The 72089-nt window shown below is 39.0% G+C and overlaps 1 protein-coding gene across 1 annotated transcript; it reads left to right on the top strand.

Moving 5' to 3' along the window:
• The first annotated feature begins 25970 nt into the window (after positions 1-25970).
• CD163 (CD163 molecule) lies at positions 25971-56247 on the top strand. Its single transcript, XM_047867223.1, is given in 18 exon segments — positions 25971-26136; positions 27261-27347; positions 28345-28665; positions 31915-32235; positions 33994-34314; positions 35274-35594; positions 45904-46218; positions 46317-46631; positions 47224-47316; positions 47399-47713; positions 48763-49080; positions 49783-50091; positions 50451-50486; positions 50688-50795; positions 52082-52177; positions 53040-53113; positions 53116-53177; positions 56037-56247. Coding segments are annotated over 18 exon segments (3450 nt in total). The 5' UTR covers positions 25971-26105; the 3' UTR covers positions 56044-56247.
• Positions 56248-72089: the final 15842 nt, after the last annotated feature.

The raw sequence follows: 72089 nt of genomic DNA, 5'->3' as shown, positions 1-72089 counted from the left end.
AATGACTTTGCAAATGCCTGTTTTCTCATCTGGATATCTTACTCTGTAAGCCACTCACACCGGCAATCCTGCTTTCTTGCACATGTAGAGCATTAGCATATTTTTGTTGTTGTTGTTGTTGTATGAATTTTTTTTTAATTTTTTAAGTTTTTTAATTTTTTTTCAATATATGAAATTTATTGTCAAATTGGTTTCCATACAACACCCAGTGCTCATCCCAAAAGGTGCCCTCCTCAATACCCATCACCCACCCTCCCCTCCCTCCCACCCCCCATCAACCCTCAGTTTGTTCTCAGTTTTTAAGTCTCTTAGAGCATCAGCATATTTTGATGAACAAGGGAAGTGCCCTCAATCCTGCAGTCTTGCCTGACGGCTACAACTGGTTTCCACCTCACCTCATATTCTAAGTTTCTGTTTCTGATACTCAAAGGAACACTTGCTCTGTCCTATGTCCTAAGTGGTCATTCTTATTTGGTCAGACTAATTTCCCCCACTTCAGTCATTCCTACCCCTTCACTATTTACTGGACCTAATTTTAAAATGACTTACTTTTATATCCTGCTTTTTTTTTTCTTTTCGCTTTAAATCATAGATGACTACATTGAAAATTAACTTATTATTGTGTGCAAATTTGGCCAGGAAAGAATACAGCTGAAAAGCCAAAGCCTCTAGCTCAAAAGGTACTTTTGGAAATGAACCATTTAGGATGGTCTCCGGGGGCAACTTCCAATGTAATAATATCCTCAGCTTAAATATTTTCTAGTTTTCTTTCATTTAATTACTTATTTATTCACATAATTATTTAAAAATAATGTCATCTCTCGTTATTGAACCAGAATTTGTTTTGAGCCCTTAAGTAAAGTACCAAGAGCAGAGTTAATAGATTTTCCTTTTTAAAAAGATGCTCTTGGGGCGCCTGGGTGGCTCAGTCAGTTAAGCGGCCAACTTCAGCTCAGGTCATGATCTCGCGGTCCATGAGTTTGAGCCCCGTGTCAGGCTCTGTGCTGACCGCTCAGAGCCTGGAGCCTCAGATTCTGTGTCTCTCTCTCTCTCTCTGACCCTCCCCCGTTCATGCTCTCTCTCTCTCTCTCTGTCTCAAAAATAAATAAAAAACATTAAAAAAATTTAAAAAAAGATGGTCTCATATGATTTTTGTATATAAAATTATGACATTGTAATTGGCTAAGCTCTAAATTAGACTGTAAATCCTTTGAGGATAGGGATCGTGTTTACTTTATTCCTTGCACTTATCAAAGCTGCTGGCATAGACGGAGTTGCATTAATTAAGTTACAGAATGAATGTACTAACAGATCCTTGAAGTGAAAATTTTCTCCTTTATCTCAGACATTATCTCAGAACAAGATCCAATGAGGAACTATATAAAAAATGTTTTTTTAGTTTTTACAAATTCTAAAAATGTTTTATTTATTTTTGAGAGAGAAACAGAGTGCAAGCAAGAGAGGAGAGAGAGAGAGAGGGAGACACAGAACTGGAAGCAGGCTCCAGGCTCTGAGCTGTCGGCACAGTGCCCGATGCAGGACTTGAACTCAAGGACTGTGAGATCATGACCTGAGCCGCGATAAAAAGTTGGATGCTTAACCGACTGAGCCACCCAGGCACTCTTATATAAAAAATGTTTTTAACAAAATACTTTGAAACTTCAATCATTCTTCTAATCATTTATTCAGTAAACTTATTTTTGTTTAGTGCTTAATATTTTGTACCAGACTCAAAAAAATTGCTGATATATGAGTGGCTTTTAACTGTATCCTGTGACCAGTTTTGTAAACCTAGATTTTGTTTTTGATAATTTTGTTCTGGAGATCATATTCTACATGTCTATTGATATTGTCTATCCCTTGCAATTTTCTTTACAGACCTTAATGACACAGTCCTACCCTCCTCTGTATTTTATTCCAAACTCTTGTCTTTTTTAGAACTGTGTTTTTCTTTACATTCCCTGAGTTTCTACATGCTATTAGCTGCTAATTTGGTAAAGAAATTTCTGTTAGATTATTAACAGATACTAATGAATTCATATGTTATTACTCTATGGCAAAATATTTGTATTTTTATCTCAGAATCAGCTCATTACATTTTCCCCCTAATATTTTCTGATTGATATAAAGTTTTTCCCAAGATAAAATTGCTTTGTACACACTTTAACCTTATGTATGAAAAGGTAAAATATGACACATATTTCAAAAATTGTTTAATCCAGATGGTTGAATATAATATCTTCTCACCCAAAGGTGAAATCGCCAATATCTGAAAGTGATTGCAGTAAAAACTGTTGACTTTCATTTTTACATAAACGCAAAGTAAATTGGAGGAAATGTTTGCTAAGAGAGTGACTAAAAGGTAAAAGTCATGTTTGATTGGACAACTTTTGAAAGGGAGTCAAATAAGGGAAAAAGCAAATAAAAAAATCTGTGGAACTATTTTTCTAAATCAAAAATAGTAAACAGGCAAAAGATTCTAAAATATAATGTTTCCTAAAGACTGAGAAGTAACATTTAGAGTGTTGTGAAACAAACTATAAACCTCAAATATGCATACATATTTCAAAAGTGTCTTCTCAGGATGCAAGTAACTTGAATGATCCTCCAGTATTGTGGCAAGTTACAGAACTCACATTTCTCCCTCCTCCTCTCTCCAGTTCAACCTAGCAGATCAAGAATTCAAACTCCCATTCATGGCGATTCCATTTATTTCTCAGCAAAGGGCACCGGTTAAATCTGTAAACCCTTTCTTCTTTCTACATGGTCCCATTGGAACTTTATACATGCTATGGCGATAGAGGACTCAAATCAGTGCAACTAGGTAGGGCCTTTCATCTGCTCTAGGTTCTTGTTTTTCTTGTCACTTGTCTGATGATAAGTTAAGTTAAAAATGATCTGCCCTGCCTTAATTTCTAAGACCACACAAGCTGAACCTTTTGATGTTCACAATATTATTGTGAATATTATTCCCCTTTCTGAAACCACTAGCCCTTGACTGTGTCTGTTCCTGCAAATTGCAGTGACCAAGATCTTGTCATCTGTAGTGTTTCTTTAGAACGCTTTCACAGGGACTAGAAGTTATTAATGCAGTGGTCCGGTTTAAAAAAAAAAAAAAAAAACTGGGATGGAAAGAATGGGAAGTAGACTTTTCTTGGTAGAATTGCAGTGTAATTGTTTCTGGAATTAGTAATAGTGATGAATTGTTACACAATGACAGGGAAGTTCTGAGTGGGTGACCCAAAGAGACATTGAGGCTGGATTTTGCTCTGTTCCTGTTGTTTATCTTGTGTATCTCCCCTGGCTGCGATCACTGCTTGAAAAAAAAAAAATGACACAACTGAGCAGATAGGAATAATTTTAAATAAACACCTCAGTCCTCATCTGGGTCTTCCGTTTTGTCATGCACTCTACCACAACCTGTGCTATGTCACTTATTCATATTTCATACACAAAAATAAAAATTACTTCACTGAAACTCTACATCAACTCAGTATTGACCTCCACATCACAAATCCAAAAAAACTCTCTTTAGTCCTCAGATCATTTGACACAGCAACTCTTCTCTTTTTTTTGTTCCTAATATTTTTTCTTGACTATGGAGCTTCACTCTCGAGGGTTTTCTCAATGTATCTGAGCATTCTTTCTCTGTTTCTTTGGAAAACCATTTCTCCTCCATCCCACCATTCTATGTTGGAGTTTCTTCAATGTTCATCATTACCGAGGCTCTCATGGTAAATGATCTCTTCGATTTTCACGTCTTTAATTGCCATCTAAACACTTCCAAACTTACATCTCTGGTCTAGTTGGCTCCTCTACAATTCTTAGTTGCAAGTATATTGTTTTCTCATTGCTTCCTCTTGGATGTCTCAAAGAGACTTCAACTGTCACATGTCTGGTTCTAGCTCACTGTCTTTCGTTCCAATCTGTCCTTCCTCCAGTATTCCTTACCATGGTTCATGACAACCTTACTGGTGGTTCAATCCATCATCTTGAATTCTCTCATCCCTCATCATCAACTACCAAAGTTTATCTTTTAGACTATGAGAGTGTACTTTGCCCATATCCACTGTTTTGTTCTTTCTCTATTCCTGGGTCTCAAGTAGGTACAGTTGAATCAATGATAATCTTTGGGCTACGGCACTTTGTCATTATTGGTACATGAATACACCTTATTTATTTATTCAGTCAGTGAGTCATTTATTTATATGAATAATTAATCACAGATGAACCCACCGCTACATCCCATCATCCACACCATATGTCCTTTCTTACTGAAAACTCTAAGAGTCTCTTGTCTGGCATTATTACCCCTACTTTTGCCCTTTTGCAAACTCTTTTTATAACATAGCTCGAGTAATTGTTGGAAACAGAAATCTGATTATATTACTACTCTGCTTGCAACCACTCAGGATCTTCTTTATGCTCTTAATGGAAAATTCTTTTTTTTTTTAAATTTTTTTTAATGTTTATTTATTTTTGAGAGAGAGAGACAGAGTTTGAGCAGGGGAGGGGCAGAGAGAGAAGGAGACACAGAATCTGAAGCAGGCTCCAGGCTCTGAGCTGTCAGCACAGAGCCCGATGCGGGGCTCGAACTCATGGACCGTGAGATCATGACATGAGCTGAAGTCGGACGCTCAACCGACTGAGCCACCCAGGCACCCCTTAATGGAAAATTCTTAACATGGCCTTAAGTGTTCTATGAGAACTATTTCTGCCCTGCCTCTGAACTCAACAAATGCCAATCTTATCCTGTTTCTATGTTGCAAATATACTGGATTTTTAGCTCCTTCAGTGCACCAAGGCTGTTTCTTATCTCCTGGACTTTAAACATGCTTTTCCTTCTACCTGGAAAGTCTTCCACTTTTCCATTATAGCCATCTAACTCATCCTTCGGAGCTCAACTTAAAGGACATTTTTCTTGGATGTCATACAAATCCTTTAGAATTGTTTGCAGGGTGTTAAGTACCCTTGTTATGCTCCTGCCCTGTATATTACATAGAACACTTTATTAGCTAATATTTATGTCTGTCATTCCTCCTAATGAGGAATGTTCAATGAGATTAGAAGCCTTGAATGAATTAATTTCTAATGTATTCCAAGAAACAGAGTACTTGATACAAATAACATATGAATATATTTGTTTATTAAATGCAAAAATATAATATATGGAGTAGAAACCATATTGCATTGAGTTAAGTTGGATGAAAGGAAAGCAAACTGTGAGTATAAACTGCTTTTTCACAAATAAATTTTGAAAGGGAAAAGCTTGACTTGCAGGTCTATGATGAAGAACACTGGGAAACGAACAATCAAATGCTGAGGGTGTTGAAAACAACATGAAATCTAAGCTCCCAAGGATAAAATCAGAGTCCAGATTTAGAGCAAAAAGCTTATATTGTAGGCGATGTGGAGAAAGAGCAAGAAAAGATTAAGAACAAGGAGAAAGGTCAGTGTGGGATTATCCATAACATGTAATTCAATAGCTATTGTATATATATGGTGCAGTTGAGTTTGACTAGCTGAAATAACTAAATGAAGGCTAAGAAAATGATAATTTTCTGGGGCTATAAATGCATAAGGGTATTTCCAATGTTGCTTTGTAGAGAAAAACAATTTAGACTCAATATAAGAGAAAGCTATCCAATCTCTGGCTGGTAGTAAAACAGTATGAAGAAAAGATCTTGATTCTGTCTCCTACATACTGGTTGGAAAGCAGGACCCCTCATCTTGAAACACTCATCAATTTGGAGAGGTCATCAAGTTAGTAAGTGAAGCATAAATAAAGCATATTGATACATGACAAAGACTGTCACAAGGCAGGAGCAAAGCAGAAGTCCATTTACTAGAATTGGGGGGACAGAAATCAGAGTTTGATGGAATCAGAGTCAGCGATGAGTCATCAGCCTCCTGCAATGAACTCTTCATATGCAACGTACACACTTTGTATGTTCAATGTAAATGATGAGTTTGCAAATGTATAGCTTAACTTTGTGCTCAGTATGCTAGAATATGAAGAGAAAATACTCTGAGGACAAGGGCAGCACTGAGTGAGGGCCAAAAGCATAAAGGATTCAGAAGACATTGCACTCTGGGGTTTTGAGGGGAAGGGAAATCAGATACAAGGAAGGGATGAAGAACTATCCAGAAAGGCTAAAATAATAATAGTTGAAAAATCTGAAAACAAGGGACTTTTGGCACCTATCACAAGGATAATCAGATGTAGATGGCCATTCTCCATGAACTGCAATGGAAGACTAGACAATTACCTGAGGAAAGGAAAAGTGGAACTTGAACTTGCTCAGTGCTACGGAGACTGTGTCTTAGGCAAATTAGGAAGAGAACACAGATATTCTCTAGGGGTGGGTGATGGAGGACTAAAGAAAAAGCATATGTTTGTTCCTGATTTGTATAATAATACTATAAACCTGCAACTGATATGTAGAGATTTGAAACAGCATAAAACACTAGGTGATTCTGACACAGCCAAGGGCTTCATTCTAGAAGGGATACAATGAGAATATGGGTGCAGTGACTTTACTAACAAGCCCCAAATCTGTTTCAAAACTCCAAAGAAGTTCCAAAATCTGGTACTACCCTACTTCTCTATTTCTCTTCCTTCTTCCATCTGCCATGCACAGGCCCATATAAAAAGGTCACAGATTGCCAACGAAATTATGTTCTAACTTCCAGGTCCACCTACGTGTCTTTTTTTTACACATTCAGTTCCTCCAAAACCAACTCTCACTGGACGGTTTGCCTTGCGCCTTGAGCTGTTGTAAACCTGAAAGATAGAGCTGACTTCTCTCTTTCTTTTATCTCCCACTAATAATTGCTCACTAAAACTTTAATTAACAGCTTTATTGAGGAATAATTGATATACGCTAAGCTGTGCACACTTAAAGTGTTCAATTTTTTAGTTTGATGAAGGTGTATGTCTGTGAAGCCATCAACACAGTCAAGACAATGAACATATCACTTACCCCAAAAACTTTCATCATAATTACCCCCTGCTGTAATCCCTCCTTTCGACTCTTCCCGATCTATCCCTAAGCAAGCACTGCTTCCAGTCACAATAAATTGGTTTGCATTTTCCAGAATTCTATGTAAATAGAATCATAAAGTATGATTCCTTCCTCTTGTAGGGTATATCAGTAGTTTATTCCTTTTTTAATTTTTTTAAATGTTTATTTATTTTTGAAGGAGAGAGATACAGAGCATGAGCAGGAAAGGGCAGAGAGAGAGAGAGAGAGAGAGAGAGAGAATCTGAAACAGGCTCCAGGCTCTGAGCTGTCAGCACAGAGCCCGACGTGGGGCTCAAACTCACCGACCGCGAGATCATGACCTGAGCCGAAGTCGGACGCTCAACCGACTGAGCCACCCAGGCGCCCCAATAGTTTATTCCTTTTTAATGTTGAGTAATATTCCACTGCTTGTTTACCCATTCACCAGTTGAAAGACTTTTCATTTGTTTCTAGTTTTGTCTATTACAAATAAAACTGGCAGAAATATTCAAGTCATTAAAGGGACATATGTTACCATTTCTCTTAAGTAAACTTAAGAGTTTGTTTAATATTTATTTTTTTTTCAACATTTATTTATTTTTGGGACAGAGAGAGACAGAGCATGAACGGGGGAGGGGCAGAAAGAGAGGGAGACACAGAATCGGAAACAGGCTCCAGGCTCTGAGCCATCAGCCCAGAGCCCGATGCGGGGCTCGAACTCACGGACCGCGAGATCGTGACCTGGCTGAAGTCGGACGCTTAACCGACTGCGCCACCCAGGCGCCCCAAGAGTTTGTTTAATATTTAAAAAAACAGTCAAACTGGTTTTAAAAGTGGTTACATTATTTAAATTCCCATTAAGACTATATGATGGGGGGTGGGAGGGAGGGGAGAGTGGGTGATGGGTATTGAGGAGGGCACCTTTTGGGATGAGCACTGGGTGTTCTATGGAAACCAATTTAACAATAAATTTTAAAAAATAAAAAAAAATAATACACACACACACACACGACTATATGAGAGTTCCAGTTCCTCAACATTCTCAACAACATTTGGTGTAGTCAGTCTTTGTAATTTTAGACATTCTAACAGGTATGTAAGTTATATCTCCTTGTGGATTTCTCAATATGTGTTTTCTTAAGGACTAATGATGTTGAGAATTACTCCATGTGCTTATTCACCATCCTGGAAATTCCTTGGTGAAATTCTGTACGAAATTATTGTATTTTTTTAAAGTTTATTTGTTTTGAGAGACAGAGATGGAGAGTAAGCAGGGGAGGGGCAGAGAGAGAGGGAGACAGAGAATCCCAAGCAGGCTCCACATTGTCAGTGTGGAGCCCGACATGGGGCTTGAACTCACAAATCACAAGATCATGACCTGAGCCAAAACCAAGAGTCAGATGCTTCGTGGACTGAGCCACCCAGGCACCCTGAGAACTCTGTATAAAATTTGAATACAAGTCGTTTATCAAATACATGATTTGCAAGTATTTTCTCCCAGTCTATGGCTTGTCTTTCATTCTTTTGTGATTTTTGAAGAGCAGAGCCTTTTCATTTTGATGATATCCAATTTATCAAATTGTTGTTTTATAACTCATGCTTTTGGTGTTAGAAAATCTTTGCGGAACCTAAGGTCATAGAGATTTTCTCCTGTTTTTTTTGGTTGAAAAATTTTGTAGTTTCAGGTTTTCAATGTATGTTTATGACCCATTTTGAGTTAATTTTTGTATTATATGATGTAAGGATTGAAATTCATCTTACTGCATATGGATAGCCAGTTGTTCCAGCATCATTGGTTGAAAAACATGTTCTTTGTCAAAAATCAGTTATTCGTATAGGTGTTGATTATACTAATACAACACTCCCTTTATTATGGTAGCTTTATTAAAAAATCTTGAAATAGGATAATGTTAACCTTCCAACTTGTTCATCATTTTCAAATTTGTTTTGGTTATTCTAGACCTTTCGCGTTTTCAGATAAATTTTAAAATTTATTTGCCAATTTCTATCCTTGATTCGGTTGGGGTATTGACTTTGGTTAAATTTAATTTATAAATCAATTTGGAGAGCATTGACATTTCAATAATACTGTCTTCTAACCCAAGAACACAATATATCTCTCCACTTAGTTAAGTTTTTCTTAACTTCTTTCCATAATGTTGTGTAGTTTAGAGTGTATATGATTTTCATGTTTTGTCATATCTATCACAAAATGTTTTGGGTAATTTTGATACTATTACAAATGGGATTTACTTTTTCAGTTTCAATTTCTGATTTATTTTGTGTGTTGATCTTGTATCCTGTAAATTTGCTAAACTCAACTATTTGTTCTATCAGTCTTTTTCGTAGATTCCACCAGATATACTACAGAGATAATCATATTCCTTCAAAAGAAAAAAAAAAGACTATTTTACTTCTTCCTTTTCAGTATGAATGCCTTTTATTTATTTTCCTTGTCTTATTAAACTGGACAGCACCTCCAATACAGTGTTGAATAGAAATGTTGAAAGTGTCTTGTCTTGCTCGTAATCTAGAGAGAAAGCATTTAGTCTTGCAACATTAAATATGATTTTAACTGTAAGTTTTTTATAGGTGCCCTTTAAATATTTAGTTTTCTGAGAGTTTTTATTGGAAACTGAAATTGCATCTTGTGAAAGACTTTTTACATCCGCCAAGTTGAACAAATTATTTTTTCTGTGTAAGTGTTGTAACATAATGAGTTATGTTAATTGACTTTTGAATGTTAAATTAACCTTATATTCCTGGGATAAACCCTGCTTGGTCATGACATAGATGGTTATTTATATATTGTTGGATTTCATTTGCTAACATTTTGCTTAGATTTTTGCATGTACACTTGTGAAACATATTCATTTGCGATTTTCTTTCCTTTTAATGTCTTTTTCTGGTTTCGATATCAAGGTACACTGGCTTCAAAGGGCATGTTGGAAAGTAGTGACCAATCTTTATTTTCTGAAAATGTTTGTTTAGAATTGGTATTATTTTTTTCCTTAAATATTTGTTAGGATTTACCAATGAAGCCAATGGGGCTTGGAATTTTCAATGTGGGAAGATTTTTTTTAGGATTTTTTACGGGCTATTTCTCCTTTAGTGGGCTTTCATAGTCTGTCTTTTAAGGAATTTGTCCATTTCATATAAGTTGTCAATTTTTCGGCAAAATTTTTTATATTTCCCTCTTCTCCTTTTTAATTCTGTAGACTTTACAGTGATTCCCATTCTTAATATTCCCATTCTTAATATCAGTATTCTTAATACTGATCATTCTGGCTTTAGTTTTATCCATTTTTTTGTATTCTTTTTAGTATTTCCTGTCTTCTACTTACTTTGGGTTGGATTTTCTTTTTTCTTTTCTTTTCTTTTTTTTCATGAAGATAAACTCTTTTCTTCTTTACATATTTATTTTGGATATGCCTTACCTAGATTAAGAAAAAACACAGATTTGAAAAGCACAATATCCCTTTTATTATAATTTCTTTATATATAACTTTTTCAACCTAGATTCAGATAACTACCTGTCTTTCCCATCAAAAGAGAAGGATCCTGTACATTACGACAGGTACAAAAAGGGTATTAGGGAATAAAATATTTTAAATTAATCCAATTTAATTTAATCCAATTATTCCAATTGGAAACTTCTCCTATTTTCCTGAGTACCTTGGAAAGTGGAAAAAGACAGAAGGAGAGAAAAATGGTACTTCAAAGAACCAGACTGTAATAACCTTAGCTGGGTTTACTACAGTCTTTATATTTCTTCCAACAGGTACAAAGGAGGTTCAAGTGCTCTATGTAGTTGCTTTTCCATACCTGAATTTTGTGTTTTAACTCCCAGTAATCCTGGCTAGTGTTTATGCAAACTCTCTGAAGCATAGTATGTCTCAATTATGCAGAATAACCGTCTCAATGATGCAGAATAATATGCAACCACAAACAAGGGAGAAGCACATCTCCCAGAAGTAATCCTTAGATCTCAACTACATTTTCCGAATTCAGAAGTGCCAATTCAAGATGGAGAGTATGCAGTGGGAAGAGTTATTAAAACAGTAATACAATTTGACTAAGAGTAGGAAATGCAAAATTTTAAGATTAAGAGACCTCCTTGGAAGGACACTGAAGTAAACATCATGAGAAGCAGACAGGGAAAGGGAAGAAAGCCTCACATAAGACAGTTTTTACTTACACTCTTCTGTGCTAGCATCCCTTTCTCAAAAGGAAAAAAGATAAAGTCCATGGACAATATTTTTTTCTTTGAGAAGAAAATCGAAGCCTCCTTTACTATATACCTTCGCAGACTTACAATATAAATTTATTATTTTATTTACCTTTATTACTTGTGTGATTAAGTTTTTTTAGAAGTATGACTAACAGGGGCACCTGGGTGGCTCAGTCACTTAAGTGTTGAACTTTGGCTCAGGTCATGATCTCACAGTTCGTGGGTTGGAGCCCTGTGTCGGGCTCTGTGCAGGCAGCTCAGAGCCTAGAGCCTACTTCCGTTTCTGTGTCTCCCTCTCTTTCTCTGCCCCTCCCCCACGCATGCTCTTTATCTCTCTCAAAATAAATAAACATTCCATAAGAGACTCTTAAAGACTGAGAATAAACTGAGGGTTGATGGGGGGTCGGAGGGAAGGGAGGGTGGGTGAGGGGCATTGAGGAGGGCACCTGTTGGGATGAGCACTGGGTGTTGTATGGAAACCAATTTGACAATAAATTCCATATTAAAATAAATAAATAAATAACCATTAAAAAAATTTAGAAGTATGACTAATGGGCATGTGTATCTCACTTTTACAAGTTTCGTTGTGTCACTTATTTTTCTTTTAGGGGTTTTTAATAGTCACCTAGATCAGGCTTTGGAAATTTTGATGTACTTATGAACCACCGGGGAACACTAATAAGAGACAGATTCTGATTTACTAGCACTGAGATGGGGCCTGAGACTCTCCATTGCCAACGGGCACAAGATGATCCAGATGAGGAGCTGGGACCCATACTTTGAGAATATGCACCTAGATTATGTCTCTTCACTGTGAGTGAGTCTCCAAGTGAATATTTTCTTGATGGAGAAAGCAAAAGAAAATGCATTCTCAGTTCACTCAGCCTGCAGTGTATTACCGTGCAGTTTCTTTACTCTTTTACAACTTTAAATAAAACGAATTATACTTCTAGTACAGTGAAAGGGGACTGTTTTAATTTGATCACTTTATATAACTACAAATTTACTTCATTTGGATATTGGCCCAAGTATCCAAATTCTGAAAGAATAATGCTGAGGCAGTTCATAATTTATTTATTTTTTTGGTGGATCAGTTGTTTGATTGTCTTTGATCATATCTTTTTCTTTTTTTCCCCTCTTTTCAAATTTTTATTTAAATTCTAATCAGTTAACATACACTGCAATATTGATTTCAGGAGTAGAATTCAGTGATTCATCACTTGCATTACACTCAGTGCTCATCACAATAAGTGCCCTTCTTAATACCCATCACCCATTTAACCCATCCCCTGCCTACCTCCCCTCTAGCAGCCCTCAGTTTTTCTCTATTGTTAAGAGTCTCTTATGGTTTGCTTCCCTCTCTCTCTTTTTTTCACTTTCCCACATTTTCATCTGTTTTGTTTCCTAAATTCCCACATATGAGTGAAATAATATATTTGTCTTTGACTGACTTATTTCGCTAAACATAATACATACACTCTACCTCCATCCATATTGTTGCAAATGGCTACATTTCATTCTTTTTTATGGGTGAGCAATTTTCCATCATATATATATATATATATATATATACCACATCTTCTTCATCCATTCTTCAGTCTATGGACATCTGGGCTCTTTCCATAGTTTGGTTATTGTTGATAATGCTGCTATAAACATTGGGGTACATGTACTCCTTTGAATCAGCATTTTTGTGTCCTTTGGGTAAATACCTAATAGTGCAATTGTTGGATCATATTTTTAACTTTTTGAGGAACCTCCATACTGTTTTCCAGAACAGCTGCACCAGTTTCCATTCCCACCAATACTGTAAGAGGATTCCCCGTCCTCTGCAGCCTCGCCAACATCTGTTGTTGCCTGAGTTGTTCATTTTAGCCATTCTGACAGGTGTGAGTGGTGTCTCATTGTGGTTTTGATTTGTATTTCCCTGATGATGAATGATGTTGAGCATCTTTTCATGTGTCTGTTGACCATCTGAATGTCTTCTTTGGAAAACTGTCTGTTCATGTCTTTTGCCCATTTCTTCACTGGATTCTTTGTTTTTTGAGTGTTGAGATTGGTAAATTCTTTATAGATTTTAGATACTAACTCTTTTATCAGATATGTCCTTTGAAAATATCTTCTCCCATTCTGTAGGCTGCCTTTTAGTTTTGTTCATTTTTTCCTTTGCTGTGCAGAAGTTTTTATCTTCAGGAAGTCCAAATTGTTCATTTTTGCTTTTGTTTCCCTTGCCTTCGGTGATGTGTCTAGTAAGAAGTTGCTATGGCTGAGGTCAAGGAGGTTGCTGCCTGTGTTCTTCTCTAGGATTTTGATGGTTTTTTGTCTCACATTTAGGTCTTTCATCCATTTTGAATGTATTTTTGTGTACAGTGTAAGAAAGTGGTCCAGTTTCATTCTTCTGCATGTTGTCATCCAGTTTTTCCCAACATCATTTTTCCATTGGATATTCCTTCCTGCTTTGTTGAAGATTAGCTGACCATATAGTTGTGGGTCAATTTCTGGACTCTTGTTTGTTGGGAGATTTTTGATTACTGATTCAATTTCTTTGCTGGTTATGGGTCTGCTCAAATTTTCTATTTCTTCCTGTTTCGGTTTTGGTAGTTTATAACTTTCTAGGAATTTATCTATTTCTTCCAGATTGCCCAATTTGTTGACATATCATTGCTCATAATATTCTCTTATAATTATTTCTACTTCTGTGGTGTTGTCATCTCTCCTCTTTCATTTGTAAGTTTATTTCTTTGGATCCTTTCTCTTTTCTTTTTGATAATTCTGGCTAGGAGTTTATCAGTTTTGTTAATTCTTTCAAGAACTAGCTCCTAATTTCATTGATCTGTTCTACTGTTGCTTTTTTTATTTCTATATCATTTATTTCTGTTATAATCTTTATTATTTCCCTTCTTCTGCTGGTTTTAGGCTCTACTTGTCATTCTTTTTCCAGCTTCTTTATATGTAAGATGAGGTTGTGTATTTGAGGCTTTTCTTGCTTCTTTGTGTGTGTGTGTGTGTGTGTGGTTCATTTTATTTTATTTTACTTTAATTTTATTTTTTTAATTTACATCCAAATTAGTTAGCATACAGTGCAACAGTGATTTCAGGAATAGATTCCTTAATGCCCCTTACCCATTTAGCCCATCCCCCCCCGCACCCCTTCCAGTTACCCTCTGTTTGTTCTCCATATTTTTTTTTCTTTTTTTTCCAGTTTTTTTTTTCAACGTTTATTTATTTTTGGGACAGAGAGAGACAGAGCATGAACGGGGGAGGGGCAGAGAGAGAGGGAGACACAGAATCGGAAACAGGCTCCAGGCTCTGAGCCATCAGCCCAGAGCCTGACGCGGGGCTCGAACTCACGGACCGCGAGATCGTGACCTGGCTGAAGTCGGGCACTTAACCGACTGCGCCACCCAGGCGCCCCTGTTCTCCATATTTAAGAGTCTCCTATGTTTTGTCCCTATCCCTGTTTTTGTATTATTTTTGCTTCCTTTCCCTTATGTTCACCTGTTCTGTGTCTTAAAGTCCTCCTATGAGTAAAGTCACATGATATTTGTCTTTCTCTGACTGACTAATTTCGCTTAGCATAATACCCTCCAATTCCATCCGTGTAGTTGCAAATGGCAAGATTTCATTCTTTTTGATTGCTGAATAATACTCCATTGTATACATATACCATCCATCAATGGACATTTGGGCTCTTTCCATACTTTGGCTATTGTTGATAGTGCTACTATAAACATTGGGGTACATGTACTCCTTCGAAACCACACACCGGTATCCTTTGGATAAATACCTAGTAGTGCAATTGCAGGGTCGTAGGGTAGTTCTATTTTTAATTTTTTGAGGAACCTCCATACTGTTTTCCAGAATAGCTGCACAGCTTGCATTCCCACCAGCAGTGCAAAAAAGATCCTCTTTCTCCGCATCCTCACCAACATCTGTTGTTGCCTGAGTTGTTAATGTTAGCCATTCTGACAGGTATGAGGTGGTATCTCATTGTGGTTTTGATTTGTATTTCCCTGATGATGAGTGATGTTGAACATTTTTTCATATGTCGGTTGGCCATCTGGATGTCTTCTTTGGAGAAGCGTCTATTCATGTCTTTTGCCCATTTCTTCACTGGATTATTTGTTTTTTGGATGTTCAGTTTGATAAGTTCTTCATAGATTTTGGATACTAACCCTTTATCTGTTATGTTGTTTGCAAATACCTTCTCCCATTCCTTCGGTTGCCTTTTAGTTTTGCTGGTTGTTTCCTTTGCCGTGCAGAAGCTTTTTATTTTGATGAGGTCCCAATAGTTCATTTTTGCTTTTGTTTCCCTTGCCTCCGGAGACGTGTTGAGTAAGAAGTTACTGTGGCCAAGGTTAAAGAAGTTTTTGCCAGCTTTCTCCTTGAGAATTTTGATGGCTTCCTGTCTTACATTGAGGTCTTTCATCCGTTTTGAGCTTATTTTTGTGTATGGTGTAAGAAAGTGGTCCAGGTTCATTCTTCTACATGTCGCTGTTTAGTTTTCCCAGCATCACTTGCTGAAGACACTGTCTTTATTCCTTTGGATATTCTTTCCTGCTTTGTCAAAGATTAGTTGGCCATACGTTTGTGGGTCCATTTCTGGGTTCTCTATTCTGTTCCATTGATCTGAATGTCTGTTTTTGTGCCATTCTTGCTTCTTGATAAAGGCCTGTGGTGCTATATACTTCCCTCTTATGACCCCATTTGCTGCATCCCAAAGGTTTTGGACTATTGTGTTTTCATTTTCATTGACTTCCATGTACTTTTTGTTTCTTTAATTTCCTGGTTAACCATTCATTCTTTAATGTTCTTTAATCTCCTTGTATTTGTGGTATTTCCAAATTTTTTCTTGTGATTGACTTCAAGTTTCATAGCATTGTGGTCTAAAAATATGCGTGGTATGATCCCAATCTTTTTGTATTTGTTGAGGGTTAATTGGTGACCCAGTATGTGATCTATTCTGGAGAATGTCCTATGTGCACCCAAAAGAATGTGTATTCTTCTGCTTTAGGATGAAATGTTCTGAATATATCTGTTAAGTCCATCTGGTCCAGTGTGTCATTCAAAACCATTGTTCCTTGTTGATTTTCTGCTTAGATGATTTGTCCGTTGTTGTAAGTGGATGTTAAAGTCTCTACTATTTTGTATTATTATCAGTGAGTTTCTTTATGTTTGTGATTAATTGATTTATATATTTGGGTGCTTTCACATTGAGGGCATAAATATTTACAATTGTTAGATCTTCTTGATGGATAAATCCCTTAAGTATGATATAATGCCCTTATTCATCTCTTGTTACAATGTTTTAAAATATAGTTTGTCTGATATAAGTATGTCTATTTTGGCTCTCTTTCAATGTCCATTAGCATGATTGATGGTTCTCCATCCCGTCACTTTTTGCAGGTGTCTTTAGGTCTAAAATGAGTCTCTTGTGGGCAGAATATAGATTTGTCTTATTTTTTTTTAATCCATTCGATACCCTATGCCTTTTGATTGGACCATTTAGTCCATTCAGAGTGATTATTGATAGATATGAATTTAGTGCCATTGTATTACCTGCTAAGTTGGTGTTTCTGGTGATATTCTCTGTTTCTTTCTCATATTTGTTGTTTTTGTCTCCCCCCCCCCCACTCAAAGTGAACCCTTTAATATTTCTTGCAGGGCTGGTTTAGTTGTCATTAACTCCTTTAGTTTTTGTTTGTCTGTCCTATTCTGAATGACAGCCTTGCTGGATAGAATATTCTTGGCTGCATAGTTTTCCCATTCAGTACGTTTGAATATATCCTGCCACTCCCTTCTGGCTTGCCAAGTTTCTATGGACATATCTGTGAACCTGATCTGTCTTCCCTTGTGGTTAAGGACTTTTTTCCCTTGTTGCTTTGAGGATTTTTTTCTTGTCTGTGTATTTTATAAATTTGACTATGATATGTCAGTGATGGCTGGCTTTTGATGAATTCAGTGGAAGCTCTCTGTGCTTCTTGGATGTTGATGTCTGTGCCCTTCTCTAGATTAGGGAGGTTTGTAATTTATTTGTTCAAATAAGCCTTCTGCCCCTTTTTCTCTCTCTTCATCTTCTAGGACTCCTATGATATGAATGTTACTGTGCTTTAAGGAGTCACTGAGTTCCCTAAGTCTACATTTATGATACAACACCTTTCTTTCCTTCTCCTTTTCAGCCTCATTATTTTCCATAATTTTATCTTCTATGTAGCTGATTTGTTCATCTACTTCATCCATCCTTGTTGTCATGGCATCAGTTGGGTTTGCATCTCAGTTATAGCATTTTAAATTTTGGCCTGGCTAGTTTTTAGTTCTTTTATCTCTGCAGTAAGGGATTCTCTAGTGTCTTCTATGATTTTCTCAAGGCCAGGTGTATAATTGTTGTTTACACTCCAGTTCAGACATCTTACTTATATTTATTGATTAAATCCGTGGTTGTTACTTCATCCTGTTCTTTTTTTGGGGGGGTGGGTGGGAGGGGATGAATTCTTCAGTCTTGTCATTTTTGTCTAGATCACTGTTTTTATTGTGTGTGTGATTGTTAAGAAAGACTGTTATATACCTGCTCCTGAGAGTAATGGCTATATGAAGAGCTCCAAAAGAGTGGGGAGGAGGTGTGCTATATGCACACTTCTGTTGTGTTTTGGATGCTCCTACCCTCAGGTCAGTCCTCTGCAGGGTTTCTCCTTGCCTGCAGAGGGGTTGTTTGGACCTTGTTCACATGTGGCAAGTTTTAACCAGGTGTGTTTTGGTCTGCTTGTTAAAAGAAACTAGATCAAGAAGAAGAAGCAGCAGCAGCTAGATCCCATTTCCCCTAGAGCCGAAGCTTTACAGCACTCTTGGATCAATAGACTTGGTGCATGAGAAGGGTTTGTGCTGGTCTTCTGCTGCACTGATTCTTGGGCCGACTTGCCCTAGTGGAGATGCAACTGTAGGATGAAGGGGGGTGAGGCTTGGTATATGCAGCTCCAGTCTCCACTGGGGGGTGCTGTCTCCTCCCTGGAGCCAGAAGTAGGGAGTTCCCTCCCACCATTGTTCAGGAAGCCCTCACAGAAGAGCAATCACCCCTCTTGTGTCTCTGGCTTCTGTCAGATCCCTGCCTTCATCATGTCTGCCTCCTAGCTGTCCATCTGCCAGGTGGCACAGTACTCCTGTGTTTTATCTCAGGCACGTGGCTGAGTTTCAAAACTCGTAATTTTAGGGACCTGCCCAGTGTTGATATGTGGGATCCTCTAGGGGAGGATCTTGCCATGCTTTTGCCATTTGCCAGTTGGTCCCAGAAAAGCAGTTGCACAACTACACAATGGTTGGGAGTTTATGGTAAAGTGCAACAGAAAGCTGGTACCAAGATTTGCTGCCCTCAGTCAGTGTCTTTGTTCCTATCCTTGAGAATAGGGCATCACGCTGGCACTGCTGGTTCTCTTGTTCCCTGAGACACCATGCTACCATTCCCATATGCATTCCAGGAAGGGGTACTGCTTTCCCCCTCACAGCCCCAGGATCCTCAGATCATGCTACCCACACCCTGGTCTCTACCCTCCTTCCCCAGTGGAGGACTGCCAAGCCTGCCAGGTGATGGCATGGACTTCTAAAACTTCAGACTTTGCACTCTGCTGGTTATAATAGCTTGCAATAGTTAGCCCCTATCCTTTCCCAGTCAATGGTTTTAGGGAAGAGCTTTTCTTGTGCATTCTCCTGCCTGCTGCTTCACTCTTTCTTTCTCTCTTTCTCTCTCACTGCTCTTTCTGCGATCAAGGCTCCCTTCTTTCTGTAGCACCTGATGTTCTTTTCGCCCCCAAATCAACTTGCTGCAGCTCCTACCTTCTACAAGGTGCTCATTTTTCTACTTGTAGATGTAAAGTTTTGTTCTCTCAGTCCTCAGATTGATTTCTTGGGTGTTCAGAATGATGTGGTATTTTTCTAGCTGTGTTCAAGGGATGAGGCAAGGTTGGGGTCCCCCTACTCCTCTGCCATCTTAACCCCAAGGACAATATTTAAAAATTGATTGCAAACTACTATAAAAATTTACTGAAGCAAACTGTAGGCAAATGGTATTTGTGCAGAGGACAAAAGAGGAGAAGGAACAGAAAGTTTCTAATTAGAAATAGCTTGTTGCTTTTGGAGGGGAGGAGTGTGATATAAGAAAGACCATATTTTCCCTCTATCTCATAAAGTTTTTTAATGCAGTTTGCTTTTGTGTGGGTGATTAAAATATCTGATGACTAACTTACAGAGACAAAGGAGAAGATAAATGTGATGAAGACAAAACGTAAGTGTGGGGTATAGATGCTAAGGAATGAAACAGTACGAAATGGTCTTAAACTGAGAGTGGAACAATTTTGTTGGAAACCCACTCAATCTATCTGATTATTTTTTCTAATGTACTCAACATATGAAAGTCAATCCCAAATCCTTGCTGTGGGCAGGAAAGCATATTCTACATCTCTCTGTCTTTATTCCATTTTCTGTGGAATACAGGATGGCAAATTTGTCACACTCTGAAAAGAAACAATAGTGCATTTAAGACCATTCACTGTAGGTAGGTGTCTGACACCCTATTCCTTGTGGTCCCTACCACTGGCACCACTTTCAAAATTGATATTTTGTTACCTCTCTTTTTGGGGAAAAATAAATCAAAGAGAAAATTTGTAGTTTTAGTGTTTGTGAAAAACAAGTTGTTTCTTATTTTGAGGTCAGTAAAACTTCATTCTTTCCAGCAGCCATCCCACATTTCTGACAATGAATAGGACAAGCCTTTAACTCCAGCTTATGAGGTACACAGAAGGACAGAAACTATGCTTCTCATTCTCTAAAAATGAGCCAAGGGACACCTGGGTGGCTCAGTTGGTTGACAGCTTGACTCTTGATTTCAGCTCAGGTGATGCATGATCTCACAATTTGTGAGTTCAAGCCCCACATCACGCTCTGTGCTGACCGTATGGAGCCTGCTTAGGATTCTCTTTCTCTCTCTCTCTACCTGCCCCTCCCCTGCTTGTTCTCTCTCTCTCTCTCTCTGTCTCTGTCTCTCTCTCTCAAAATAAATAAATAAATAAATAAATAAATTCAAAATATACATAAATATGAGACAAAATAGGTTTTTAGTCTTTTGGGACTTAGGAACTTCTGCAAAAACACCACCTGTCTCTCCCATGGACAGTAATAAGCAATCCACACCAAGAAAATCCTTATCTCAATGAAAATGGTAATTCTTGGATTTTCAGGTGAAAGCCAAAGTCATTATTATTATACAGATTATAATTTTGTCTATGGAAGTCTTTCCTTTTCTGAAGTGTGATTAAAAGAGGAACCATACAGAGAAATTTTCTTTGTCTTAAAACTGTATGACTCATGGACTATTCTTTCACTAATGTCAGTGTCCTTCAATAATTGAGGCCTGGAATGAACCAATGATAAAGCAAAGCAAAACCAAAAACCAAGCAAAGGGCATGAGTTGGGCCAATAGGAAGGCACATGGAAAGAAATGATGGGTGTGTGGGGGGAGTATAAAGGAAGAAAGAAAGAAAGAAAGAAAGAAAGAAAGAAAGAAAATAGATTCACAAGAGAAACTCTTTTATTTGTAAGTCAGACCCTAAATAATCCTTCTCATCCCCTCAAAATTCCTAAATCTCAATGCTGTAAAACTCAAAGAGCACTAAGTACTGAAAACCAGCATCCTTCCCTAAAACTGCTTTTGAAAACACACTAGGCTACTATAGCGATTGTAAATCGCTATACTACTAGAGCGAATCACCTCTCTTTAAAGGACACTGGAGAGCTATGATTTTAGAGGCTTGTTGGGCTTCTTCAACCCTATATCTCGCCTTCAGAAGTACGTTTTATGGAAAGAACCCTAGGTCAGAATAATCTAAAATAATGTAACCTCTCACAGCCCCACAAAATATGGCAATGAAGTCCAGAAAGAAAAGAAAAGAAAAGAAAAGAAAAGAAAAGAAAGAATGAAAGAAAAGAAAAGAAAAGAAGAAAGAAAAAGAAAAAGAAGAAAGAAAATAAAAAAGAAAGAAAAAGGAAAAGAAAGAAGAGAAGTCAGACTTTCCATTAATAAATAAGGAGTTTCAGGTTTCACAACACAAAACACACATATTCAAAATGCAAATTTCTGCCATTAGTCTGGGACTTTTCTCACTGATACAGAGCCCTTATTATGTCCAGAGAAACCATTAGAGGAGGGTAGCCCTCTCCCTGTTGGGAGTCTGCCTCCAAGCAAGTGAGTACCACTAACTAGATGGAGGTGTTGGGAGGGGATCGAAGTTCTGGGGTCACAGAGGAGGGACGTGGTCTCCACGAATCCTTCCTTTCCAAAACCCAGCAGGGAATGGAGGAAATGGGGATGAGTGAGAGAGGTAGGTGTATTGTTTTAACGGCTCACCCTGCTAAAGGCCTAAAGTGCCAAGTCAAGCTGCCAGCCTCCAGATATTAGAACTGTATGATGCTTTGGGGGTAAGTGTGCTGCACTGGGAAGAAGCCAGAACCATATGGCAGCAGTGAAGGGGAAGGCACATGGAAAGTGATATACTATCAAGAGTTAAAAGCTGATCCAGAATACATCAGAGCTACAGGTTGCAGAGAGATCTGCCAGTCCTCTTCTTTTCCTAAGGTGACAATTGGTGACATTTATTTATTTATTTGTTTATTTTTAATTTAATTTTTTATTTTTTAAAATTTACATCCAAGTTAGTTAGGATATAGTGAAGCAATGATTTCAGGAGTAGATTCCTTAGTGCCCCTTACCCATTTAGCCCATCCCCCCTCCCACAACCCCTCCAGCAACCCTCAGTTTGTTCTCCATAGTTATGAGTCTCTTCTGTTTTGTGGTGACCTTTATTTTTCATTTCTTGTTTAATATAGGAGTTTAGTGCTATAAATTTCCCCTTGCATACTATTTTAGTGACATCCCACAAATTTTGATGTGTTTTATTTTCATTTGTATATGTTCTTAATATTTTTAATTCCTTTTTTATTTCTTCTTTGACCGTTGGATTATTAAAAGTGAGCTATTTAGTCTCCAGATATTTGAAGTTTTCCAGAGATATGTTTGTTGTTGATTTCTAATTTCATTCCAGAAATGATCAGAGAAGATATTTTGTATGATTCAAATTACTTTAATATATTGAGAATTTTTATATGTACAGAAATATCTTAGGAAATGTTTTGAATGCACTTGAAAAGAATGTATATTCTCTTGTTATTGAATGAAATGTTCTGTACATGTTGATCAGGTTAAGTTGATTGATAATTTTGTTTCATTCTACTATACTCTTACTGATTTTCTGCCTAATTGTTCTATCAATTATTGAGAGACAGAGATTGAAATCTCCTATCATAATTATGGATTTGCTATTTTTCCTTGCAATTCTATAAGTTTTTGCTTCATGGGTTTTGAAGGTCTCATGTCAATTTCATAAACATTTAGTATTCATATGTACTCTTGATAAATGGACCCATTTACCATTATGAAATGATTTTCTTTGTCCCTGGAAATATCTTTTGCTCTGAAATCCATGTTCACTGATTTTAATATAGCCACTCTGCCTTTCTCTTCATTGATGTCAGCACAGCTTCTTTTTCCATCCTTTTACTTTTAACCTATCTTTTTCCTTTATATGATTTAGGCATCATATAGTTGAATTTTGCTTTTTAAACCAGGCTGCTAATTTCTGCCTTTTAATTGGGTGTACTTAGACCATTTACATTTAGTGTGATTATAGATATAGTTGAGTCCAAAACTATTATCTTACTCTTTGTTTTCTATTTGTCTAATCTATTCTTTCTTTTTTCTCTCTTTATGGCTTCCTTTGTATTAACTATCTTTAATGATTCCACTTTATCTATTTTATTGGCTTAAGAACTATAATAGCTATAATAGCTATTTTATTGGCTTAATAGCTATAACTCTTTGTTTTGTTATTCTAGTAGCTGATTTAGGTTTATACTATACAATTTATCTCATCATGGTCTACCTTGAAAAGATATTTTGCCACTTTATATATAGTACCTAAATTTTTTTATCATATTCTTTCATTTGTCTACTTACCCTTTGTGTTATTATTGTTATTATGATTAATTCTTCTTACCTTTTAATTAGAACATGTCATTTATGTAATTTAAAAACACAAACAGGAAAAATTCATTTTACAAGTCTGCACATATGCATATTTGAGGATCTGCATCAAATATACTGGAGTGCTGCCCCATGACATGGGCTGGGGAGAGAAGAGGGTGCAGGCTGGGGACAAAAAAGGGTAAAAAAATGACAGTGACAAGAAATAACAAATAGAGGAGTCATATATTCAGCTTTTTAAAAAAGAAGACACATTTCTTATGCTTGGTATATTAAGACTAGCAAGTAAGATGAGCAATAAATAATTATAAAAAGTATGAGTTACAATCTTCAAAGTACAGGTTATATGATAGACAAATAATGACGGTAAACGGTTTTCAAAATTGGAGTATCAGAAAGATGCTTTGGTTTTACATTTTATCTTGTAGCAATATTGAGGGTGACCGGAGGCAAGGGTGGTAATGGAAAGAAATGAGAACAAGAGTAAATGCAGTGAAGGTAGAATGTTATTTTTTATTTTTTTTTAATGTTTTATTAAGTTTATTTATTTTCAGAGAGACAGAGACAGAGTGAGAGGGGAAGGGGCAGAGAAAGAGGAAGAAAGAGAGAGAATCCCAAGCAGGCTCTGCTCTGCCAGCACAGAGCCCGATGTGGGGCTTGAACTCACAAACCGAGAGATCATGACCTGAGCCAAACTCAAGAGTCAGACACTTAACCGACTGAGACACCCAGGTGCCCCAATTTTTTAAATCTACTAACAGTATAAGAAGGGCCTAATTGAAAAAAAAAATAGTAGAGGAATGAAATGAATAGACCACTGGAAAATTAAAAAGATAAAAATCTTAGTGAACAAAAAATTTTTGCTTCCATTAAAGATGAAGAAAAAAGAAGTACCTTTATCCTCCCACCTGAAACAAGTGAAAAACAGACAAAACATATGAAACAAAAATTTTCAAGACACTGAATATCAGGCAACAAAGGACAGTAATCTGTAAGAGATGAGAAACTAACAAGGTAAATCCCATGATTGCTCTAGTTTACTGCCCTGAGTTTCCACGCCATGGAAAAGACCTTTATAATATAAAGTTCAAATTCTTTAGCGTGGCCCATGATGTCCTTCCTCATGTAACCTTTGTTTACCTCTGCAGCCATAATAACATTATCAACAACACCTATTACTGTAACAAAATATAGATGTTATCAAGAGCCTACCATTTGGCAAAGGCTGGCGGGTGTCTTGTTGAAAAAGAAGACACAGTTCCTATCCTTGGGGTATTAAGAGTAGCAAGTAAGATGAACCACAAATAACTATAAAAAGTATGAGTTATCATCTTCAAAGGGCAGGTTACCATGAGTGCACATTTTCTGGAGTAATTCAAGGTTAAAGTTATTTTTCCTAGTGAAGTGGTGTTTAACTGAGACATAAAAGATAGATGAGTAAGAGTTAGCCCGGTGAAAGACAGTACGCACAGAACGAACAGCGTGGGTGAGAGGTTAGTTATGTCCAAGAAATGGACAGATGTCAGTATGCCCTTGAGGAACTGGATTGTAGTGAGTGTCTCCTTGGAAGACTGGGGATGCTTCTTTAACTCACCTGTTCTGGTCCCCCACTAATACCTGAGAATATTTATGCCATCATGAACCATCAAATTTCCATGTTTTCACACGCCTGTATTGTTTCATATGGGTTGTTTCTTGCGCTTTGAATCCTTGTACCTTTTCTTCTTTTGGGCAAAGTCCTCCTCATATTTTAGGACACAACTTAAGTATGTCCTCACGGAAAAGGGTTTTCTGACTGTTTATTCCTGTATCCCACTTTGTATGACCTCTTTTTTTCTCTATTTTTCACCCTGCGCTTTGAACCTATGTTTATCATCGTTAACGTGTGTGTTTCTGTCCCTCGAATTTGCGTTACTTGGAGCTAAAATTATGTCTTGTAAATTTTCATTTCACCATTTTTAGGATCTGTAATGGTCATGGCTGATTTTATTGTTGCTCTTCATTTCATTAGAAAAGAAATACAAGTGACGTTGTATAGACAATCTACACAAAATTATTCATTCATACCACATTTGATTATGGTAATAGTATTCAAAGTGCTTATAATGATAAAACATTATTTAATTACACTTTGCTTGTTTCCCTTTAGCTTTTTGGCACAACTTGACTGCATGACTGTCCTTTTGGTTTCTTTTTTCTTTTTATGTTTGTTTGTTTTTGAGACAGAGAGACAGAGCACGAGCAGGGAAGGGGCAGAGAGAGAGGGAGACACAGAATCAGAAGCAGGTGCCAGGCTCGGAGCTGTCAGCACAGAGCCTGACACAGGGCTCCAACCCACAAAGGGCGAAATCGTGATCTGAGCTGAAGTCGGACACTCAACCGACTGAGCCACCCTGGTGCCCCTATCCTTTTTGTTTCTACTGTATTTGTCCAAAACAAAGTACAGAAATATAAATATGCGTTTCAATAACAACAGTCCATGAGTTAATATTTCCCCTTAATTTTTGTAAATCCGTAGTAAATATTTCTCAATTTCCTTTGGCTGTTTCATGTCCCATACTGCAGAAAACATGAGTATGAAAGGGAACCTCAGTCTTTTGAATGACTTCCCTTTTTTGATTGACTCCACCTCCTGTTATGTAGCCTTTCTGGATTTGTATGTGTGTGTGTGCAGAAGTGAGATAATGTTTTAGAATTTTTAGTGGTCCTCTTCTTTAGCAGAACACTCCTAGGGAATAACACAAGAGGATTCAGAAAGCGTTCAAACTTTGGACTGGACAAACTCAGAATGGTGCTACATGGAAACTCTGGACCTACTGGTAACATTTCTTATTTATTCCCCATTTACCTTTTAATGTAACATAAAATGATTCTGGCAGTCAATGGGGTCTTACATAATAGTGGCTGGCATCAGTGAGGGATGGGAAATGGACATGAAGCTTCCATGGCAGTAACTTGTGTCTGCCATAGATTCAAAATTGAAGGTGGGAGATAAAGATTAGATTTGGCATCCATTTCGTCAAACCGCTGAGGTGAGACTCAGAAAGGGGCTGAAATGAACTGAACAGTATTGAGTCTGGAAACAATGGTTAGAAAAGATAGAACGCGCTGGAATGAATATTGATTGAAAGTTCATCACCTAGAGGAACTTTACAATAGCATCCCTGCGTGTTGAAATCTGCTTTCTGATTTCTATGAATGTGCTAAACTCATTTAGCACTTTTAATTTTTTTTCAGAGCTTTTTTATCGAAGGATAGCATGCCACATGAAAGCATGAGTCATAAGCTTACAGTTCAGTGACTTATCCCAAAGTGGGTGCTCCTGTGTGGTTACCAAAGCATTCGGACTTTTACGCAAGTGTTGGGTTAGAGTAAGACTAAGAAGTGAGAGTGATAAAAGCTTTAGAGTTTTACACTCTATACAATATTTTGGTTTTTCACAAAGAAACATGGCCACTTTATTTCATTAATGTTCAGCTACTCTTTAGCAGGCAGTATACCAGGTATTGGTGAAACAGCGCTGAACTTGATAGGTACAATCCATTCCCTCATGGAACTTTCCACCTAACCATCTGGATCAAGTGGGCTTGGAGACAGGGACCTCTGTAGTTGAATACTGTTTTGTGCCTGTGGAGGGAACTGCTCCCTGCTAAATTTCACAGATGGTGTTTTGATTTTCCAGGTCTTAAAGTCTGCTTTTGAAATTCTTCTCCATCCTCAACTTGCTTCCAATTCCTCACCTCTGGGTTGCCTATCAACAAGAACAGTTTCAAAGCTATTTCATTGAGACTGTATGATTCTAGGTGTGAATGTGTCCATTCCGCCTTGCCATTTTGAAGGAAAGGTTCTTTGTCTTGGTTGGACTTTCCTTGTTAATCTCAAAATTCTCCAAAGTCTCTTTGGGAAGACAATACTGTTGTCCTTTTTTTTTTTTCCCCCATAGACTTTAGAAGATGGTTTGTTCTCTTGAGTCCCTCCACTGTGGCTGTGGTCTCAGTTCTCAGTTCCTGCTTGATCACCAATTCTCTTGGTGAGTGCTTTGTCAAATTTACTTGCAGTCTTAGCCAGTCTGACAAAAATTATTGAAAAGCAAACAATTTTCCTGAAGGCTGAACAGCATCTAAAAAACACACTTCACGATTTCAAAGGGTCAGATATTAAAAGTACAAAGTAAGATCCTAACCACGTGACATCAAAAAAGGAACAAAATATTAGCACACTTTCCCCCAAAATAAAATAAACTGTTACACGGGGGGGGGGGGGGAGAGTGCATTTTGTTTAAAGATTTGAAATAATGTCTGCCTAACAAAAGAGGGAATAGGGTTTTTCTGGAGAAAAACCTCAGAATTATTGGGATGAAATGGAATTTTCGGAACACTTCAATAAATTCAAATGCCAAAGTTTACCTAAAAATGTACTGAGGAAGGTCAGATATATATGCGTGAGAGCACAGATTCTTAGGTTATTTAAAATAATCATAGGATGGGAGCTGAGACATTTGGGAGGGGTTGGGAGGGAGAAGGGATTATTTTATGGTAGGAGACAGTAGGAAAATATCTCCATCTCAATTTCCATTTAAGTAGAAAAGTTTTGATCAGATTGCGCGTAGTATTTTAAAAATTCATGGTGTTTTACATATATGTATACAATGGGTGTTAAATTCCTTATGACTGGTCTCTTCATCTTTGCCATCTTAGGAATTTGGAGAAACTTACATGGCTCATCCCTATACAGTTCTGAAGTATCCTCTTTTAATAGTAAACTTTCCGTGGAGATTATGCAAGTTGACATTATAAAGAACATCAGAATTGTGTTACTTAGCTTTACTGGTTTTAGGTCATTACTTTATCTGAAACCTGTGATGCTGATATGTGTATTCCCAAATAGCATTCTCCTATCGTACCGTGGATGAGGCCAGGCATGTTTCTCCAATTTGGCTTTGACAAATAAATAGTAATCGAAAGAATACTAATTTTCAGCTTGCTCTTTGGATCCCGACCAACTGCTGCCTTTATGCATTGTTGCAGGAGAAGCGGAGAAGGAGCTGAGGCTGGCAGACGGTGAAGACAGGTGCACTGGGAGAGTGGAGGTGAAAGTCCAGGAGGAATGGGGAACTGTGTGTAATAATGACTGGGGCATGGATGAGGTCTCCGTGATTTGTAGGCAGCTGGGTTGTCCCACTGCTATCAAAGCCACTGGATGGGCTAATTCCAGGCCAGGCTCTGGACGCATTTGGATGGATCATGTTTCTTGCCGAGGGAATGAGTCCACTCTCTGGGACTGCAAACATGAAGGATGGGGAAAGCATAACTGCACTCACCAACAGGATGCTGGTGTGACCTGCTCAGGTAAGACTTGCAAAAGTCCAAGCCTCCGGTGCCTGGGTGGCTCAGTCAGTTAAGCGACCGACTCTAGGTTTCATCTCAGGTCATGATGTAGAGATTCATGAGTTTGAGCGCTGTGTTTGGCTCTGTGCTGACAGGGGAGCTTGCTTGGGATCCTCTCTCTCTCTCTCTCTCTCGCTCTCGCTCTCGCTCTCGCGCTCTCTCTCAATCTCTGCCCCTCCTCAGCTTGCACGCATGCACACACACTCTCTCTCTCTCTCAAAATAAATAAATAAATATTTTTAAAAAGTCAAAACCTTGACATGAAATGCTCTGTGGGAGGAACCAATATGTAGATGGGTTGAAAACGAAAAGGGGCCAGTTCGCTGTAAGTCCTCAGTCCATGTATAAAACTACCCAATCCATTTCCAATAGACCAGAAAATGCAGACAAACCCCCTAAAAAAAGAAAAAAATCAAAAGATTCTGAACACTGCAATCGACGAGGAAGTGACCAGTTTTAATTTCATGGTCAGTAAACCTCCTATGAGTTTCTACTCCTTACATAAAAATATCATGATATCTAAGTTAATTCCTTGTCCTCTTTCTCAGTGACACACTGCTTTCATGCATTCACCTTTTTGTCCATTAACTGCTAATCGACTTATTGGATCAAGAAATAAATATTCCTAGCGCTAATCCTGGAGGAAGGATGTTTTGCAAAGTATTATTGCTTTCTCCGGTGCACAGTGCTGTTCATTTCATTTACATGGTGGTTTTTATTTGCAAAACATTTCGTAAACTTTATCTCAGTTGACCTTACAATAACTCAGAAAGTTATGGGTCAGACCTTTCTGCTGACAGATCCCAAGCTCATATTTATGACCCAATTCAGATTCCTGGGCTTCCCATTTCTCCTTGCTCATTTCACTGGCTTTTATCAACTCTCTCACCTCCTAGCCTCTTTCTTAGAGACCATCTCCTCCACGGGACTGGTTTTAAAAAGGACTAATCCCTATGCAGACATTGTGGTGTACGTGAGCAAGACAGGCTAGGATCTAGAAAAGTGAGGGACAAAATTCCAACTCAGACACTCGTTAATGTTATTTTGTTAAACCTTTCTGAGCTTCAGTTTCTGGAAACTCAGTGCTTAAAACATGTGGAGCTACTGGTCTAGTAAGTGGTAAAAATTAACTTTAGTTTCTGCATAGCTCACTGTTTCTCATTACTTGACAACTCAGTTCTCTTTCTTTTCCTTCCTTCCTTCCTTCCTTCCTTCCTTCTTTCTTCTCTTCTTCCCTCCCCTCCTCCTCCTCCTCCTCTTCCTCCTCCTTGTCTGCTATCAGTAATCACTATGGGGGAAGATTCAGAACAACAATAGTAACATCTACATCGAGCATCTACAGCAAAGTTAAAAATCATAATAAATTTTGCCAGGCTCTCACTATATTGCAATACAGAGCTGAGTGTTTAAGCTGAGACCCCAGTGCAGCTTTTAACTCTTGTTTTCAGTGTTTTATACTTAAGGATAGAACTAATCAGATTTGCTTTTGGAAGTTTACACAGCTAAAGCTCCAACTGGTGCACGCCTAGCCACTCAATGACTCCCTAGTTTCACAAGTTTTCAGAACCCGTATTTCTGAGATTTCCCCACCCTGACTAATGCTCAATCCTCAATGCTCTGCCTCTTGGGAGATTTTGCTATTATCACACGCACTGGGACAACAGAGTATAACAGTGAAGACAATAAACGCTGGTGTTAGACTGCTTTTTCTTTTCACATCCTGGCTCTACTCTCTTCTGGGTGTGTGATCCTGTGACAATTAGGCAAATTGAGAATGTTCTAAGTAGGGATAATGGACAATTAGGATCCTTACATGGTGGGGGATTTTAATCTTTTAAAGACCAACTAACAACTAGGATTTTCATCTACACCTGCTTGCCAAAGACGATGTTTTACAGATTAAAATTTGCTTTCTGTTTTGTTTTGTTTCCTGTGACAATTAGGCAAATTGAGAATCTGTGAAGGAGGGGTAGTGGAAATAATATATAATGCCTAATGCTGTGAAGAAGGTAGCATCTATGATACATCCGGGACACCACATGCCTATTTTAATTGCCAATTATTATTTTTCTTACTATAAATTGTCAGGATAAAAAAATCCTGTTAAGCAGAGGTCTTTGCCTGGTATTTAGAGCTTTTGAAAGTGGGTTACTTTCTCAAAAAAAAAAAAATCGGATCTAAACATTTTGTTTAAGCACAGATTTTGTTTTTCGGATGTCCCCGAATTTCATCCCAAATCTCCTTTTCTTGGGTATGTTAGTTCTCACAGAAAAATCTAGGGAAGAGTGTATAGAGAGAATTTTCTTTATGAGAAAGCTGTTCTTTGCTAAAAATGGTACCAGATGCGTTGGGGAAGGGGGTAAAAAAGCTTTGATTCAAACAGGATATTGGTAGGAAATGAATTATTTTGATTTATTTTTCCTCAACTTTTATTAATTTGGTGTACCAGAGGATGCTTTTGCAAACCGTTGCGCATGCTCATGCATTTTTGTTTTTCACTTTTTCCTGTTTCTAATCTTCATGCTCTCAACTGTTGCTGATAAAGCAAGATTAAAATCAAGATTTCAAATGTTCAACAAATGACCAGCTTGCCATTTTTTGCTACTTTGTTGTATGGACCAACTTTATTTTTTCTAGTCTTTTAAACAGGTGTTTGGAGTCAAATTTGTCTATTCTACATAAAAGAGTGTGTGTTCTGTCTTAATCCTGGAGGGAAACAAAACAAAACAGAAAGCAGATTTTAATCTGTAGAGCATCCTCCTTGGTAAATAGGTATAGATGAAAATCCTAGTTGTCGGTTGATCTTTAAAAGATTAAAATTCCCCACTGTGTAAAGATGGGCAGCGTCCATGGGGCGCCCGGGTGGCGCAGTCGGTTAAGCGTCCGACTTCAGCTCAGGTCACGATCTCGCGGTCTGTGAGTTCGAGCCCCGCGTCAGGCTCTGGGCTGATGGCTCAGAGCCTGGAGCCTGTTTCCGATTCTGTGTCTCCCTCTCTCTCTGCCCCTCCCCCGTTCATGCTCTGTCTCTCTCTCTCTGTCCGAAAAATAAATAAACGTTGAAAAAAAATGTTTAAAAAATAAAAATAAAAAAAAGATGGGCAGCGTCCAAAATGAGGCACCATTTTCAAAAACAGCATCAAATCTCAAGTATCCAGAGGAAGCTCATTTCCTAAAATCACTTCTGAACTCTGGTTCTTTTCTCTGCTCCAGATGGATCCAATTTGGAGATGCGGCTGATGAATGGAGGCAACCAGTGTTCTGGAAGAATAGAGGTCAAGTTCCAAGGACAGTGGGGAACAGTGTGTGATGATAACTTCAACATAGATCATGCTTCTGTGGTTTGTAAACAACTTGAATGTGGAAGTGCTGTCAGTTTCTCTGGTTCAGCTAATTTTGGAGAAGGTTCGGGACCAATCTGGTTTGATGATCTCGTATGCAGTGGAAATGAGTCAGCTCTCTGGAACTGCAAACACGAAGGATGGGGAAAGCATAACTGTGATCACGCTGAGGATGTTGGAGTGATTTGCTTAGGTAAGGACTGATCCGGGTCTGTTCTGTTCTTCATGAGAGGACAAAAGAAAGGGGGTGAGAGTCTCAAAAGCTTGAACTCTTAAAACCATAATGAAGCCTGCTTCCTTGATCACTTTATTGCCTAATTTCTGGTTCCTGATCGGAAACCTGTGGAGTTTTTACCGCAGCTGAAATGAGGCTCCCTGCATTAGCGGGGAAGGATGAACAGTGAACCTGAGGTCCAAGTCATGAAGCTAGAAGGAGGTGTTTAGAGAATAATCCAATCATCCTCCCTCTTCCCCGTACCACCCCCAACCCCTGCCAAAAAAAAAAAAAGAAGAAGAAGAAAAAGAATTAAGGAAAAAAACAGCTTAATTAGCAACTTGTGCTTTGTGGATGAGTTTTGAAAAGAAATCACACCCCTTATCGTCCTCTACCTGCAGAGGGTTTAGCCACATTAAAACCCACCCCTTCCCAAATATTAGTTCAAATTCACAGAATCAAATGATAAAAATTAATCTGGTTTTCTATTAAGACCTCCTTGATGCTAGTGCTACGGTACAAATAGGTTCTGTGTCTATCTGGAGACTTTCATGTTCCATGCTTACTCAGGGCAAAGGGACATTGGATTTGCATGTACAGGAATGACACTCTCCTTTTGTCACTTGAGTTCTTATGTGAAGGCAGACCTAGTAGGTCTTGAACCCCAGAGAACATTTAGAAAATATAGTAGAGTGAAGATGTCCCTGTATTCACCAGATACCTCCCCCCTCCCGGCACCCCCCTTTTTTTTTTCAAATGAGGAAACTCAATTCAAACCAACTTTAAGGAAAGAGAATACTGACTCCGGAAACTGGGGAATCCACGAGGTACAGTTGGCTTCATGCATGGCTGGATCCAAACACTGAACCAATGCCATGGGGGTTTTGGTTTTTTCCTTCTTAAATTGGCTTTTTTTGTTGTTGTTGAAAAACATGACCATCTATTGTTCGGGCCATAAAAAATGGGACTCCTACAGAGAAGATAGATTTTGTTAGCTGAAGAAAGCGAAAGGGATATGGGAGAGAAAAAAACCACAATGGTACCTCCCATTACCATTTACCCACCAAAATCCTTGTAGGTCCTCGACCAGTACATTTCTTCTCAATACTGAGGAATCATAATAAACAGCATTGTGGCAGCAAATGCTAAAACCACCAGAGGAAAAGGGCAATTTGTTTATTGTAAGATACCACTCAGAATCAAGTTCTGTTCTTTGAGGATATTGATTGGGGGGAAGGTGAAAGTAGTCATGATGAGGTCCCTTTTCTCTTTGCTCACTTTTGGACTGAGGAGCTGGTCCATCTATCAGGTCCATCTACCAATGGACACTTGGGCTGCTTCCATAATTTGGCTATTATAAATAATACTGCAATAAACACAGGGGTTCACGTGAGTTTTTGTATTTTGGGGGATAATACCTAGTAGTGCCATTACTGAATCATAGGGTAGTTCTTTTTGTTTTTTGAGGAACCTCCATACGGTTTTCCACAGTGGACCAGTTTGCATTCCCACCAACGGTGCACAAGGGTCCCCTTTTCTCCACATCCTCGCCAACACTTGTTTCTTCTTGGCTTTCTGATACTGGCTATTCTGAAAAGTCCTGTCTTCTTGCCCAAGGCACTCCTCTTCACATCCAGTGATTTTCAGTGGTATTATATCACTCTTTTCTGTCTCTATTTATATTTGCCCCTTATTCTTGTTTCTTTATCACTGATTTGTTTTGTGTCCCTCTTACAGATGGAGCGGATCTGAGCCTGAGACTGGTGGAAGGAGTCACTGCATGTTCAGGAAGATTAGAAGTGAGATTCCAAGGGGAATGGGGGACAGTGTGTGATGATGGCTGGGATAGCAATGATGCTGCTGTGACATGTAAGCACCTGGGATGCCCAACTGCCATCACCGCCATTGGTCGAGTTAATGCCAGTGAAGGAAGTGGACACATTTGGCTTGACAGTGTTTCCTGCCACGGACACGAGTCTGCCCTCTGGCAGTGCAGGCACCATGAATGGGGAAAGCATTATTGCAACCATAATGAAGACGCTGGTGTCACATGTTCCGGTAAGTTAAGAGAAAAACAGAGAAGGAAGGACTTGTGTTCTTTAGGAGTAGGCATGGTGGGGGGAGACGTGAGCGATAGAAATGTCTGCTAATTTCCTTGTTGGGGATTCTTTCACAGTCGTGAGTAATCTTAAACATAGTCTTTATTTGGCTGGTTTGGAGGGTTGTCTGACTATTTTGTGCAGTAATTATTCAGGCTGCTCTTAGGGACCACATTTAAGATTCTAAATCTCCCTGGAGCTCCGAGACACAAAATGTTAGGTCTTTTTCAAATATCTCTGACATGCTGCCATTGACAATTTTTTTCTTATTTATTTATTTATTTATTTATTTATAGAACAAGCTGGGGAGAGGCAGAGAGGGGGACAGAAGATCCAAAGCAGGCTCTATGTTGACATCAGAGTGTCCGATGCAGGGCTCGAACTCACAAACCGTGAGATCATGACCTGAGCCAAGGTCAGACGCTCAACTGACTGAGCCACCCAGGCGCCCCCCATTGACAATTTTTCTTAAACTTTGAACCTATAATCCTGTTTGTTTTTTCTTCTTTTTTTTCTTTTTTTTTTCTTTTTTTTTTAACGTTTATTTATTTTTGAGACAGAGAGAGACAGAGCATGAACGGGGGAGGGTCAGAGAGAGGGAGACACAGAATCCGAAACAGGCTCCAGGCCCTGAGCTGTCAGCACAGAGCCCGATGCGGGGCTCGAACTCACGGACCGCGAGATCATGACCTGAGCCGAAGTCGGCCACTTAACCGACTGAGCCACCCAGGCGCCCCCCTATAATCCTGTTTTTAACCAAAGTCATGGCCTCTACTGGCCATTAAAAAAGCGAGGGGGTGGATAAGCCATAATTTCCAAATGCCTCACAGTATCTGGGAAGGAGCAAGGTAAAGAATATATCCTTTGGGAGCTAACCTCCATGTGTATCTGTGGCCTAAGTGTGTGCTTCTTTTGCAGATGGAACAGATTTGGAGCTAAGACTTGTAGGTGGAGGCAGCCGCTGTGCTGGGACAGTGGAGGTGGAAATTCAGAAACTGGTAGGGAAAGTGTGTGACAGAAACTGGGGACTGAAAGAAGCTGATGTGGTTTGCAGGCAGCTGGGATGTGGATCTGCTCTCAAAACATCCTATCAGAGTTATTCCAAAACCAAGGCAACAACAACATGGCTGTTTTTAGGCAGCTGTAATGGAAATGAAACATCTTTCTGGGACTGCAAGAATTGGCAATGGGGTGGACTTAGCTGTGATCACTACGAGGAAGCTAAAGTTACTTGCTCAGGTAAGATTTTCTATCAACATGTGAAGAACGTGAATTCCAAGAGTGTAAATTTCCAGTAACAGCCTTGAAACCGATGAGAGACATCGGTCCCTAGGACTAGACATCACTCAAGCAACCAGAAAATATCTATCCCATTGCGCAAATTTCAGAGAAACTTGTCATTCATTTTGTACCTTGGTCGCAGGTTTGTTTTGTTTTATTTTTGTGTTTGCTTTTTGTCCATTTTAGCTTTTGAGTAATTTTTCTTTTTGTTTCTTTTTTTTTGTTTTTTGCTTTTGTTTTGATTTAAATTCTGATTAGTTAACATACAGTGTAATATTAGTTTCAAATGTACAAGTTAGTGATTCAATACTCACAGGGGTGCCTGGGTGGCTCAGTCAGTTAAGGGTCCAACTTTGGCTCAGGTCATGATCTCACAGTTCACGAGTTCAAGTTTGAGCCCCACGTTGGATTCTGTGCTGACAGCTCAGAGCATGCAGCCTGTTTCTGATTTTGTGTCTCCTTCTCTCTCTGCCCCTGCCCCACTCATTCTCAGTCTCTGTCTCTCTCTCTCAAAAATAAATTAAAACATTAACAAAAAATACCTACATACAACACCTGGTGCTCATCACAAATGCCCTCCTTGATACCCATCATCCATTTAACCCATCCCCCTGCCCACCTCCTCTCTGGTAACCATCAATTTGTTCTCTGTAGTGAAGAGTCTGTTTCTTGGTTTCCCTCTCTCTCTCTCTCTCTCTTCTTTTCCTTTGTTTGTTGGTTAAGAAACAAAACAAAACAACTGAGTCATTTTTAAATCCGTAGAAATATGAAAAATTAAGAAGGATCAAAATTTTTAAGGTAGACCTTAAAAGTGTCTTTCATGGGAAGGTCAACCAAATGATTTTTAAAAGTATGTGATTTTAAAAAGTAAAAGAAGGATTTTCTTCTTTCCGAATATTTTTGTGTGTTTCCCTGCAACCTCTTTTAAATGTTCCAAAATGAGCTGTGAGATGGCCTGGCTTATGGATAATCTCTAGTATTTTATGCTAATCACATTTATACGAATGCTTTGTTAGCAACAAAACAATGTTTTGTTGAAAAGTGGTGCCTTTTTAACAACTGTAAGGTAACATATTGCAGATATGGTAAAAGAAAGACTTCAGAGAAAGCAATGTAAGAGCAAAACCATTGAACACATGCAGATCAAGTCATACGGTGCTGTGTGTCCACAAACCAGTGGCTTTATTCCAGATACATCCTAACCTAGTTGTGCCCCTGGGTGCATTCCCTGATGTTACACAGTAGAAGTGTCTACTTCTATTTACATAGAAATTATCCTCTGACTGTAAAAAGACAGTTTTTTAAGATGCAAATTTGAGGATACATATCTGCTTTTCAATCATCCTTCTTTTCATTTAAAAAAAAATTTTTTTTTTAACGTTTATTTATTTTTGGGACAGAGAGAGACAGAGCATGAACGGGGGAGGGGCAGAGAGAGAGGGAGACACAGAATCCGAAGCAGGCTCCAGGCTCTGAGCCGTCAGCCCAGAGCCCGACGCGGCGCTCGAACTCACGGACCGCGAGATCGTGACCTGAGCTGAAGTCGGACGCTTAACCGACTGAGCCACCCAGGCACCCCATTCTTTTCATTTTTAAAAAAGATTTCTGTAGGGTGCCTGGGCGGCTCAGTTGGTCAAGGGTACAACTTCAGGTCAGATCATGATCTCACAGTTCTTGAGTTCAAGATTCAGCCCCACATTAGGCTCTGTGCTGACAGCTCAGAGCCTGAAGCCTGTTTCCGATTCTGTGTCTCCCTCTGTCTCTCTGCCCCTCCCCTGCTCAGACTCTGTCTCTCTGTCTCTCTCAAAAATAAACATTAAAAAAAATTTTTTTTAATATATATTCACATGGTTTACACTTCAAAATTAAAGTGTAAGCTCTTCCCAAATGCTATCCCCAGCTGTCCAATTCTACTCTACACAAACAAGTCATGTGGTTGGGGTATTTATATATTCTTTAGGAAATATTTTATGTAAATACAAACAAATCCATGTATAAGTTTCACCCCATTTTGTTGTTCAAATGGTGGCATATTAGGTAAATTGTTCTGTACCTTAGTATTCACTTCATAAAGTATTTTGACCACAATTTTGTATCAATATTTAAAGACCTTTCTGAAATTACTTCTCTATCCAGGACATTTCTCTTCTGATCATTTATTATTGTATGATTTTATTTATGCTTTTAATTTCTTTTATTAGAGAAAGTGAGTGTGGTTTATTTAGCATTTTTTTTAATGAACTAGCATTTAGATTTTTTTTAATTAATCCTATTTTTGTTTTCTAATTCATTACAGTTTGCTTTTCTTCCTATAATTCCTTTCTGATTTCCTCCTAACTTAACTTCTTGAGTTCAGGGCTTGACTAATGTTGATTTTTTCCTAGTTATTAATATAAATATGTGAGGTTATAGGTTTTTCACTGAGTATACCAGTGACTGTATCATATAATTGATGAATTGATGCTCTATGAATCTGGGACATAGATCTTCCTATGACTGTTATGTGGTCATTGTGAATTGTTCTTTTTAGTATTATAAAGTTTCCCCTTTCCTTTTTTTAAAATTTTTTAAATGTTTATTCATTTTTGAGAGACAGAGAGAGACAGAGCATGAGTGGGGGAGGGGCAGAGAGAGAGGGAGGCACAGAATCCGAAGCAGGCTCCAGGCTCTGAGCTGTCAGCCCAGAACCCCACGTGGGACTCAAACCCATGAACCATGAGATCATGGCCTGAGCCAAAGTTGGACGCTTAACTGGCTGAGCCACCCAGGCACCCCTCCCCTTTTCTATGGTTGAACGATTTTTGTCCTGAATCAGACTTGTCTGATGTTATTACCACAACTATTGCTTTATTTATTTTCAACCTTTATGAATCATTTTGTTCTAGGTGCATCACTTGTATTCATCATAGAATAATGATTTATTTTCCAAAAAAAACTCTGATTGGATTACTTTTTAGAGATGGGAGATATATTTGACTTTAACTTTAGTCATATTATGCATTTTTATGTTGTCATATGATGTATACATAATATTTATTGTCATCATGCATTATGTTACAACTAACTATGAACTATATTTCTCTATATAACTTTTTGGGGGGACTTTGCCTGTGTTTGAGCATGTGTAAGCATACTCGTATGTCTGATTATTTTCTTCTATTTAATTTTTAAATTCTTTTATGTTTATTTTTGAGAGAGAGAGAGAGAGAAAGAGCAGGGGAGGGACAGAGAGAGAGGGAGACACAGAATCCTAAGCAGACTCCAGGCTCTGAGATGTCAGCACAGAGCCCAACATGCGGTTCAAACTCATGAACCATGAGATCATGACCTGAGTCAAAGTTGGACGCTCAACCAACTGAGCCACCCAGGAGCCCCTTCTATTTATTAATTTTTTAAGTTTATTTGTTTATTTTGAGAGAGAGAGAGAGAGAATGAGCAGGAGAGGGATAGAAGGAGAGAGAGAATCCCAAGCAGGTTCCCCACTGCCAGCACAGAACCTCGAGGGGCTCGACCTCACGAACCATGAGATCTTGTCCTGAGCCAAAACCAAGCATTGGACACTCCACCGACTGAGTCACCAGGCGCCCCTGATAATTTTCTTCTAAATATTTTCCTATAATTGTATTTTATATTAATTAGAATTAAGTTGGGCAGCACCCAACTTGGCCGAAAGAAAGCCAAATAAGAGTGGCTAAAGAAAAGTTTACTTTTTTTTCATTAAAATAAGTCAAATAGGTGGCACCTGGGTGGCTCAGCTGGTTAAGCGTCCGACTTTGGCTCAGGTCATGACCTCGCAGTGTGTAAGTTCGAGCCCCGAGTCGGGCCCTGTGCTGACAGCTCAGAGCCTGGAGCCTGCTTTGGATTCTGTGTCTCCCTCTCTCTTTCTGCCCCTCCCCCGCTTTCTCAAAATAAACATTAAAAAATTTTTAAATAAGTCAAGTAGGTAAGCAGCTTAAGGCTGTTTGGGTGGTTCTGTGGTCACCAAGAAATAGCGAGAGTTGTTTCCCCGCAGTAATTACCAAACCTTATTGGTCAAGAAGAATGAGTTGCCCTGCAACTGACTGAGTTCCCTGGTAAGCGAATCTCATAGGCCAGGTTCTGCCCTCTGAAAAATTGTCCTCTCTTCACTGTCCTTCCTGGGCCCAGGTTCTCTTCTCCGGGCAGTTTCTCCTACTGGAGCTCTCCACGGTCATTGCTGAGTGCGGTTTGAAGGCTGAACACCTTTCACAATCCGCTTTCTGCTGATACTGGCGCAGGGGCCCTTGGATTGCTTTATGGGTTATCGTTCACAGAGGTCAGCTGTCCTCAAAGTCAGCAAAACAACTCTCCCCAAACTTAGTATGCTTCTGGTCTGTTTTCTTTCATGTAATGCTACGTGAAATACCCACAGTCAAGGAATATATTTACAAACTTTGAACTATGCTGTGAGCAGCCCGTTCCCCTTGATTTATTGGCCACTGCCCTAAGGTCATTTGAAACCAGGGGTCTGGGAGGAAAAACAGGACTTAAATCTTATCTTTGCTGATAGGCTCATTGTCTATGCATGTGGAGAATCAATTCTATTTTCTGCTAAGCCTACAGTTTTATCACCACCTCAGTTTGGGGGACAGGATACTTAGGGTTTATTTGGGTTTTTTTTTTCCCCCGATCTTGCAAGTTCCAAATGATAGGTCTGTCAATTAATTATGCATTAGTAGCTGCAATGAGAACATGCCTCCTTCACAAAATTGGTATTTTTCTTTCTGTTTCTGCCTTGCTGTCTGGCTACGTCTAGTCTTGAGTTTATCTCTCCCATAAATGTGGAAAAAGTGGCAAGGAGGATTTATGTCATGCCAACATTCTGATTTTGTTTTTTTTGTTGTTTTTTTTGTTTTTTGTTTTTTGTTGTTCTCTGATTACGTTCTCTGAGTTTTCGGCTTCAGCAAGGATGTGGTTTTCTTTTCAAGGTGACATTTATCCAAATATCTTCCCTAGGATAACAAGACATTAGCTTTCCAGCCTATAACATCTGGGTTATTATATATTTTGTCCATCGATTCCATTCAACTGCATCCAAAATTTACCTCACTTATGGTAACATATTCTGAATTAGTTAGGGTTCTATGCAACTGCATGTGATAAAAATCCTGAGTAGCATAAATTTGCAGCATGAAATGGACCTCTTTGTTTCCAGGACTTTCTTTCTTTCTTTCTCTTTCTTTCTTTCTCTTTCTCTTTCTTTCTTCTTTCTTTCTTTCTTTCTCTTTCTTTCTTCTTTCTTTCTTCTTTCTTTCTTTCTCTTTCTTTCTTCCTTCTTTCTTTCTTCTTTTTTCTTTCTTTCTTTCTCTTTCTTTCTTTCTTTTTTCTTTCTTTCTTTCTTTCTTTCTTTCTCTTTCTTTCTTCTTTCTTTATTCCTTCCTTTCTTTCTTTCCTTCTTTCTTCTTTCTTTCTTTCTTCTTTCTTCTTTCTTTCTTTCTTTCTTTCTCTTTCTTCCTTCTTTCTTTCTTCTTTTTTCTTTCTTTCTTTCTCTTTCTTTCTTTCTTTCTTCTTTCTTTCTTTTTTCTTTCTTTCTTTCTTTCTTTCTCTTTCTTTCTTCTTTCTTTCTTCCTTCCTTCCTTTCTTTCTTTCCTTCTTTCTTCTTTCTTTCTTTCTTCTTTCTTCTTTCTTTCTTTCTTTCTTTCTTTCTTTCTTTCTTTTTGCTAGGTGCCAGGTGTGTTCACTGCTCTCTTTTGTAAATTCTTTTGTCATAATCATGTAGCTTTTGCAACCTCTTCTACTGGCTTGGGGGCATAGGTCTTTAGCTCTCTTCTGGTTTTGCTAGAAACAGAATTTGTAATTTTGTGTCTTGATTTCTTGATACTTCCAGAAGATTTCCAGGGGGAACATCATGGAAACACTATGTCTCTGCCTGCCAAGTTCAAACTACAAATTCCATTATCTGTTTACATGCTTAAGAGTTCTTAGTTTTGTAGAGCACAGGGCTTTAGGGCTGAAAAGGGCCAAAGAACTCAACAGGGTAGGAAGACTAGATAGATAAAGCAACAGTTTATCTCTGATGCACAGTTTAGCAAAGCAGTCACAAACAGGTCTAGGAAATTTTGCTATGAAACTACTTTGAATCCTAAACATTTTGTCTGCGACAGCGGTTTGTGTGCTATTGTTTCCTAAAGTTTGAGAAATAGTTTTGATACTAGAGTGATTTAAACTTCTTCAGAGTCTGAAAAGGAATAAATGATAAAAATGTATTAATGCTTCTGAAAATCATATTGTGCATTTACCTATTATTACACAAAAGGAAGTATTTCTAACAAATTCTTTCTTATATTTGTTCTACGTGTCTTCATTTGAATACAGATTCAGTTACTTATGCCAGGGGAAAGTTTAAATTATTGATCAAAGGAGCTAAATCCAGGCACAGAAATCCAATTAACGGTTTTTATGTTAAAATGCAATCACAGGTTCAGCAGATAAGAAATCTCTTAAAGGAGTAAATCTTGACTATTCTAACCTTGTATGCAGATAAATAATATAAGGAAGCCAACTCATGGTGTAGATCAATGTGTTACTATCAGATTTATGGGGGGAAAAAAGCTAGAATGGAATCTCCAAGTCATTTCAGCATGGGAGAATTTCCCTTTGTCCAGAGTTCAAAATTTTAGGAAAAAGGAAAAGAGGATATTTAAAGAAGGGACTTGCTTAGCAAGTTTTCGCCATGAAAGAGAAAATTGTTTCGTTTCGTTTCATGTTTTGGTTGGTTTTTGCATTGGTCGTTATTTTATTTTGTTTGAGACGGATCCAGGTGAGAGAGAAAGAGGTTATAAGAAAGCTGAATTTGGCTCAATCTAGGAAACTGATTTTATTTAAAGGTTTAGGTCTGTCCAAAAGTGGGATGGGATCAGATGAATACCAGCTAATGATACCTTAGAGGAATTTCATGCTCAGATAATGATTTAACAAGAGGAAATTAAGGACTCAGCTCCAGAGTCTCTCATTATTTGTGCCGTAGAAAGACTATTTGCTTTATACTTGGGAACTGCGTTTAGAAAGCAACATGTTCTTCCACTCACATTAGGATAGAAACTCGCCTTGTACAGATTTAATGGATAGGTGGTGAAATTTTAACATGTTGGGGTGTTTTATACTGCCACAATACAGAATATAGTCAGGTCTGAAACATTTTAGGAAATTGGCAAGTGCCGTTAGGATATCTGTGTCACACTGAGAGTGATGTCAAGGGGTCACAAGAATTAGTGATCTTTGACAGCAGGCATTTCTAAAAGAAGTATGCTCTTTAGAAGGTCCAATTTCAAATACACTTCCTTTCTTTAAAAAATAAATTAAGGGGCGCCCGGGTGGCTCAGTCGGTTAAGCGTCCGACTTCGGCTCAGGTCAGGATCTCGCGGTCCGTGAGTTCAAGCCCCGTGTCGGGCTCTGTGCTGACCGCTCAGAGCCTGGAGCCTGTTTTGGATTCTGTGTCTCCCTCTCTCTCTGACCCTCCCCCGTTCATGCTCTGTCTCTCTCTGTCTCAAAAATAAACGTTAAAAAAATATTTTTTTTTAATAAAAAAAATAAATTAAAGGGAATAGTTTGTATCTCCCAAATAATTTGAATCGGTTTCGAGTGTGCCAAAAGAAACTCCTCCCTTGATGATTGGACTCCTCAACTTGGCAAAGAGAATCCTTAAAGCCTGAGCTCCATTTCTTTAGCTTAATTTCTGGTGTATCTTTTCTTTACGTTTTTAAATCCCATTCATACTGAATTATTCATAATTCCTCAATTATACCGTGCTGTTTCATGACTGTATCCTTTAGATGCAGATTTGCACACTGTTTACTTGTTAAATTCCGTATCTTCTTATTTCAAAACTCAGTTCTGATTTATGGCACTCTCTATAGTTTTCCTACCGGTCCCCAAACAGAGCTGATGACACCTTCATTTGCTAGTTTTGTACTAAGATATATTTTTAGTTTTGGACCGATCATTCTATGAACATGTATACGTATATCTTCTGCTAAACTATGTGTTCTTGGGGGCGAGGGCGATCGGTAAGAAACTGAGCAGCCTTGAAAAGAAGTAGCTTTTTCCCAGGTACATAGGTTGGGCAATATAGACGGAGAAGTTTCTGCAGAGGCACAGAAGCGTGGCATGACCAGGCTTCTTTAAGGCTGGGGCAACAGGTATGATTGATAGAGTAATAGATATGAAAGCCTTCAAGGTGACGTCATAAAGCATTTTAAAGTTTGCGAAGAAATTGGTATTTACCATCTCTCTTTAATTTTAGCAGATGGCTGCCATTAGGGAATCTCCCAAAGCTCTCTGTACTTCCATTCCCTCAAAAGAAAAGTGATTAGTAATTAATGCTACTTACTTCACAGGAATTACCCAGTGAGTGATCAACACGTGTTAACTGCTGTGGTTATGATTAGTAGTAGTAGGTAGTAATAGTATTTATTTGCACTGACGGACTGAACTGAGACCGACAGTTTAGGCCACACAAATGCCTAAAACATTGTAGGCACTTAACACTATTTGTTGAAAGGATAAACTGTTGTATAAGTAGCAAAGAAACATTGTCTTGAAGACAAAGAAATCATGTGAAAATACTTGAAATGTTATAACGCACCTGTGATCGCGGCATAAATGTATTAGAAAGAGGGCTCGGAAAAAGGAGATTATTCAGGAAGCCATTGCAAAGGTCTACGTGACATGATAACAAATTATGTCAAAGTAGTAGCAACAGATGTGGAGGACTGACAGACCTCAATGATTTTCCACGTGTGCAGCATACCGTGAGGGTCCATATTCTAGGCTCTGGAACATACTGCCTGGATCAAATCCTGGCCTTTCACTAGCTCCTTACGTGGCTGTCGCAAATTATTACACGTCTCTGTTTCAGTTACGTTGTTTGTAAAATTGGGATGATATTAATAATTACCCCCTTAGGGATTAATCCTTAAGGATTATATGGAGTGGTGTTTGTTCAGTACTTAGGAAAGTGCTACATAGAAAGCCTCTCGTTTGGGGCGCCTGGGTGGCGCAGTCGGTTAAGCGTCCGACTTCAGCCAGGTCACGATCTTGCGGTCCGTGAGTTCGAGCCCCGCGTCAGGCTCTGGGCTGATGGCTCGGAGCCTGGAGCCTGTTTCCGATTCTGTGTCTCCCTCTCTCTCTGCCCCTCCCCTGTTCATGCTCTGTCTCTCTCTGTCCCAAAAATAAATAAAAACGTTGAAAAAAAAATTAAAAAAAAAAAGAAAAGAAAGGCTGTCGTTTAATGTTCAGTACTATCACTGTGACCATTGTTTATGAGATAAATTAGATAAAGAAGTGGTTGGATTTTAGGTGATGCTCTCTCTTTTTTTTTTAAGTGTATTTATTTATTTTGAAAGAGAGAGAGAGTGAGCAGGGAGGGGCAGAGAGAGAGGGAGACAGAGAATTCCAAATAGACTGAACACTGGGCTTAAACTCATGAACCCTGAGATCGTGACCTGAGCCAAAATCAAGAGTCAGACACTTAACCAACTGAGCCACCCAGGTGCCCCTTCAGTGATTCTAACTTGGTTTGGATCGCATTAATTGAGCAAAGAATACTTACTGTGTTCCTGTCAGTGCAGTAATTCATTCACTTTTGAACCCATTATGTTCTGATGTCCAAGAAGATATGTTTATGAACATAAATTTAAAGAGAAACATATGGATGAAAACATATGTATGGGCAGTTAAGGGAAGGTGAGAGAATCGAGGATAGAACCTTGGTCAGGGAATGCGTGAAAGGTTCTGATAAAGCAGGTCAGGCAGGAAAGAAAACAGGAGAAAGGAGTATCTCATGTGTCAAGTGTAGCATATAGCAAAGGGAAGAAAAAATCCCACGATCAGTTTGAAAACAGGAAGTATATTGCAACACTTTACATAGAACCATTCAGAGAGATCAGGCCACCACCAGACTGCAGTGGGTAGAGAACTGAGTATACCTAAATAATACAAAAAGAAGATACACAGTATCTATGGTCTCCAGTGTTATGAATAATGTATATAAAATATTGAAAGGAAAGAGCTATCATGCTTCTGGGAATGGTTGATTCCAAGAGACAAAGTTCTAAAAATTCTCTCAGGTGCATTGGTCCAATGAGGAATGGGGAGATCTAGAATTCACTATGCCCAACTGTAGGCAGAACAGCCAAGGGGGGCAAGTATGGTAAAATCATTAAACACCCTAGCCTCCCTTTTCTAACCCCATCATGAAGGAAAATCTGGGAGTGATGTCATTTCTCACTGAAATACTATTATTTTTCAGCCCACAGGGAACCCAGACTAATTGGAGGGGATATTCCCTGCTCCGGTCGTGTTGAAGTGAAACATGGCGACACATGGGGCACCGTCTGCGATTCTGACTTCTCTCTGGAAGCTGCCAGTGTGCTGTGCAGAGAATTACAGTGTGGAACAGTCATCTCAATCTTAGGGGGAGCTCACTTTGGAGAAGGCAACGGACAGATCTGGGCTGAAGAATTCCAGTGTGAGGGACAGGAGTCCCATCTTTCACTCTGCTCAGTAGCCTCCCGTCCAGATGGGACTTGCGGCCACAGCAGGGATGTTGGAGTCGTCTGCTCAAGTGAGACCCAGAGGACATGTTCAATTCGCTCCCATACTGCCAAGAGGGTGGGATGAGGTCATCACAGACATCTTTTTAAAAGTCCCGTCTCCTTCCAGGATACACGGAGATCCGCTTGGTGAATGGCAAGTCCCCATGTGAGGGAAGAGTGGAGCTCAAGATACTTGGGACCTGGGGATCCCTCTGCAACTCTCACTGGGACATGGAAGATGCCCACGTTTTTTGCCAGCAGCTCAAATGTGGAGTTGCCCTTTCTACCCCAAGAGGAGCACAGTTTGGGAAAGGAAGTGGTCAGATCTGGCGGCACATGTTTCACTGCACCGGGACCGAGCAGCACATGGGAGATTGTCCGGTAACTGCTCTGGGTGCATCGCTCTGTTCTGCTGGACAAGTGGCCTCTGTAATCTGCTCAGGTAAGAGGATGGACAGCTGGTGACGAGCTTTTCCCGTGGTGGCGTGCCTTAGAGGCAGGTGTACCGATAGGGGAAAAGGACAAAAATAACAGGGCATGATCTATTTCAAAGGATCATGAGAAGTGTGCCAGAATATTAATCTCCTGTGTCTTTTAAAAATTATATTTTTTATGTTTTTATTTTATTTTTGAGAGAGAGAGAGAGAGAGATCACGAGCAGGGAAGGGGCAGGGAGAGAGGGAGAGACAGAATCTGAAGCAGGCTCCAGGCTCTGAGCTGTCGGCCCAGAGCCCGACGTGAGGCTCGAACTCACAGAGGGCGAGATCATGACCTGAGCGGAAGTCAGATGCTTAACCGACTGAGCCACCCAGGCGCCTCTCTCCTGTGTCTCTTTAGAAAGAAAGTAAACTTAATTTTCACAGACCTCATCATTACCCAGCGCTTACCATGTGCTGGCTTTTTCAAAGCACCTGATTCATTCCCCCCCCCACCCCGGTTGGCCCACCCCCTTCCTGTTTGTTCTCAGCTCATCTGTCCCCTCCCTTCCTTACCCTTTTTGTATCTTGTATAACTGAGCAGTTTGGTGTTTGCAGGAAATCAGAGTCAGACACTATCCCCGTGCAATTCATCATCTCCGGACCCAACGAGACCTACCATTCCAGACCCCAGTGCTGTTGCTTGCATAGGTGAGAATCAGTGACCAAGCTATAAAAAGTGATCTCAATCCTTAAGAATGTGTTTTTTTAATACTTTATTTTCCCTTTCCAGGGAGCGGTCAACTTCGCCTGGCAAATGGAAGCGGTCGCTGTGCTGGGAGAATAGAGATCTACCACCAGGGCTCCTGGGGCACAATCTGTGATGACAGCTGGGACCTGAGTGACGCCCACGTGGTGTGCAAGCAGCTGGGCTGCGGAGTGGCCATTAACGCAACTGGCTCTGCTCATTTTGGGGAAGGAACGGGGCCCATCTTGCTGGACGAGGTGAACTGTAATGGAAAAGAAACTCATATTTGGCAGTGTCGTTCACACGGCTGGGGACGCCATAACTGCAGGCATAAGGAAGATGCAGGGGTTATCTGCTCGGGTGAGTTCTGCACATAAGCTCTGGTCACAATTACATAAGAAAGGACGGGGGGGGGTGGGGGGGGAGCAAAGCGTAGTGAGGGATATTAATCTGAGGGAATCCTGAAAAGCAGGTTCAGAGGCAAGGTAGTATAACCTCAGAAGCGAAAAATACAGAAATAAGCTTGCCCATCAGGAACATGACCCCAAAACTATTATCGAGAAGCCCTTTTATAAGTATATGTGGAACTTCCTCTCACTGTCTAAAGAAATCGATTAAAAGGGACAGGAAGAAATACACCCAGCACTCCGTTCTACAGAGCAAAAGATAATTATTATATACCTAAGTACTTTTTCATGATAGTCAAATGAACTTTACTTGTCACAGGAGCAAAACTTATCATAAGAGGCCACTGCCTTTGTTGCATATACATGGCGAGCTTTAGAAACTACTGTGAAGCAGAAAAACGGAGTCCATTGTAATGTGTTGGGGAAAACAAAACTATGACTCGCTTAGGGAAGTGAAAAGTCCTATACGCGTTTAATGACATAACCTGGTAGAGGACATACACAGCCGACTGTGAAGAGTCAGAAAAGGAAATATTTCATTTCAGGGTCATGTACACAACATCGGCTGTAGTGCCCGAGTGTCTCCCTAAAATTTGCCAAGACAGCTGCAAAAAGAAGGCTAATGAAATAAAGTCTTCGGGCTAACATTGCAGTCATTTAGGGAGAAGAATCCAAACTGTGTAACGGATAGAGACGTCTCCGAGCTCTTGATTAAGACTGAGAAATCAATTTCGAATCGTCGGAGGCATTCGAAAGAGTTCCTTAAGTACAAAACTCCATACTAGAAAAACCGTAAGCCGTATACCTAACTATACCGTATTTAGTCTAGAAAATACTGTATTTTACCAAAATCGACTGAAGCATCCAGAAGTTACGAAAGAATTACTGGTCGTTGACATTTCATACCTATTTTTAAAGCTGTGCTCACCTTAGAATAAAGGGAGGGAGCCCTCTGAGCCTTCAGAGAAAACGGGAAACTACTAACTCTGTGTTTTACTCCAGAGTTCATGTCTCTGAGACTGACGGATGAAACCAGCAGAGACCCCTGTGCGGGGCGTCTGGAAGTTTTCTACAATGGAGCTTGGGGCAGCGTTGGCAAGAGTAATATGTCGGCAACTACTGTGGCGGTGGTATGCAGACAACTGGGCTGTGCGGACAGAGGGACCATCAGCCCTGCATCTCTGGACACGTCGTCCAGGCACATGTGGGTGGACAACATTCAGTGTCCGAAAGGACCCGACACATTATGGCAGTGCCCGTCTTCTCCATGGAAACAGAGACCGGCCAGCCCTTCAGAGGAGACCTGGATCACGTGTGCTAGTGAGTACCCGCCAGCCTGGATGAAAACTCTATTTTCTAATTCCCACTCGCCTCTTCGGATCTCATGAAGTAGGCCTGAATGACCTCTGGTGACAATTCTACCCGATGGCGTAATCGGTTTCATTTCATTTGGCCGATTGGTATTCGGGATCGGGGATTATTTTTCCAAAAAGCGTGACGCGCCCTGTGGTCTTCTTGAAAGTTTATTCGGTTGCTTTCTCTGAGAATGAATGAGGAGCACGGAATATATAATTCAGTATTTGACTCGTGAACAATCTACCTTCCCTTTCCCACTTTTCTTTCAAATATTTTCTTGCTCTACTCATGTAAGAAGGGAAGCCGTCAAAAAGACCAGTGCTGAGGTATTTTGCCATTCTCTATCTACTTAAACTGGAAGAGATTTTTTTTTTTTTATGTACCTGTCTCCTAAACCCTTTCTCCTTGAGAGAAATTAACATTATGCAATGTTCATTTTGTTCATTTCACATTTCCTGAGTGGCAGGCATGAAATGCACCCAGTTTGCTGAAAAGACAGAGTTTCAAAAAGGATAGGTTTTGTTAAAATATATTTTTAAATGCAGATTAAATAAGTAAAGTATTCAAATAGAGATTTAAAAAGAATTTAAAATCTCTCTTTTCGCCTGTGACCTCTTGGAAGTTTTTGTGTTCTCAGAAATGATCTGGGTGTCTCTGACTTTTCAGACAAGATAAGACTGCAGGAAGGAAGCTCTAATTGTTCCGGACGCGTGGAGCTCTGGCATGGAGGTTCCTGGGGGACGGTGTGTGATGACTCCTGGGACCTTGAAGATGCGCAGGTGGTGTGTCGACAGTTGGGCTGTGGCCCAGCTTTAGAGGCCCTAAAAGAGGCAGCATGTGGTCAGGGGACGGGGCCCATATGGCTCAATGAAGTCAAGTGCAAAGGAAATGAATCTTCCTTGTGGGATTGTCCTGCCAAAGCCTGGGGGCACAGCGACTGTGGGCACAAAGAAGATGCTGCTGTGAGGTGCTCAGGTGAGTATCTGGAGCCTGGACTAAGCGTGGAATATCTGGCAGCAAAAAGGGGGTGGGCAGTGAAGCGCACTGTGCAAAGACTAGACGCATCAACCCAGGGAATCTAGTAGAAAGAGAATCATGATGCTTCCAATCTGAAGGAATGAAGAAAACATTTGTGGTTGTACATTGGCTTCACCAAAGGAAGAGCATGTAACTATATGTATCTCTGTACGGAAGGAATGAAAACAAGGGGACCCTGGTATTAGGTGGGAAGGAGTAATTTACTTGGTTGCCGGGCACCAAAGGCTCACATAGGAAATAGAAATATTTGTTCTACATATTACTCCCCAAAGTGAGTCTTCTCTTTTCTCCTGCAGAAATTGCCGTGGCCCAGAGATCATCAACGGCTGCAGGTATATCATGGGGTTTATGAGCCTGGGTCCAATTGCCTGTGTTATTTAGAATCTTTTCTGCCAAGAGACTTTAGGTCAGAGGTAGTTCTGAGGATCTGAGGTGTACTTCGGCAATCCTGTATTTCAGAGAAGGATGGTGCTAGAGATCTGGGTCCTCCAGGTAAGACATGATCATCTCTTGTGATACTTCCTTGCCCTTAGGTCGCTCATCGCTTGTCGTATTTGGGATCCTTGGCCTCATTCTGTTGGCCTTTCTCGTTGCTCTCCTCTTGTGGATTCAGAAGCGAAGACGGCGACAGCGGCTCACAGGTATCAGCCAAATTATGGTCTTTCTCATGTCTCTATGGGGTTGAAGCTTCTTGGGATAAAATACGTATTATCTCAGTATATATCCATAGTAGACGCAAGGATATGCATATTAGACTCAAGTATAAAACCGCCAAAAGGATGGAATCTAGAAGGGATTTAAGCAGCTTCTCAAAAAGAGGGAACAAGATTTCAGAGGAGACAGGGGTTTGGGCTGTTTGATGATCTCTGCACTCTATCTGTATGCTAATTGGGACATTCTGGAATCGATAGTTTGGGATGAATATGCTTATATGGTTTAGGAGGAATCCTTTCTTGCCCAAATACTTATTTGCTGTCACTATGTAGTTCTTATTAATTTTACTGTTCAGTGAAGCAACGTGCTAGGCTCTGGAGATACAGACATCGATAGTCAAGTGTTTTTGTCTCCATGGCATCTCAAGTCTAGTGGAAGAGATATTCATGCAGACAAATAAGGTGCAATGTGATAGTGCACACTAAGATGGATAAGGAAAAAAGTGGCACAGAAAAGGCAGTAATTAACTGGAGGGGCAAGGGGAGAATCGGAGGCTTCTAAGAGGCTCATTCTGAAAATCAAGTTCAAAGAACTGGGTCAGGTGCTTCATAGGGAAAGAGAAAAAAAATGTACAAGGGTGGAGAAGCTTAAAGGATGGGCATATATGCTGTTTTGAGGGGAAGTAAAAGTTGGGTTGCAGGAGAGAAGCTGCCGGGAAGTCGGCAGAAGGAGGAGGAACAGAGTATGTAGTCGTGTACTCCGTGGTAAGAAGATTAATAGTCAAAGAATACTATGTGTGTTTGTGTTGCGGGGGGTGGGGGGTGGGGGTGAAGTAGTCAAGCTGTTTTTCAGAAAGTTCTGTTTGATGACAGGATGTATGAGGGGTTGAAGGAAGACCACGTTATTGACCAGGGTAGCATTTCGAAATCGTTCAGATGGAAAATGACAGGGGCTTTAGTGAGAATGGAGAGAAGAGGAGAGATTTTAGAGAGTTTTTTTTTTTTTTTTTTAAGGTCTGATGAGTTAGAGAAGACCACTGCCTGCCTTAGGGGAAGAAACTGGGAAGTCAGGCGATGGCAATAGGGGAGGTTTCGCCTCCTCCTATTGACTTTAATCATGGCCTTGTAAGGGAAAAGCTTGGTAGTAGAACGGATGGAAACAAGACAAGGGCGTGGGTAAAGATTCAGTACGTTTGCATTGCTGTGGAAAAGCACTGGTAAAGAGGGCGACTTTTATTACGAGCTGATCCCTAACCTAGGGCCTCTGTTGTCAGTTTCCTTGAGAGGGGAGAATTCTGTCCACCAAATTCAATACCGGGAGATGAATTCTTGTCTGAAAGCCGATGATCTGGACGTGCTGACTGCCTCAGGTCTGTGGGTTCTTTGAGGGTTCTTTAAGGGTCTGTAGCCCTGGGGTTCAGACGGGTAGCTACAATTACAGTGGAGGCATTCCACTGTGCACAGCAGTGGAAAGGAATCTCGAACATGGAATAGGAAGTTATGATGCACATAAGGAAGAGAGGCAGAAATGAACGACAGATTACTCTTGGAGAACATAAGAATTGCAACCATGTGATCTGGCTTAGAGATCTATGATTATGTCTGATGGAGGGACAGGGAACCATGCAAGAAGCATATGATGACTTGGACCTCATTTTCTTGAAACAGAAACTAATCTTCTAAAGGGTGGTTTCACTCGTCAGGTCTCTCATAATTTCTTGCCTTCTTACCTCCTGCTGCTTTCCTTTCTCTTACTTGCTACTTATTATATTTCCCCCTAAAAGTCTGAAAGCTTAAAATTTCTGTATCTTTATCCCATAGAAGCCATCACTATTCACAGGATTACTCTGATTTCCCATTACATGATTCTTCTTTCTTTGTCCTCCAACTTCTGCCTAGCGACAGTGCATGAATTCTGTCTCTGGGCAGCAGAATTCTGCTGGGTTGGAAGAAATCTCTCAACACCCACTTTCTCCACAAACGCTCAACACCTTCTCAGTATTCCTTACCATGTGACAAGGGCCCACATCACTTCTTCAATCCCAGGGACTTGGTATTTGCTGCAGCTGTGTCAGGAAAACGTACAAGGCCTGGGAAAGACTTTCTGTGCCCCTTGAATCACACTTGGTTGCCTTTCTAATTGTGGGCAATGTGTTTAGACGTTCAAAGAGCTGCTAAGGCACTTGAGGGGAGGTCTGATTTATTTCCCAGTAATTATTTTCTTCCTTTCAGAAAATCCCAATGAGTCAGATGATTTTAGTGATGCTGGGCTAATTTCTGTGTCTAAATCTCTTCCTGTTTCTGGATGAAAAAGAAGACCATTCTGCTGAGGTGCACTGAAAAGGAAAATGGGAATTATAACCCAGGGAGGTGAGTGAGGAGAATTTATTCAGTGTTGTTCAAAACAAGTACATTTTTTTTGAAAGTTTAGAACTCCTCTGGTATTAGGAAAAAAGAATATATATACACATGTTTCTGTATATATTAATATATATGTATATCCACTTTCAGAATATATAACAGCTCTTTACAGATGTGACTCATTTTTTTGTTTATTTATTTCTGAGACAGAGACAGAGCATGAGTGGGGGAGGGGCAGAGAGAGAGGGAGACAGAGAATCAGAAGCAGGCTCCAGGCTCTGAGCTGTCAGCACAGAGCCTGACGCAGGGCTCGAACTCACAAACCATGAGGTCATGACCTGAGCCGAAGTTGGTCACTCAACCGACTGAGCCACCCAGGCACCCTGATGTGACTCTTGGCCAACTCTTAGTTGTATATTCTAAGCAATAACAATGGTAGATCATAGAGCTAAGGAGGAACTGTGTAAATTAGTATGAAAAAATCTTTTCAAGATATTATAAGGGTCATTTGGGGAAAGAGAAAAGACTTATGTCAACACTTGTATAATGTTATGTTATGGTAAAGGTAGTATAAGATGCCTGTAAGAATACAGAAAGTTTTCCTAAGAAAGTTTGAGATTCTGAGGAAGATGTGATACTCAAGGGAAATATCAGATGATTGAAAGATCGACAACTTTAGGGCAAGGACATAGCATGTACAAAATATGGAGGCAAAGAAAAGAACACATCTTTGGGGAACAATAAGAAGTTTTTCCTTCCAAAATATGTATTGAACAGGGGCATCTGGCTGGCTCGTTCGGTAGAGCACGCAACTCTTGATCTCAGGGTTGTTAGTTTGTGCCCCATGTTCGGTGTAGAGATTACTTAACAATAAAAATCTTAAAAAACATATGTATCGAACGTGTTTATGGTGACAAATGGTGTTCTGAGCACTGAAGACACATAACTAAAAGGTACTGTTGACAAAGACACGATCGTTTAATGCAAATCTTGCAGGCTACCTGAGAGAGAGGAAGTGGTGAGAATCAAAGCAGAAAGGTTGCAGAGACCCCTATAATGGGCGGCTTTGCCTGCTCCTGTTAGGGAGGCAGTGAACTTTGAAAAATGAAGCTGGGGCAAGACACAATCAGGTTTACATTTTATAATTTGCTTTTCATGCAGGAAGTGTAACAAGGGAAAAGAGTGAATAGACAAGAAATTTGTTAAGTTATACATCAAAAAGAAAAATGGTGAAATGAGATAGTGGAGAGATTTTCTATCTTTAAAAAAAACTATTTTGGGGGGACTATACATTTAGAAATTATATATAGCAAAAGTATGGTTTTGTTGTGGAAATAAATACAGACTGAGACACAGGATTAAAGTCGGAACTCTTAAAAGTATAAAAATGTAAAGTGTCAGATCATTTATGTGCATATATACACATAGAAGCTAATAAATTATAGATAGCATTAAAAGGATAAATATATATATACAGTAAAACCTTGGATTACAAGTTACTTGTTCTGCGAGTGTTCCGCAAGATGAGCAAACATTTCTAATAAGTTTTAACTTGATAAACAAGCGATGTCTTGCAATGAGTAGATGCCGAAAGTCACATGGTCACAATGAGCCAATGGTTCATGAAATTCGCTTTGATCTACGAGTGCTTTGGATTACAAGCATGTTTCCAGAACGAATTATGATTGCAAACCAAGGTGTTACTATATATATATATATATATATATATATATATAGTATATATAGTATACATATAGACAGAGAGAGAGAGAGTAGATAGATAGATCTCTCTATCTATATACATATATCTTAACAATTGTTAAAGGATAGCATGTGATAGATCACTCGGCAAAGCTATGAAAACACAACTCACACAGGATGAATTTCGAGTGACACCTAGACATTTACAAATGCTCTAATTCACCAGTATGTCTGGGAGGTTCCAATTACAATTAACACTGAGATATCACTTTATCTAAAACAGGCCACCAAAAATTTAAAACAGCGCCAATATTGCTGGTGGGAATACAGAGAAAATTTTAGACACTGCTGTTGGAAATGAGAGGTGTGGTAGCTTTTGCCGAAAGCAACCTAAAAAATGTCTCTTAATCATTTTTTAAACGCTTCACATCCTTTCATACAGAACTTCTCCCACTGAGAACTTCATCCATGCAGATAAAGCCACTAGTATGTAAGAGCTCACATATAATGATTCCTTTCCACAGCATTGTTAGTAATGGCAAAAAGCTGGAAAAAGTGAATGACAGTGACCTAGTGGCTAGAAAATTATGGTGCAGCCAGTTGAAAAAGGAAAAATCATCCACAAACGTGCAATATCATTCCATTTATGTGCTCACGTTATCAAATATAATTAAATATGTTTACATCTATAAGATTACATGTATGTGTATATATGTATAGAGAAACATTAAAATCTAATAACATTATTAGATTAAGACTACAAATGCCTTTTGATTTATAATCTTGAACATAGGAATATTATTCTGATGTAATGAATAATCATTAAACTACTTTTTCCTTAAAGCGTAATCACTGCTGAAGCACTGTTTCAGAATTACATGGGGATGCTTGTAAAAATGGTATTTTGGTATACATCATAGTTTTATGAAAAAGGCATCATTCTTGGGCACACTGAAGTTTGCAGATCACTACTTTTAAGTTTTCTGTTCAGGAAAGTAGCATGTTGTTTAATACATGTGAGTTTGTGTGTGTGTGTGTGTGTGTGTGTTTTGTGCACACACACATGCGTGTGGTAATAGAACACATTAGATTACATTATAATGGAATTCCTTACAAGTGTGTATGAAGAGGAAAATAACAGTTTTTCCATGTATGGCTTTTGTTCAGCCTTTAAGACACCTTGATGAAGAAGACCTGAACTATTGAATAGAGCAAGAATCCCCCTCGTCCACTGAAGATTACAGTACGTTCCTGTATCTCCTCGTATCCCAAAGAAGGCTGCTGAATTTGTAAAAATTAAATTGGTGAATGTAACTATTCAAAGCTGTTTATAAGACTGTCAAAGGGATTAAATAAAAAGGAATATTGCTAATTTGAATTTGTCTTAACTTCCTGGTCTTGATTTTATGAATTTCTGAGTAGGCTTTCTGATTTTTTTAGGGGTTTGATTAATGTAACATGATGTCTTTTCATTTGAAGATGTTTTCATTTGCATATATGTTTTTTCTAGTTCGGTTTAAATAATAATTTTCTTCTTATTACCAAATCAAAACAAATTTGCTTTTCTTTAGTTTTTTTCAAATTTTTATTTAAATTGTAGTTAGTTAACATATAGTGTAATATTGATTTCAGAAGTAGAATTCAGTGATTCATCATTTACACATAATTCCCTCTCTCTTTTTTTCCCCCTTCCCGTATGTTCATCTGTTTTATTTCCTAAATTCCACATATGAGTGGAATCATATTCTATTTGTCTTTCTCTATTGACTTATTTCACTTAGCATAATACACTCTAGTTCCATCCACATCGTTGTAAATGGCAAGATTTCATTCCTTTTGATGGCTGAGTAATATTCCATTGTCTATAGATATCACATCTTCTTTATCCATTCATCAGTCAAATGATACTTGGGCTCTCTTCATAGTTTGGCTATTGTTAATAATGCTGCTATAAACATTTGGGTGCATGTACCCCTTCAAATCAGTATTTTTGTATCATTTGGGTAAATACCTATTAGTGCAATTGCTGGGTCATAGGGTGCTTTTATTGTTAACTTTTTGAGGAACCTTTGTACTGTTTTCCAGAGTGGGTGCACCAGTTTGCATTCCCACCAGCAGTGCAAGAAGGTTCCCCTTTCTCCACATCCTTGCCAACACCTGTTGTGTCTTGTGTTGTTAATGTTAGCCATCCTGACAGGTGTGAGGTGGTACCTCACTGTGGTTTTTGATTTGCATTTCCCTGATGATGAGTGATGTTGAGCATCTTTTTACATGTCTATTGGTAATATGTACGTCTTCTTTAGAGAAATACCTGTTCTGCCCATTTTTAATTGGATTATTTGGTTTTTGAGTGTTGAATTTGGTAAGTTCTTTCTACATTATGGATTCTAACCCTTTATCAGATATGTCATTTGCAAATATCTTCTCTCATTCCATAGGCTGCTTTTTAGTTTTGTAGACTACTTCCTTCACTGTGTGGAAGATTTTTATCTTCATGACGTGCCAATAGTTCATTTTTGCTTTTGCTTCCCTTGCCTTCAGTGATGTGTCTAATAAGAAGTTGCTGTGGCCAAGGTCAAAAGGGGTGCTGCCTGTGTTCTCCTCGAGGCTTTTGATGGTTTCCTGTCTTACATTTAGGTCTTTCATCCATTTTGAATTTATTTTTGTGTATTGTGTGAAAAAGTGGTCCAGTTTTATTCTTCTGCATGTCGCTGTCCAGTTTTCCCGGTATCATTTACTGAAGAGACTGTCTTTTTTCCATTGGATATTCTTCCCTGCTTTTTTGAAGATGATTTGGCCATATAGTTGTGAGTCCCCATCTGGATTTTCTTTTTTTTTTTCTTTTTTTTTTTACCCTTCGTTCCGACAAGGCTAACTATCTGGATTTTCTATTCTGTTCCATTGATCTGTGTGTCTGTTTTTGTGCCAGTACCATACTGTCTTGATGACTACAGCTTTGTTATATAGCTTGAAGTCCAGAATCGTGATGCCTCCAGCTTTGTTTTTCTTTTTCAGGATTGCTTTGGCTATTTGGGGTCTTTTGTGGTTCCATACAAATTTTGGGATTGTTTGTTCTAGCTCTGTGAAAAATTCTGGTGGTATTTTGATAGGTATTGCATTAAATATGTAGATTGTTTGGGGCAGTATAGACATTTTAACAATATTTGCCCTTCCAATCCATGAGCATGGAATGTTTTCCATTTCTTTGTGTCCTCTTTAATTTGTTTCATAAGTATTCTTTAGTTTTTGGAGTGAAGATCTTTTCTTTCTTTGGTTAGGTTTATTCCTAAGTATATTATTGTTTTTATAAATGGGATCAATTCCTTGCTTTCTCTTTCTGCTGCTTCATTATTGGTGTATAGAAATGAAACAGATTTTTGTACATTGATTTTATATCCTGCGACTTTGCTTATTTCATGTATTAGTTCTTAGCTCTTTTTCTAAGAAAGGGAAAGTTAATGATTATTGAAAGGTTAATAATACATTGTTATCTCTACAAGACATGAATCTTATTGGTTCCTAATTGGTTCCTAATATGTAATTCTGGTCCCCGATAAAATATGCACAAGGGGCGCCTGGGTGGCTCAGTCGGTTAAGCGTCCGACTTCGGCTCAGGTCACGATCTCGCGGTATGTGAGTTCGAGCCCCGCGTCGGGCTCTGTGCTGACTGCTCAGAGCCTGGAGCCTGTTTCTGATTCTGTGTCTCCCTCTCTCTTTGACCCTCCCCCGTTCGTGCTCTGTCTCTCTCTGTCTCAAAAAAAATAAACGTTAAAACAAAAAATTTAAAAAAAAATATGCACAGCAACACCCGGTAAAGGGACAAAGACTGAATGGTTCACTTCCGTGTTCCTTAAGACAGTGTAACTAAAACTGAAATGAATATGCAAATTATGTCTTTTCTATATAAGTGTAAGTTATCATAAGGAAAATTTATATTTTACTAAAAATCACGTATCCATATTACATATTAACATAGAAGATAAATCTAAAGAAAGATTTATAACAGCTCAACACTAAGCTTAGAGTCTGTTATTAAATATTCCAGTGTTAGTTGCAAATAGATTTTTAACCCTTTCTCAGTATTCTGGTATTGAGTACGCTCTGTTCTAGCATTTAGGGCTTCAAAGCCACTATCTTGTAGAATCATGAAATTTGGGTCACTTCCTATTGTTTTCATTCCTCTTGTCAATTTCAAACATATATTGGACATAAACCAATTAAATCATTTAATCATTTAATCTTTTAATAAACAATATTTACTAAGTACCTACTTTTTGTCAGGCATTGCACATTAAATACCCAATTATATGTCATGTACTGTTCCCCCATTACTGTATATGTGAATAAAAGAAATTTATTTATATATATATATATATACACATATAAATGTATATATCTATGTCAAATTATAGTATACACTTGTAGGAGCCCCACCTATGTAATAATTAACAAATATTTATGTACATATTTTAAAATAATATATAATATGAAAAGAGTTTCTCCCTGTATTTAGATTTATTTTACCAAAATTATGCATGAGACATCAGTTGTTAAAACACCTCCTTAGGGGCACTCGGGTGGCTAGTCAGTTAAGTGTCTGACTTCAGCTCAGGTCATGATCTCACAGTTCGTGAGTTCGAGCCCCACGTCGAGCTCTGTGCTGACAGCTCAGAGCCTGGAGCCTGCTTCTGATTCTGTGCCTCCCTCTCTCTCTGCCCCTCCCCCACTCGCATTCTGTCTCTCAAAAATAAGTAAACATTAAAAAAAAATTTAAACAAAACACCTCCTTATTAATACACTAGTAGGAGGTAAATGAAAATTGAGATTGTACTTTTAGAGTTATTCCAATTGTTTGAGAGAGTATTAATAGTAATGTGTCCTGCCCCCTTTGTTGCTCAACATGTCCCTGGATGGTGAAATTCTACTCCATGTAAGAGTAGTTAACACGTGGTACTTACTATGCAGCAGGGACTGCTTTTAATGTTTTACATTAGTTAACAATCCTCACAATAATCTGACTAGTTACATACTTTTTAATACACATTTTAGATTTGGGAAAACTGAAAGACAGAGCAGTTAAATGACTTGCCTAAAGAGATGCAACTAATAAGTGATAGGGCTGAAATTTGAGGCCGAGTACTTTGGTTCTTGAGGCCATGCTTTTAACCATCATATGATGTATACTGACTTTCAAAGTGAAATTTAGTTTATATGGAGTGAAGACATTTCCAACTTTCATAGTCTTATACCCACTTACACATAATTTGTGATACTATTTGTAGAGAACCTAGATACTTTGATGAAACAGGGCAAGAATAGAGTCCGGTCACCTCAACAGAAAAGAGGACCAAATTGGGGCGCCTGGGTGGCGCAGTTGGGTAAGCCTCCGACTTCAGCCAGGTCACGATCTCGCGGTCCGTGAGTTCGAGCCCCGCGTCAGGCTCTGGGCTGATGGCTCAGAGCCTGGAGCCTGTTTCCGATTCTGTGTCTCCCTCTCTCTCTGCTCCTCCCCCGTTCATGCTCTGTCTGTCTCTCTCTGTCCCAAAAATAAATAAATGTTGAAAAAAAAAAAAAAGAGGACCAAATCTATATTACCAAAAGTTTTGCCTATGTCTCTCTGCTCCAAGTCTAACTTTCTTGAGAGTCTCAAATGTTCTCATCTTTCATGTCTATATTACTCGGCCACTTAAATCACCTTAAAAAATAATAAGCTTTAAATTTTAAAAGCAGCAAGAGACAAGAAAGAAGTTATATACAAAGGAAATCCCACAAGGCTACCAGCTGATTTTTCAGCACAAAGTTTGCAGGCCAGAAGGTAGTGGCATGATATGTTCAAAGAGAGGAAAGAAAAAACCTGCAGCCAAGAATACTCTATTCAGAAAGGCTATCATTCAGAACGGAAGGAGAAATAAAGTTTCCCAGACAAACAAAAGCTAAAAGAATTCATCACCACTAAACTAGCCCCACAAGAAATGTTAAAGGACACTCTTTCAGTGGAAAAGAAAGACCACAAGTAGGAAAAAGTAGTAAAGTTAAATATATCTGTAAAAATCAGTCGAGAGATTCACAAAATAAAATGATGTGAAGTATGACAAAATATACCTAAAACATGGTGGGGAGAGAAGTAGAGAATAAATTCAAACTTAAGCGACCATCAACTTAACATAGACTGCTATATGCATACGATGTTATATACAAACTGAGTCGTAACCACAAATCAAAAACCACTAACAGATATGCAAAAAATAAAGAGAAAGGAATCCAAGTATATCACTAAAGAAAGCCAGCAAAACATAACAGAAGAGAGCAAGAGGAGAAAGAAACAGAGAAGAACTACAAAAACAACCACAAAACAAGTAACCAATGGCAATAAGTACATACATACCTATCAATAATTACTTTGAATGTACATGGGACTAAATGCTCCAATCAAAAGGCATAGGGTGACCGAATGATTTAAAAAAAAAAACAAGCCACATCCATATGGTGCTTACAAGAGAGTCATTTCAGACCTAGTGACACGTGCTGATTGCAAGTGAAAGGGTAGAAAAGCATTTATCATGCAAATAAAAGTGAAAAGAAAGCTGAGGCAGCAATACTTATATTGTACAAAATAGACTTTAAAATAGACTATAACATGAGAGAAAGAGGAACACTCTATAATCACAAATGGACAGTCCAACAAGAAGATATAACAATTGTAAGTATTTATGCACCTGACATGAGAGCAATCAAATACATAAAGCAGCTAATAACAAACATAAAGGAAATAATCGATAGTAATACAATAACAGTAGGGGATTTTAACACCCCACTTACATCAGTGAACAGATCATCTAAACAGAAAATCAACAAGGAAACAATGATTTTGACATTGGGTCAAGATGGATTTAACAGACATATTCAGAACAACCCATCCCCCAAACAGTAGAATACACGTTATTTTCAAGTGCACATGGAACATTATCCAGAATAGATCACATATCAGTCCACAAAACAAGTCTCAGCAAATTAAAAAAGATTGAAGTCATACCATGCATCTTTTTTGACCACAATGCCATAAAACTAGAAATCAACCGCAGGAAAAAATCTGGAAAGACCACAAACACATGGAGGTCAAATAACATGCTACTACACAACAAATGGGTAAGCCAAGAAATCAAAGAGGAAATTAAAAATACATGGAAACGGATAAAAATGAAAACAAAGTAGTTAAAAATCTTTGGGAAGCAGCAGGAAGAAAATAATAAAGCACAGAGCAGAAAGAAATGAAACAGAAACTAAAAAAACAAAAAACAATAGAACAGATCAATGAAAACAGGAGCTAGTTCTTTGAAAAGATCAACAAAATTCATTAAACCTTTTGCCAGACTCATCATCAAAAAATAGATCCAAAAACAGAGAGCACTCAAATTAAATCAGAGCTGAAAACAAACAAACAAAAAACAATGCCACAGAAATATAAAAGATAATAAGAGAATATTATGAAAAAATATATGACAACAAACTGGACAATTTAGAAATGAATCAATTTCTAGAAACATATAACCTCCCAAAACTGAATCAAGAAGAAACAGAAAATTTGAACAGACCAACTACCAGCAATGAAGTTGAATCAGCAATCAAAAAACTCCCAAGAAACAAAAATCCAAGACCAGATGGCTTCACAAGTGAATTCTACCAAACATTTAAAGAGTTAATACCTATTCTTCTCAAATTCTTCCAAAACATAGAAGATAAAGGAATATTTCCAAATTCATCCTTTGAGGCCAGCATTATCCTGACACCAAAACCAGATAAAGAAAACACACACACACACACACGAGAACTGTGGGCCAATATCTCTGATGAACATAGATGCAAAAATCCTCAACAAAATATTAGCAAGCCAAATCTAACAACACGTTAAAAGAATAATTTGTCAGGGGCGCCTGGGTGGCTCAGTCGGTTAAGCGGCCGACTTCAGCTCAGGTCATGATCTCGCGGTCCGTGAGTTCAAGCCCTGCGTCGGGCTCTGTGCTGAAAGCTCAGAGCCTGGAGCCTGTTTCAGATTCTGTGTCTCCCTCTCTCTGGTCCTCCCCCATTCATGCTCTGTCTCTCTCTGTCTCAAAAATAAAAAACGTTAACAAAAAATTTAAAAGAATAATTTGTCACAATTGAGTGGGACTTTTTTTATGGGATGCAAGCATGGTTCAATATTTACAAATCAACGTGATACATCACACCAATAAGAGAAAGAATAAAAATCAGATAATCATCTCAAAAGATACAGAAAAAACATTTGACAAAGAAAAATATCCATTCATGATAAAAAAAAAAACCCTCAACAAAGTAGGTTTATAGAGAATATATATCAACATAATAAAATGTTATTTTTCATGATAATATATGTAAACCCACAGCTAACATCATACACAATGGTGAAAAACTGAGAGCTTTTCTCTTAAGATCAGGAACAAGACAAGGACGTACACCCTCGCCATTTTTATTCAACATAGTACTGGAAGTCCTAGCCACAGCATCATATAAGGAAAAGAAATAAAAGTCATCCAAATTGGTGAGGAAGGAATAAAACTTTCACTATTTGCAGATAATATGATACTATACACAGAAAACCCTAAAAAGTCTACCAAAAAAGCCACTAGAACTGATACATGAATTCATCAAGGTTGCAGGATACAAAATCATACAGAAATCTGTTGTGTTCTATACACTAATAATAAAGTAGAAGAAAGAGAAATTAAGAAACTATCCCATTTACAATTACACCAATAATAATTACACCAATAATAAAGGGGCACCTCGGTACCTCAGTCGGTTAAGCATCCAACTCTTTATCTTGGCTCAGGTCACGATCTCACAGTTCATGAAATCAAGCCCTGTGTTGAGCTCTGCACTATGCAGTGCAAAGTCTGTGTGAGATTCTCTCTCCCTCTCCCTCTGTCCCTTCCCACCATTCACTCACACTCTCTAAGTAAATAAAGAAATAAACTTAAAAAAAATAATAAAATACCTAGGAATAAACTAAGGAAGTGGAAGACCTGTACTCTGAAAACTATAAGACATTGATGAAGGAAATTGAAGATGATACAAAGAAATGGAATCCTCATGGATTGGAGGAACAAATACTGCTCAGGTGTCCATACTACCTACAGCAATCCATACGTTCAAGGCAATCCTTATCAAAATACCACAGGTGTTTTTTATAGAGCTAGAACAAATAATCTTAAAATTTGTATGGGACCACAAAAGACCCCAAATAGCCAAAGCAATCTTTAAAAGAAGAACTAAACTGGACATATCACAATCCCAGATTTCAGGATATACTACAAAGCTATAGTAATCCAAACAGTATGATCCCAGCACACAAAAAAAGAGACCTATAGATCAATGGAACAGAATAGAGAGTCCAGAAATAAACCCACAATTATTTGGTCAATCGATCTTTGCCAAAGGAGGCAAGAATATGCAATGAGAAAAGTGTAGTCTCTTCAACAAATGGAATTGGGAAAACTGGAAGGCTACATCTACATGCAAAAGGATGGAACTGGACTACTATCTCACACCATACAGAAAAATAAATCCAAACCGGATTAAAGACCTACCATGTGATATCTGAAGCCATAAAAATCCTGGAAGAGAACACAGGCAGTAATTTCTTTGACTTGGCTGTAACATGGTTCTAGATATGTCTCCTGAGGCAAGGGAAACAAAAGCAAAATGTACTATTGGATTACATTAAAATAAAAAGTTTCTACAAAGCAAAGGAAATAATCAAGAAAACTAAAAGGCAACCTACTGAATGGGAGTATATTTGCAAATGACATATCTGATAAGGGTTAGTGTCCAAAACATTTATTTTAGTAATGTTTATTTATTTGAGAGAGAGAGAGAGAGAGAGAGAGAGAGAGAGAACAAGTGCGGAGGAGCAGAGAGAGAGAGAAAGAATCCCAAGCAGGCTCCGCACTGTCAGCACAGAGCCCAAGGTGAGTCTCAATCTCACAAACCATGAGATCATGACCTGAGCCAAATCAAGAGCTGGAAGTTTAACTGACTGAGCTACCCAGGTGCCCCAGTATCTAAAATATTTAAAGTACTTATACAACTCAACACACACACACACAGACCCAAATAATCCAATTAAAAATGGGCAGAAGACATGAACAGACATTTTTCCAAAGAAGACTCCAGATGGCCAACAGGCACATGAAAAGATGCTCACCATCACTAATCATCAGGGAAATTAAAACCAAAACCACAAGGAGATATCACCTCACACCTGTCAGAATGGCTAAAATCAAAAACACAAGACACAACTAGTGTTGGCAAGGATGTGGACAGAAGAAACCCCCGTGCACTGCTGTTGGGAGTGCAAGCTGTTGCAGCCACTATGGAAGACAATATGCAGGTTCCTCAAAAAATTAAAAATAGAATTACTATATGATTCAGCAATTCCACTACTGGGTATTTACCCAAAGAATAGGGAAACATAAATTCAAAAAGATGCACGCACCCCTATGTTTATTGCAGGACTATATACTATAGGCAAACTAAGGAAGCAGCCCAAGTGTCTATCGATAGATAAATGGATAAAGAAGAGGTCTCTCTCTCTCTCTCTCTCTCTCTCTCTCTCTGTCTCTTCCTGACACACACACACACACACACACACACACACACACACAGAGTGGAATATTAGTCATAAAAAATGAAATCTTGCCACTTGCAACCACATGGATGGATCTAGAAGTTATAATGATGAATGAAATAAATTAGTTAGAGAAAGAAAAGTACCACACGATTTCACTCATATGTGGAATTTATGAAACAAAAAAAGTGAGCAAAGAAAAAAAGAGTCAAACCAAAAAACAGACTCTTAACTACAGAGAACAAAATGGTGGTTAGCAGAGGGAAGATGAGGCAAGGGATAGGTGACGTAGGTGAAAGGGGATGAAGAGTACATTTATCATGTGGGCACTAAGGAATGTATAGAATTGTTGAATTACTCTGTTATACGCCTGAAAGTAATATAACATTGTATATTAACTATACCGTATTTAGAAAATAAGAAGTGAGTCGCCTTATTCATCCTGAAATACCGAGGGGATACATGATATATACATGTCATTGCAGGGGATGTAACCCTTGATTATTTGGTTGAGGTGGTGTTTATTGGATTTCTCCACTCTAGTTATTAGTCTCCCTTTCCCCTGGTTTATTCTTTGGAATTAACTTGGTGGTAATTAATGATGGTAATTATTTCTATCAAGTTTTGTTTGAGGAATTTTAAAACTTTCTCCTTTAGTTTTGAAAAATATTTTCACTGTGCCCCGTCATTCTGGGTTGATAGGTTAGTTTCTTTCATTCAGATCTTAATAGATGTCATTTTCAGTCTTTATGAAAGCATCATCTTGATAAGAAGTCTACTGTAATGATTTCTCATTCCTCTCTATGTCACGTGACTTTTTTCCTCTGGTTGACTTCAACTTTCTCATCCTCTCTCTCTCCTTCTTTCTCAATTGAACATAGTACACTCTGTGTGTGTACCTCTCATCTCGTTTGGTGTTCTTTAAGTATGTTGGACCTGTGGTTTGGTGTCTATCATTAATTCTTGACCGTCATTTCTTCTGCCCCATTCCATCACCATTTTCCTCCTGGCATTCCAATTACAAGTATGTGGCACTGTTACATATTGTTCCACAGCTCTCGTATGTCCTGTTCTGTCTTTGTTCAGTCTTTGTTGTAGATGCTTCCTCAGATTCTTCCCAATTATGTTCTTCAAGTAACCATGACTTGTGTAATCTCCTTCTCTTGTGTGTGGGCTGGGCCTCATGACTTACTTCTAATGAATAAAATACAGCAAAAAATGCTGAGATGTCCCTTTGAAGATTAGGTTATAAAGGACTGTGATTCCATCTTTCTGGTAGTTTCTCTTGCTGCAAGAGTTCATGCTCTCTCTGCTCTATGGAGAGGTCAATATGGCAAGGAACTGAATGAAGCCTCTGTCTCAGTCAGCAAGAGACAGTGTCCCTCAAATGCAATATCCCGTAACACACTGGATCCTGCTGACAACCTTATTAGTGACTATGTTATTCAGCTTGGGATGCCATAACAAAATACGACAGGTTGGGTGACTTAAACAACTGGAATTTATTTTCTCACAGTTCAAGAGACTAGAAGTCCATGATCAAGGTGTTGGCAGATCTGGTGTGTCATGAGAGATCTTCCTGGCTTGCAGATGCTTGGTTACCTTCTCATCAAGCTCTCACACGGCCTTTCCTCTGTGTGCATGCAGAAGGAGAGCTCTCTGGTGTCTTCTCGTCTTCATATAAGGACGCTAATCCTATTGGTTTGGGGTCCCACCCTTATAACCTCATTTAACCTTAATTACCCCCCTAAAGGCCCCATCTCCAAGTGCAGTCACATTGTGGGTTAGAGCTTCAGCCTACAAATTTGGGGACGATGCAATTCAGGCCATAACAGTGACCCAGTGACCATGGCAGCAGATCTTTCCTCAGTCAAATCTTGAAGTGAAATTATGGCCTCAGCTGTAGCCTGATGGGAGTCCTTAAAGCGGAATATCCAGCCACTGCCAAAAGAGGTTATCACGCTCATTGGGCCTGCTCACTGCAAAGGTGAGAAGGAGACGCAAACATTTATAGTAGGAATTGCTTACTGCCAAATGTCTGAGGGAGGGAACTTTGGAGACTGGCAGTGGAGGAAGCCCAAAACAGAAGCAGGTTTGCCGTGGAGGTAAGTGTCAGTACGTACATTTTGTCAGAGCACAGCCGCAACCAGGTTTTCGTTGTTCTATGTTTTTAGTTCTCACTCCTGTGAGATCAAAGCTCACACATTTACCAGCAATAGTTTGCTCTGCATGTGTCAGCAAGAAAATGTCAAAGAAGTGAAAATGGTTCCAGTCATCCTGCATTTTGAAAATTTCAGGAAGTTGTGGCTGAGAAACTAGGTACCAGACCCAGTTTCAGTACCTCCCCCCCCCCCGCCACCCTTTTTACCCTCCATTGTCTCAATCATATGACCTTGTGCTGGATAGTAAATTATATTTCCCCAATGCTTGTTTTATCTCCCGCTTTCCCAGAAAAAGTTCTTCCTGTTTTTCTTCTGTTTCTGACTTGGGCATTTACCTCTGTTCTGAGAAGAGAAAAAGAGACAGTGTCAGAGGTATAACTGGCTCATACCTAGTGAGTACTGAAATTTAATTGGACTCCTTAATAACACATTTGATGTTAATTGCAGCATAATTTTATTTAACCTTTGTTTTGTGATCTGCTAAGTATCTAGGTTGACAAGGAAGGGACAAGGAAGGACAAAGCTTTTGAATTTAATAATGAACATTTATAAGAGCTAAGGTACTTATCTGAAGTCTTTATTTTCTTATATCTCATTTTAATTTCTGTACGTTAGCTTCATTTTTATTAATCCACCTCCTCCATATAGAAGTATGGTATGAAAAATCCTGACAAGTACCCTGATGGACTTGTTGACTTTTCCTTGGACCTATCACTATAATCAGGAAGATGTGGGTTTATAAGAAGATGTGAACAGTAACTATTAACAGATAAAACATGAGGAAGAAAAGGAAATTTTCCCAAAGAAGCAGGATAGGATGTATAAGCCCATTAAAATATACAACAATCACTGTGAGCTAAGAAACTACTTCTACTGGTTTCCACCAAATGTTTGAAATCATTTAAATTGATGTTTTCCCATTGGTTAACAAATATTGTCAGTTGTCTTCTTTGAAGTGGCAGGCCTATTTTGTTTATTTTTGAGAAAATTTTTGCCAAATACCCAGGTTTGAATAAACAAAGTTTGCCAGTTGTTCTTTCTAATAAAATAGTATTCCATGAAAATAGTTGCTAGTTCAGTTCACAATAATCACACAAGTGCATTTTGTCAAGACAACTATCATTCATTAATTCAACTGTGATATATAGAATAATAAAAAGAAGTATACAAGCAGCAAAATTGAAAAAAAAATAAATAAATTGATGTTTTCCCAACTCATTGGGTGACTAAACTTTATTTTATTTCACATAACCATTAACATTAAAAATCTAATTTTCCAGGGTGCCTGAGTGGCTCAGTGAGTTAAGCGTCTGACTCTTGACTTCGGCTCAGGGCATGAGCTCATGGTTCACGAGTTCAAGCCCCGCATTGGGATGCTGCTTGGGATCCTCCCTCTTTCTCTGCCCCTCCCCCACTCATACTGTCTCTGTCTCTCCCAAAATAAATAAATAAAAACTTTTAAAAAATATCTAATCTTGGGGCGCCTGGGTGGCGCAGTCGGTTAAGCGCCCGACTTCAGCCAGGTCACGATCTCGCGGTCCGTGAGTTCGAGCCCCGCATCGGGCTCCGGGCTGATGGCTCAGAGCCTGGAGCCTGTTTCCGATTCTGTGTCTCCCTCTCTCTCTGCCCCTCCCCCGTTCATGCTCTGTCTCTCTCTGTCCCAAAAATAAATAAATGTTGAAAAAAAAATTTTTTTTTAAATCTAATCTTCAAGGACTCAATTTTAAACATTCTCACAGATTATAGAATATTTTCAAATGTGTTTATCCATGCTCATGTTGACATCAGCAAAAGTTTCATAGAAAATCCGACTGCGAGGGGTGACTGGGAAGGTCGGTGGGTTAAGCGTTCCGACTAGGTTTCGGCTAGGTCATGATGTAGAGGTTCATGAGTTCAAGCCCTGCATTGGGCTCTTCGGTGACAGTGTGGGGCCTGCTTCAGATTCTCTCTCCTCCCACCCCTCACGGTCCCTCCCCTGCCCGTGCTGTCTCCCTCTCTCAACATAAAATAAATAAACTTTTAAAAAGAAAGACAGAAAAATAAACTTTTAAAAAGAAAATCCAGCTGTGAGTCATGTCACTTCCATCTGAGTCCTTTAGGACAGCCCTTTGTAATATGTGTGCCAAAGTAAACAAATCTGGCCACATGTTTTTCCTTTTAAGTAAAGACCACATAAATCTTTTTTTTTTTTTATTTTTTTTTCAACGTTTATTTATTTTTTGGGACAGAGAGAGACAGAGCATGAATGGGGGAGGGGCAGAGAGAGAGGGAGACACAGAATCGGAAACAGGCTCCAGGCTCTGAGCCATCAGCCCAGAGCCTGACACGGGGCTCGAACTCACGGACCGCGAGATCGTGACCTGGCTGAAGTCGGACGCTTAACCGACTGCGCCACCCAGGCGCCCCATGACCACATAAATCTTTTAATGCAAAATATGGACCTTCTTGAAAGTTTAGGGTCGCAGTTTATAGTTCCCCTTACTCTGTGGGACCTTCCAGGCAGATTTTTGCTGCCCCACATCCTGATGTGACAAGGAAGGAACAGGGGAAACATGACCTCAGCTTTTACAATGACTTCTTCTTTCAAGTACCAGTAACTTAATCTTTGGGTCTCCTTTCCAAACAGACCTGTTTTCACATCATTAGCCCACCTCCGAGGCATGTATGAGAGGACCCGGGGATTCTTTCTTAAGACTTGGAAAGAGAGAGTCTCACAATGAGGCAAAACTCTTGACGTGTTGATAAGGGTTTGCTTCTATTTTGCTCTGCCATTGGGAAGAGAGTGGGTATGGTAGGAGGATGTCTGTCAACAGATAGATATCAATATTACACAGTAAGGATGAAAATAGAGAGGAAATGAGAAACACAAAAAATCTTGGAATTCTGGTGGCACTTTGTGTGGCAGCAATAACGGAGGCAGGATACGAATGCAAAAAAAAAGGGAAAATCATGAACGAAGTCAACAAAAACAAACGATAAAAGCCATGGATTAGAAGTCAGACAAGAAAATAGGGGCGCCTGGGTGGCTCAGTCAGTTAAGCATCTGACATCAGCTCAGGTCATCATCTCACGGTTCTTGAGTTCAAGCCCCACATAGGGCGCTGTGCTGACAGCTCAGAGCCTGGAGCCTGCTTTGGATTCTATGTCTCCTTCTCTCTCTCTACCCCTCCCTCACTCACACTTTCTCTCTCTCTCTCTGTCTCTCTGTCTCTCTCTCAAAAATAAATGAACATTAAAAAAATGTAGAAGTCAGACAAAGATATGAAGTGGTAAAAATGACAATAAGGTGCACATGAGAAACACACATGTATTGTTACCAAATGCTAGGTACTGTAGTAAATGCTTTACATCATTCAATTTAATTCTCACAAGCCACCTAAGAGGTAGGTATTATTGTCTCCATTGCTAAAGCGAAAATAAGCATTTAAAGACTGATTTATGTAAGTTCATATAGTAAATTCTAAAATGTAATTTAAACCCAGGGCCAGCTACGTCCAAACTCTTGATCTTTCTGCTATAACTTTTAGTAAAGAAGAGAAATGAAAAGAAATTGCGACGAGGGAAACAAAGAACAAGTCTTTTTTTTTTTTAATTTTTTTTTAACGTTTATTTATTTTTGAGACAGAGAGAGACAGAGCATGAACGGGGGAGGGGCAGAGAGAGAGGAAGACACAGAATCTGAAACAGGCTCCAGGCTCTGAGCTGTCAGCACAGAGCCCGACGCGGGGCTTGAACCCACGGACCGCGAGATCGTGACCTGAGCCGAAGTCGGACGCTTAACCGACTGAGCCACCCAGGCGCCCCAAGAACAAGTCTTTAATGGACTCGAAAGAGCAAGAATGGACGAAGGAAAATATGGCTAGGAGATATTTCAGAGCACATATGAAATAGTGATAACGTTTAGACTTACACTTCATGGACATTTGGTGGAAATGAGGACGGCAAAGGGTCACGGGGCTGGAAAAGGCCGTTTGCCCTGAGACAGGAGGCCTAGACAGTGTTAGGACTTTTGAAGATGCCCTGATACTTCTTTGTGACTATTTTGCTTATGACTGAAGACCAGCAAATTTCTAGAAAATCAGCTGGATGTCTGACTTAAAAAAAAAAGACTTCTTTGGGGTGCCTGGATGGCTCAGTCAGTTAAGCGACCAACTCTTGATTCTGGCTTAGGTCATGATCTCGCTGTTCATGAGTTCCAGCCCTGCATCAGGCTCACACACTGACAGTGCAGAGCCTGCTTGGGATTCTCTCTCCCTCTCTCTCTAATCTCCCCCACTTTGTTCTATCTCTCTCTCTCTCTCAAAATAAATAAATAAATTTCAAAAAGAATACATAAACAATTTTTAAAAAGACTTCTTTTTGACTACGACTTGCTATAGTTCAAGAACCACGGCTAGCTCGCATCTAGCAAAG

Source organism: Prionailurus viverrinus, chromosome B4 (assembly GCF_022837055.1).
Source record: "Prionailurus viverrinus isolate Anna chromosome B4, UM_Priviv_1.0, whole genome shotgun sequence".
NCBI lineage: Eukaryota > Metazoa > Chordata > Mammalia > Carnivora > Felidae > Prionailurus > Prionailurus viverrinus.
This window is presented reverse-complemented; position numbering and strand designations above follow the sequence as displayed.